Source organism: Gastrolobium bilobum, unplaced genomic scaffold (genome assembly GCF_033153095.1).
Source record: "Gastrolobium bilobum isolate Gb01-03AN ecotype WA unplaced genomic scaffold, APGP_CSIRO_Gbil_v1 utg2307, whole genome shotgun sequence".
Classification (NCBI taxonomy): Eukaryota; Viridiplantae; Streptophyta; class Magnoliopsida; order Fabales; family Fabaceae; genus Gastrolobium; species Gastrolobium bilobum.
The window spans coordinates 26,681-87,628 of NW_026897512.1; the positions used below are offsets into that span (position 1 = coordinate 26,681).

Here is a 60,948-nt window from a genome sequence, read left to right on the forward strand (position 1 = left end):
GATATATATGACTTACATCTGCATCACTGCATGTACATGCTGAATATTCGATTTCTAGGAGTACGCAGTGCCAAAATTATTGGGTTCCATATACCTGCTCTTCCAGAGAATAATTCGATCGAGAAACCTCTTTATTACCACCAAATGGCGTATCGAATATTTGGTGGGCTTGACCATATTCCCATTGCTTTCTCCTGAGTGAGACGTAGGACTTAATTGATAAGCCACTATAATATATTATGAGGTAGGATCCTTTGACACGGGTGTCAAATTTGAAGTTTGACACCTCATCTTAGAGCTGTTAGATCAAAAAAGATCAACGGTGTCACATGCTTACAAATCAGTGTCGTTGATCTTTTTTGATCTAACGGCTCTAAGATGAGGTGTCAAATTTCAAATTTGACATCGGTGTCAAATGATCCTACCTCATATATTATATATGAATATTGTTACTGAGAGAGAAAAGAGACACGCTGAAGCCACAAGTATTTTGCTAGCTATATTATATACTCTTTACCAAAGTTTATAATTAACCACAAAAAATATATTCGTGCAAGAGTGGTCCTCCAATTTCTAACTAATAATAATCTTGTGTAGGAAAAAAAAAAAAAAAACTGTACGAACGTCGGTGATTACACTAACAGAAAAATATTTCTATAGTTATTGCAGATAAATTATCTGCATTTATTCTCAAAACAACGTCGCTTTGAGATTGAAAGATTAAAAAATTATGACTATAAGATTATAATAATCCTGGAATAAATTAAAATTACAAAAATACCATAATTTTCGTCTCAAAACAACGTCATATTGAGCTTACTGCAGATGACTTATCTGCAGTAACTGCAAATAAAGTGAACCCTTATAATAAATAAACCCGTCTTTATTTAGTTTGTTAATCTCTTCTTACAATATCCCATTTAATGATTTTTTTTAAAAAGGAAACTTAATTTCACATTTAAAAAACAAAAATTATAAGTGGTGTCTGATTTTTTTCAATTTCAGTTAGTATTTTTAGATATTAATTACAAAAGATGACAAATTATTTTTATTTTATTTATTGATGTCAATGTTCTATGAAGAGAATCATGAAAATAACATTTTATTGCTTTTACCATTTCTCCCATAAAAAATTTAAAAACAAAAAAAATTTAAAAATATAAAATTTTGTAATTATTAATAAAAATATAATAATAAAAATGAAAACAGAAAATATATCAAATTATCCTTCAATAGATTAATAACTATATTGAGATTACACTACACTATCAAGTTTCTAAAGGTTATTTAGATTGTACATCATAAATTTGTACAAGGGTTTTATCGACATCCTCCCTCAGTTGATGTTTCTCTCTGAAAAAGTTGTTGGCGAGTCCCCTTAAGCTTCCACAAAATAGATTTTCTTTTTCTCATTTTTGGTGAAGCAAACAGCTTCCCAGCCAATTGGTTTTTAAGGGACAGTTGGTAAAAAAGAAATTTTTTATGTCAGAGAATTATGATTTTTAAAAATATGTTAGGAAAATGAATTTTTCCGAAAATATTGCCAAAAAATTATCAAAAATCTATATGAAAATTTTCCATGTCATTTCAATTTTTTTTCTTCTGAGAATCTGATTTTTTTTTTTTAATTTTTTTAAAATACTTATACCAAACTTGATAATTAAAATACCAATACCATTATCCTGGGCATCCAAACAATTTCTTTGTACCTAACGCCCCTAATTTAATATTTTGAAGGTCTATAAAGAGTTTGCCTCGTGCAATGCTACAACCGTTTCCTACTTTTGTAAATTTTATTTTAATATATCAAATTGGAATATACTTCTTTTGAGTGATTTAATCTTTTAATTTATTTTTTTAAATAATGACATATGTCATTCTTATAAGTTACAAACGTGTCAATTGAGTCGACCCGACATAAACACTAAAACACAAATAAGAATGTTAGAAAGATATAAAATTATCAATGTAACATCACGTAATAATTTAAACTTTTGCGTTGAAATGATTCTTTAGATGGTTTCAGAGCCATCACCCCATTATATTAATAAAAAGTAATTGAAAACCTCCAAGGGTAGCTAAGTTGGCAACTGAGCTCCCAAGGATTTGCTTGAGTCAGGGGTTCAAACCCTGCCTCAAGCAAATTCTTGGAAAATCTTTGGGGGCCAGATGACATGTCTCTCTCCTCGAATATGAGATTAGTCTCATCCTTCCTCGGGTAGCGAAGCTTAATGCACCAGCTGTTCCAATGAGGGGCTAGCCTTCAGGGCCGTACCCCGAGGGCAAGGTGACCGGAGGAGGTTGAATGGGGATACCTCCAGGTTAATACTAAAAATAAAAAGTAATTGAATATTGTGGACTCACTTAGCATAGGTAGGTTGCATATGATGCATAATCCACCCTTCATGCCAAATGAGCTCTTGTGTGAAGGGATGTGTTAAAAAAATATAAAATCATTAATGTTGCCTCACCCAATAGCTTAAACTTTTGGGTTGAAATAATTGTTTAGAACAAATATATTCAACACAAACATGACACGAATTTGAAGATCCACTTATTTAATTTGCGAATTAACACGACATGACATGAACAACCTTCGAATTCATAGTATGTCACTTATTATGCAGATTGACACAATACGACATAAAAACCTATAAACCCCAAACTATGTTACTTATTATGGGAGGTGACACAACACGATAAGACACAAATAATCCATTTACGGCACGACACAAATAATCTATTTACGACACGACACGAATAACTTGTAAGAACATTAATATGAGTAAATTTTGGATTTGCAGGTTGATAAGTGATATGACACAAAAAAATTTAGGTTAATTTTTACCAACACGAAGTCACAACACGAATTTAAAAATGGGTTGACCCTAACATGTGTTGTGTTCATGTTGTGTCAATGAATCACGTTGAAAATTGTCTCCCCTACATTCTTGATTCATCTTATTTTAAATGTAAAATTTTAATTTTAAATATTTTAATTAATTATGCATATTGTTTTTTCGTAATTTCAATTGTTTATAACTTATATTTTTAAGATTATACCTAAATTAATGTTAATTATGTACATTTTAAATTTTACTTAAATTTAAGTTACCCATATATTAAAATCAGTGGGGTCAAGTAAATATTAATAAAAAATGGGTTCGTATTTACTACAGTCAATATAGATAAGTTATTTACATTGAGCTCAAAGCCATGTCATTTTGGGACGAAAATCAAGGTATTTTTGTAATTATAATTTTTTAAGGGTTATAATGGTTTTTCTCATTATAATTTTTTAAATTTTCAACCGAAAATGACGTCACTTTAATGAGTAAATATAGATAACTTATCTACATTAAATATAGAAATATAAAAGCCATAAAAAGTATATACAAAATTTTAAAGGAAAAATATTTTCTCATGTTATAGGAAAATTATTTTCTCCTACTAGTAACTATTCAATTTTTGTGTAATATTTTCTTTTATTTTTTTTATTTTTAATAGATATAGAGCCACATAAGATGTGTCTATAGTATGAGAAAATTTTATCCTACTTCAAAATTGAAACCCAATTTTAAAATAATCATACCGTATGAAATTTTAAGATAAGAGAATCTATTTTCTTATATTCTTTATTTGTTTTAGCAAAATTAATAATATCTCGATGGCTGGTCTTGGAATATATTATTAAGCTAATATTGGAACGTGTTTTTTTTTTTTGTTTTTTTTTTTTTGGTGGAAACTAATATTGGAACGTGTTGTCTTGATGGCAGACTGACCCATTCACCAAATTTAAGTTTCATGAAAGACTCAAATTTGATGAATATTTGACAGGAATATGAAGAAATTAAGACCTAACTAGAAGAAGATAGGACTTTGACAAGAAATCCTAGACTCGCATTGCATGACCCTACCCGCAGTTTGGAATATTGATTTTTGAGTAAATATTTTTAAGTCCCTGAGATAAAATATAGTTATCATTTTAGTCTCTTGTATAAAAAAAAATAAGTCTCGAAATTTTTTAGAAATTCAAAGTTGACTTATTTAGTTAAAATCGTGATCCTCACAAATTCAAAAAAGACCCATATTAATTTCTTAAAGCGACTAAAATAAGTTCATTTTAAATTTTATAGGAACCAGAAAATTAATTTTTTTTGTAAGAGACTAAAATAAGTACCTTATTTTTGTTGTTAGGGAAAAAAAATGTATTTACTTTTGATTTTTTTTTAATAATAGGAATTTTGAGTCTATTACCATCCATTCAATGCCCAATCCGCAATCAAACCCCCATCATTCACCGTTGGTTGGCCGTCAACTGCAGCAGCAGACGCTGATTCGTTGATTCCATTTCCCTCCCTACCTCCTCCCCCTCTCTTTCTCTTTTTTTTTCTTCTCATTTTTTCTAACTTTCGGCCAAAAAAGAAAAAGGGTTGATTGGCCACCACTGCCTATTCTTTAGAGATAATTTTGTAAAATTTATTCTCTTCCCACCATTCGTTTATATACTATTCTGGAAAAATTCACTTTACTCCAATATTCTTTTGGCATTAAACTATAGTAATTTTAATTCTATTTTAGTATCCTCTACAAAAAAGAAAAAGAAAAAGTAAAGAGTTAGAAAAAATGAGAAGGTAAGCACCAATAGAGTGACTTCAAGAAGTAGGACTACTTCAATGCGAATGTGTTGGATTCAATTATTGTTACTAATATATTAATTATGGATTTAATATTTGCGAATACAGTTAATTTACATTCATTTTCAAAACAATATCTTGAGTTGAAAGATTAAAAAATTATAATGATAAAGATTATTATAATCTTAAAATAAATTAGAGAAAAGTTCACCAATGCCCCTATGGTTTACTCCAGAATCACTTATGTCCCCGTGGTTTTTTTTCGATCACATATGCCCCCGTGCTTTGTAAAAACTAAGAAACCACAAGGGTATATGTAATAAAAAAAAACATAACTTTTTACAAATCACAGGGGCATATGTGATAAGAAAAAAACCACAGGGGCATAAGTGATTATGGAGTAAAGCACAGGGGTATTGGTGAACTTTTTCCAATAAATTATAATTACAAAAATACTTTAATTTTTGTCCCAAAACGACGTTATTTTAAACTCAATACAAATAATTTATTTGTATTCACCGCAGAAAAAACAAATTCATTAATTATATTATTATAATTGTTTATTAAGTCTTGTGAGTTGCGATATTTCTTGATTTTAGAATAGAGTATTTTTTTTCTTAAACTTTTTAAAAGGGAAGATAATTTGAAGCTGGGATTCAAATTGGAGATAATTTTGTGCATTAATTGAAGGATTGGAGATAATATCCTTTTGAAATGATAAAGGTCCCAAAATTTGGTAATTTACCAGTATTTGAAAAAGATGGTCAAATTGGTCAGGGGGCTAATTAATCGCATGTGAAATGTGACGTGTATTTTCCGTTGGGCAGTTGAAGTGCGGTGAGAGAGGTAAAAGCTATATTTAAAAGAGAAGAGGAAACGACGTTTGTAAAATCGGAATTTCCCAAAGAGCAAAAACAACGTTTGCTATTACCAGGTTTTGTGTCTCTCTGTCTGTGTGCTCCCAATCACATTGGGGGCGACGTTGCCGCTCCTGGTTTCATTCATTTCCTTCTCAGACTTGTTTGTTCCCCTGTCCTTTTCAATTCTAAACTATCATCATCATCATTCAGAAACCAAACCACTTGAATTACCGTTACTTTTCAAAAGTTTCAATAAATTAATATTATAAATAAATAAAAAACCCACCACTGTCTTCAGAAAAAGAAAACCAAAAAAGGGGACCATTTTTTCAACTGGGTCTGAGAGGATTGTGAGGAATTGCGCAAATATATTGTTATTGTTATTGTTATCGTTATCATTATAAAAAGGGGTTTGGACGTAGAATGAGAGCGGATAGTAGGTGGGCTAAGAAGATGGGAAGGATTTCAAGGATTGGGAGTTTTGCAATTTCTTCTTCCATTAACGAAAATCAACAACAACCTTGCATTACCTGCACCACTTTTAACATTCTCGCTCCCATATACAAGCGCATCAACGATGAGGTTCTTCTTCTCCTCCTCCTCCTCCTTTCTCTTTTATTTTTATTTTTCATAGTGATTTCCTTAAAAGGGTATTCTCAAATTTAATGCTTTTTTTGTGTCTTGTGATTGATTGAAAACAGGACCCGAGTTGCCGAGAGAGTGACTATAGAGCGTATTGGTTGGCCAGGAATCATAGGATATTGGATTGGCTGTTACATGAGAGGTCTTCCATTATCTGTCTTCAGGTTTGTGTGTGTGTGTGTGTGTGTGTTCATGATTACCTTCATAAAAATATCCTACTATATCCTATGCCTTTCTCACCCCTCTAACCTTTGTTTGTGCTGAAATTGATTGGAGTGACATGCGAGATTCTATTCTAATATGTTGGGTTTGTGCAGGAGTTTTGGGTTGGAAACGAAGAGCTTGTTAATTTGTATGAGAAGAGACTTGGGGATGCTGGTTATGTTAGTTTCAAGCTTGGAAGGACTAACAACCGTGGGGATGGTATGCACATTCTCCCTCAATTGGAAAAACAAAATACCCCTTTGGATTATTAGCTTTGTCAGAATTTCGTCATCTTCATTCTTACAAATAAATATCAATTACAGAATTTAAGTGGGCAATTACATTTTTTCCCATTTTACTTTGAGGCACCAATTCAATCTCCATACCACTGTTATTGAAACTTACATTAAAATTATATTTGCAATTTTGATGAATTGATCTATTGAATTTGGCAAAGGAGAACACCACATGACTGGTTTCCAGAATATTTATTGAGGGAAGGGACAGACATCTAGAATTGTTTAACACCACATGACTGGTTTCCAGAATATTTATTGAGGGAAGGAACAGACATCTAAAATTGTTTTTATACAGGAAAAACATGTTTCCTTTTTTCTTCAAATAAATTTTCTTGCGAATGAAATTTTCAGTGGATTAAATGCTAGTGGGGCTGGGCTCTCTCCTGATGTTATTTTCCATATGCATAGTTTTGTTTTGGAACTGCTGCTTGTTGAGGATTTATGTACAAAATACAAATTCTCATATGGCGTTTCCCCTGGAGTCTACAGGTCTTCTGATAGCAGTCCAAAAGGAATACTTTAATATTCTTAATTATAAGGAGTTGCACTTCAATGACTGTGGTGATCGTGTAGCTCAGTTGTTACATGTTGAACTAGCTTTTCCATTTTCACAGTGGCGAAACGGTGATATTAGGCAGGAAATTCTGATTGTTAACACACACCTGCTATTTCCTCATGATTCAACTCTATCCCTTGTTCGGCTGCAGCAGGTATCTAAGCATTTAAACGTGGTTCCTAAGCACTTACCAATTACTAGGCTTGGTGTTTCACTTAGATTGACATTCCTTAAAATATTCTTTTCTGCAGGTCTACAAGATACTTCAATATGTAGAATCTTATCAGAACGATTTCCAACTCAAGCCCGCGCCAATCATGCTATGCGGGTAAACATCAAATGCACTTCCATGTACTTTTTTTATTTGAAACGTTTGAATAGTGTTTTATTCACAAAATTTTTGTTTCTCAGTGACTGGAATGGAAGCAAACGTGGACATGTTTACAAGTTCCTGAGGTCTCAGGGTTTTGTATCATCTTATGATACAGCACATCAGTACACTGATGCAGATGCTGATAAGGTCATATATTTAACATTGGCTTAAAATTTTTTCTGCTGGACAATATACCAATTACTTATATTTATTTAACATTGTGTCAGTGCAGTGGGTTAGCCACCGCAATCATCGGGGAAATATATGTGCTGTTGATTTTATTTGGCTTCTAAATCCTGACAAGTATCGAAAACTACTGAAAGCAAGTTGGAGTGAAGCAGTATTTGGCATGTTCAAGGTAATCATAAAATATTAGGACCTATATTCAGTTATTAAGCGTATTATTTTTACCATCTTTGCAAGGATTTTTAACTTGTGTATCTCTATACCATAGTTCTTTCCTATAGATTTAACATCATTTTCCGTTTAGCAAAAGGAGAATCGGACACTTAATGAGGCAAAGTTTTAAATGTTGGACATGGATCCTGAATTTTTAGTTATCATTTTCCTAAAAAATCAGTACACCTGATTGCTGTATTTGATAAACTTATTAAAAGATAGTGTCAGCTACTTGTATACTCTTGGCTAGAGTTTGCTAGTAAAGAATCAGTATTGCATAACGTTAACACTTGTTGTATGACTCATGTCAGAGAGGAGATTACTTCATTTATTATTTAAATTTAAATGGATTTTGTTAATATCTCTTGTTCTTTGGTGTATTATTTTATTGTCTTCTGCTTGGCATTGTTACTGTACTCCTCCTCTGGCAAATGTCAATAATGTTAGCAGAAAGTCTGTTGTTGTCATGCTTTTTCATGCTTCCATTTCTGACTTGTGATTGTATCTATAAAGCTTCTTCTAAGCTACCATTATTGTGAATGTGAAAAACATGTTATTTTATCAAGTCAAAGCTAGCACCATTCCGTTTTTATGGGACAGAATTATCATTGACAACAAATCTCTCCATTTTCAGTATTTACTTCGCAGAGCTTCACTGACAGAAAGTGATGCATTTGCCTTTCTAAAGGCCGATAATGAAGATTGTATTACCTATTCTGGTTTCTGTGAAGCACTTCGACAGGTATGGTGCAGTATTAACCTTAGGATGAGTACTTTACTTTAAAAGCTTGGTTAATGCATGTGCTTGTCTTAGAAATCCTGGTGTTTATAAGGGTTTTTTCATTCTGTGCAGCTGGATTTAATTGGTCATTGCCATGGGTTAAGTGATGAAGAGACGAAGGACTTGTGGGTCCAAGCAGATATAGATGGAAACGGTGTTCTTGATTATAAAGAATTTCTGGTAAAGTATTTCACATAAAATTAGCCCTTACATTAATATCACACAAGAATACTCCGGAGGGTTGAATTTTTTTTTGGGGTAAAAATTGTATTTATGTAACTAATGACTAGTGGTTGAGAGTGTAACCCTGAAATCTAAATACTTTTCTCCACAAGCCATATAGTAATGCAGTGAAGACATCAATATTATATGGAATTAGTCTATAATGATAATAAGTATTGTAGTTTCCGTATCATTAGACTTAAACAGGTGAACTAAGGAGTTCTATCATTTGTAATTCATAGAAACTATTGCTGGCATATTTGTCATTTGATCAGGAGTGAGTGATCCAACAAGAACAATTTAACCTAGATAGACATAATTAAAAAAATGTCGTTTCGTGAAGCAAAACTTTTCTGTAAGGAGTAGGTGTTGAAGTTACTTTCTGATTTGTGTTTGTTTTGAGCAATGGCTTTGTTCAATCCATGTAGCTATTAACCCTTCCTAATAAGATAATGCAGCTGGTTTGTTATTGTTGTATAATGGGCAATGAAATTCATTTTTTATTTTTTAGCTGCTTTCTCCCAAGTTTGTTGTCTAAGTGTCTTGTGATTATGCGGTTGCAGCAGCAAATCTGGAATTCAACAAACTATGATCAGAGAGATGACAACAAGAATGGGGAGCAGTACCATGTTCAGGAGCAAACAATTGGTTTTAGTGTAAAAAATGCAGTTCTGTTTCCTCCAGAGGTGGAGAAAGGTAGATGGCCTGAAGACTACTCCCTTTCTGATCATGCACGACTCACTGTAGTCTTCTCGCCAATAAGAATGCCATGCTCCCAGATGATTTGCTAACCATAGTTTTTAGAATAAGACTTTCTGTACATAATTGTCACAGTAAAGAATGGGTGAAGCAGTGGAACGGGTAAGGAAAGATACAAGAGTTCTTTCCTGGGGAGATTTTAAAACAAGCCCTGTGTTGTGATTACTGCACCATCATTGGCCACTCTTGACAAGGCATAGCACAAGCAAAACTCAAGCTAATACCATTCCAGCATTCTCATACATATTACTTGCATTGCTGATGACATTTGCAGTATAAGCAACACTCGTCATCCAGTTTGTTTTCCCCTTTTATTCTTCACTGGTGAAAGAATAGATAAAAGGAAACAAAAAAGAAGAATGATCTGTGTATATGTTGTATAGGCTCTTAGGCATTAAACCATTTTGTAGCTTGGTGAGATGCACCCTCTAGCTAGAGCTTCATGTAATAGAGGAGAGTTCATACACAATGTATCTTGTAACATTTTTCGCTCAGGATAGAATCGTGACAAATTCAAATTGTACATATGCTCGATAATTGAACTAGTTTCTCTGGTAATAACCCACATCCCCCCTTCCCAAAAAAAAAAAAAAACATTGTTAGGAAAATTCACCATGTAACAAAAAAAAATGCACTATCATCTTATGCAATGAAATCTATGTTCTGAATCTTAGAATCGAAAACAGAGAAAGAACAACTTATCTACATTCACTTTAGATAACTTATCTATATTAATCTTAGAATCAATAATTTTAAAATTTTTAAATCCAAAACGACGTCGTATCCAAAACGACGTCGTTTTGGGATTGAATGTAGATAATTTATTTATATTCACTTTAGAAACATTAAATCCATTATTAAAGGGTTCTCTTTTTCTACGGGTCAATATAGATAACTTATCTACAGTTAGCCCAAAACGACGTCGTTTTGGGGCAGAAATCAATGTATTTTTATAATAATAATTTATTTCAAAGTTATAATAGTCTTTTTCATTATAGTTTACATCTATTGGAGTTAATGAGACATAATTGAAAACTAGGAAAGATTAAAATAACGTACTAAATGAATTTAAGAAGGATGTTCTTCTTTTTCTAGGCTAGCAACGGGTGAAAAAACCAACTCAAAACAAGAAAAGAAAACCAACAAGCAATTGCACCCAAGGTCGCATGGCAACACGGCCCATTTCAAGAAGGATGTCACTAATCTTCATGCCGCAATACTACCACGAGGATATTACGCTGAACAATAGATTGTCATTTTAACCTTGACATTAGGACCCATTGAGAAATCCGAATCCTATTATTAGATTTGAATCCACCATCAATACCTAGATTTTTGTGACAAAATCTCGTTTCTTTTTCTTGTGGAATAGTAACTTGTAGAATCAATTTGTCAGTTATTCTAACAATCGCTATTCATTGACTTTTTATTTTGGGTAACAACCATAACTGACCTTAAAACAATATAAGATTGGGAATTACTAATATCTACGAAACTCTTGACAAATGACTTTGCATGTTATTTATACCATGGTTAATTTCATCTTTTGTTTGCAACATTTCGGTGGTTGAGAAAATAAAGAGAAGTGGGTGATATGGCATACACCAAGTAGTTCTAGCCATATTTATGAAAAACCTCTTGTTGCTCTTACGTAATTTCCTTCCATACCCACTACACTCAAGGGGGAAAAAAAAGAAAAAAGAAAAAGAATGTGCAGAGAGAGTTGCTTCTAACTTCCCCATCAAATTTCTTGGTATTTATGCAACTAAAAATTTGTGTGCACACACTGTTTATTCAATAAAATCCTCACACATAAGATTTGGAAAGTTAAAATGAAAAAAAGATACACAAAGAAATTATGTGAATAATATGCACTGTTCCCAAAAGCGTAGGACCATAGTGTTATTTAATAACTTGCGTAAGAGTATTTAAAGAGAACGTACGAGTGTAAGTTTGTGCAATTATCATTATTCCAATTAAGATTTTGAAATTTGAATGTGCTGCACCCATCCTTTTCCTGTAATTTATATAAAAAAAAAATGATGGGGGGCGTTTGATTGCAGGCAATTTTGGAGATTTTAAAAGAAAAAAGTATACAAAGATGTCGTAATTTGTTGCAGCCAGGTATGTAAAACCTTGATTTGGACAACATAAATTTGCAAGCTGGTATATGATAATTTATAACTGAATCTAAAATCAACTCCTAAAAATCCAGAATTCTAAATAAGTATCACATGGAACATGAAATAAATGATCAGGTTATCAAGCCAAGTGTTAGAATATGTTGGACAATATTCTTTCGCAAGTAAAAGAGGTTGCCCAATGTGATGATCTTTCAGCCACAAATTTTTGATATTAAGCTTCAGCCTTGTGTCAATCATACAAATATACAATTCATGCTTTAGTAACCTTTATTAAAGAGTATTGTTAAAGTTAGATTCTCTTAGACCCTTTAATTTTTATTAAAACAAGTTCAAGAGTTTTATTTTTTTTTCCTACCCTTTTTCCTCAGAAATCGCAAAGGATTTAAAAAGGAAGTAAAAGTACCCTGAAACTTGAATATTTTGTAAGGTTCTTTCCCAATCCTATAAAAAGCATAAAGTTGTTATTTCCTTTTACTTTTAGTGAAAAGAATAAGGTTGTATATTTTCTTATGTTGTAGGATAGTAGGAGAGAAAAAAAGTAGAGATAAGTTAAATGTGGGTCCCACATTTTAAATTAAAAAAAAAAAAAGAAAATTAATTGGCACGTAAAACGAATTTGTGTAGGAAAAAATTCTTATCTCATGTAGAAGGAGATAATGATTTCCCAAAGAATAATACATATACACATCTAAATAGAAGAAATCCTAAAAGGTCTGTAGTGGGATTGCCTTGCAATGCTACTATCCTCCCTTGTTTACTGCCAGATTCATTGCATGTTTGCGGTGGCGATCCAGGAATTATTATGACGGGGTGGAAAAAATTATATTAACTCATCTATTTAATAACTATTGACATTCCAATTTATTTTGGCTAATGTTTCAACATTAAACCAGAATTCAATTAATTAGCTATTAAATTTATTGTTGAATCACAAATAAACTGAATAATAATCAAACTAAAATATAACTGATTCATGATTCAGAGTCCGATTCAAATGTACGGGTCAAAAGTTTCATTTTTCACTTCAATACTTCTCTCCTTATATTTCTTTAACTTGAAAAATCTCCATTGGTTGATAGCTACAACATCATGTAATCATTCACAATCCTATTACTTTTGCACAATGTAAAGCTTGTCCTAACAAGTTATATACTTAACTAAATACTGTTTATATATTGTCTCATTGTGTGTACTTTTCTAATCTGGTACTGCGACCTGCCCAGGAATTGATTTTTCTATATGCAAAATTTTAAATATATACCTTTAAGGGGGACAGGGGCCACCCCTAGCCCCATGTAGGCCGCTGCATGTTTGACTCACAAATGATATAAAACTTGGCATTTAAACCAAGTGTTTTATAAAAGTTATGTTGTAGGAAAAATGATTGTGTAATATTATAGAGATTCGTTTTGCGTACTGTAATTTTCTTTTTTCTTCAAAAAGTGTGGAGCCCACAAAATGTTGTGAGTGTAGGAAAGTTTGTTGTGTCATGTTAAATTACAAATACAAACCCCTTAAATCAACTTCAAATATGACTTGCTAACCCATAAAAGCAAGGGAGTCATCTTCTCTCTTAAATAAGTTGGACTTTGGGATGGTTAATAAGTATAAAATTCATATTCCTTTTACAGAACTATTTCTCGTTAAGCCTCAACTACTACCAAGTGTAAGGTGAGGATAATTCTTATAAATATTTTTATTTTTACATATTTATAAATAGACTGTTGTTTGGAAATTTCTTTCTCTAGGAATTATACGAATTTTTTTTTTTACAAATTTGCATTTTTATGACTAATGAATTGTTTAATCTTGTCACAGATAGGTTAGAATTGATTTTCCGTCATTTAAATGAGATGTCAATAATTTATGAGTGCTTTAATAGTCGAAGCTTTAGCTTTAATTAACTTCCCCTTTTTTGTGGTAAGAGGTTTCCTACTTCTCTTTTTCCTAGTCTTTGCCTTTCTGGCACGTGAGGTAAGATGCTATCATGCTTATAATTGCCGCATATTATGCATACTGCAAGATATAAATATATTTATGCATTCAGAAGCTATATTTTTTTGGGTAAAAATCAGAATCTATCCCGACATTCACGTACCAAATTCAAGAGGGTTTTGAAGTTCACTTTAAGTGTGAAGAATCTATGTTGTCAGCGAAGACACAGGTTAGAGAAATATTTTTTTTATGCAAACAACATAAGCACATAGAGAAGAATAAGATAAAGCTAATCTATAAGTAAAGCTTTTTTTGAAACAGACCAAAAACAAAAACAAGCACTAAGAAATGGGGATAAAACTTGGATATATGGCTTCCATTTATAAACATCAAGCTTCTTCGCTTTCCAAAATATGCGTAATTAGCTGGTCGCCAACATATATACCACCATGGTCATTGTTATATCAGGACTTGCTAGAGGGACATAAAGAATAAAAAAATATGATGATGTTAATGGTCACGCGTAAAAATGAAACAAAAAATAATAGCTAACGGATATGACAGAAGTGTTAACACTAGCAGCTAAATAATTTTTCATTATCAAAGAGAATAATACAATTGTATTTTTCTATTATAATATGGAATAAATTATTCTATCTACCTTACATACTCATCTTTAATACCAATGATCATAGTCTCAAGAGGAAATAGAAAGAGTAAGATTCTGATCCAATAATATTAAAAATGAGTAGCTAATTAAAGATGGGTAAAAAAAAATGTAGTTAGAATATTCTATGTTACATTAGGAGAATTAAAGGTACAACTCCATAGCAGTTACATTAGGAGCATTAGGAGTAGCTTTTATTAGGAGAATTGAAGTGGCAATTGTTAGCCATTGACGTGTCATTGAATTAGGCAGGAAACGGTTTAGGAGTTTGGGGTCCATGTATTAAAGGCATAACTGTAACCGATGAGAATTCATTCAAGAATTAATCAGAAACATTATTCTTTTGTTCTTCTCTGTTCTTGCTCCGTTGTGAGGGTTTGCGTCCCTTAACATTGGTGCTTTCATCATTGTGGACTTGCCATTTTCTACAAAATCCATGCTTTCTTCTTGTTGAACTCATTTTCGTTCTTCAAGATGCGGGATGAATTTAGGGCTTCTCAACCCCATATTTCAACTTCACCTTCCATTGCAACACTAGTGGATAATCTCGCTGTCGCCATTACAAACCTTGCACGATGTAGCACAGAGATGTATGCTGATTTTGCAAGTTTTAGGAACGAGATGCGCGCCCACTTCGCCAAGATTAAAGCTAATTTCGCAAAGGTTAGTACCCTAGCTTCTACAATGAGTTTCGATGGCAGTGTCCCAGTTTCGGAAGATGCTATTAGTGTTGATGTTTCCGGTTCTGGAGTCAATCAAGAAATTCAAGAGATGGTTGCTGTGGCGCATCAGTGTATTGCAATAACTCCAATTTTGATTGATGTGGAAGCTAAGTCAGTTGATTCCTTTTTGGTTGGGTGTAAAGTGCAAACTGGTGCCCTTCCTTGGCTTGACGATCTACGTTTGATGGCCATATACTGTGTCTCTGATGATATGGTAGCTGCAAGACACATGTTTGATGAAATGTCTGACCTAAGTACAAGGTCTTGGTACGTGATGATATCTGACCCTTTGCTTTATTGGGACCCTGGAGGATTTCTTTTAACCCTCGTAGAGAACATGCTGGATATTGGACGAATAAGTCTTCCGCATGAAGACGCCAAGCCATATAAACTTGATCTCGTTCTTAAGAAAGGAATTTGCCTCTATGGTGCAGAGATTTCTCCTAATTCTGTAAGTGTTGGCTTAACAGAAGCTTCCTTTACAAGGTTCCTTACTTTTACTTGGGATCCAAAAGGTTTCTTTGCTCTTTCTTTCACATTGAACCTTGAGGACAAGGTTCCTTTACAAGATACAGTGAATGATGTAAGCATCAGTAGCAGCAGAAAGATGATACAAGTAGCCATTGTAGTTATATTAACATTCACCATAGAAGATGAGCAACCAGAGGTCCAAGGTCGAGTGTTGATGTTAACCAAAAAAATAATTGCAACAAAAAGTCAAAATGGGCATAATGGAGTTTCTTATACACAATATCTCAATAAGTTGCATGGCCTTATCCAAGTGGAAAAGTTAACTTGCTGGATGATCACTGGGGAGAGACAGGCTGCAAAAATAAGAGGTTTACACCTTCAAACAATTTTGAGGCAAGATGTTAGTTTCTTTGATGAGGAAACTAATACAGAAGAGGTTGTTAGAAGGATATCAGGTGATATTGTTCTTATTCAAGATGCCATGGGTGAGAAGGTCGGACAGTTTATACAGTTAATAGCAACTTTCTTGGGAGGTTTTGTAATAGCATTCATCAGGGGATGGCCTCTAACAGTTGTCATGCTATCTTGTATTCTACTTATTCTAATGAGCATGGTTATTGCAAAAGCATCATCCAGTGGACAAACAGATTATTCTACAGCAGCAAGTGTAGTAGAGCAGGCAATAGGTTCTATCCAAACAGTTGCATTATTCACTGAGGAGAAGCAAACTATAGCTAAATATAATCAGTCCTTGATCCAAGCTTACAAGACTGGAGTGCAAGAGGCAATATCTTATGGTCTGGAGTTTGGTTCACTCTTTTTTGTTTATATCTCCACTTATGTTTTGGCTGTATGGTTTGGTGGGAAAATGACAATAAGGAAAGGATATACTGGAGGGAAGGTTGTGACTGTAATTTTTTTTGATTTGACTGGCTCCATGTCTCTTGGGCAGGTTCTTCCAAGCTTAGGTGTTTTTGCTGCAGGACAAGCTGCAACCTTTAAGATGTTTGAAACAATTAAAAGGAAGCCAGAAATTGATTCTTATTATGATACAGGTCAGCAACTTGGTGAAATTCGTGGAGAAATAGAACTTAGGAAGGTTTGCTTTAGTTATCCTACAAGACCTGATGAAATGATCTTAAATGGATTTTCTCTTTCAACACCAAGTGGCACTACTGCAGACGAGACAATTAAGGGAGGCACTTTCAATGAATTTGTACCAGATTCTGCAGCTATTGCTTCAAGCATCCAATATCATGATGTGTTCACCACATCTTTTTCTCCAGAGAAGTTAGAGCTCAGTAAGGCTCTCTTTGCAACTGCAAAGAGTGTCCGTGACTCCCTCATCATAAATTGGAATGCAATATATGACTATTATGAGAAGATGAATGTTAAACAAGCTTATTATATGTCTATGGAGTATCTACAGGGTAGGGCATTGCTGAATGCAATTGGGAATTTACAACTCTCAGGTCCTTATGTTGAGGCTCTCAAAAAGATGGGTCACAATTCAAAGGATGTGGCTAATCAGGAGCCAGATGCTGCCCTTGGGAATGGGGGACTAGGTCGACTTGCTTCCTGCTTTTTGGACTCCTTGGCAACGCTGAATTACCCTGAATGGGGATATGGACTTAGATACAAGTATGGTTTATTCAAACAGCTTATAACAAAGGATGGTCAGGAGGAAGTTGCTGAAAGCTGGCTTGAGATGGGAAATCCCTGGGAAATCTTAAGAAATGATGTCTATTATCCAGTTAGACTCTATGGAGAAGTTATTTCAGGGCAAAATGGAAGTAAACAGTGGATTGGAGGAGTAGCTTTTATCTGGACTGGCTCTCCATCCTGAAAGTAGGAATCTGCCTGTGCATTTGAATGAAGAGATAAAGTCTTTCAAAAAGAAAAAAAAATACGCAGCATGTGCAACCTATAAAAAAAAAAGGATTTCTAGTTCTTTTTTTTCATTGGGACCTTGAGGACAAGGTCCATTTTTTAGGGGAAGGCAATGTTACATTAGGAGAATTAAAGGTACAGCTCCATAGCAGTTACATTAGGAGTAGCTTTTATTAGGAGAATTGAAGTGGCAATTGTTAGCCATTGACGTGTCATTGAATTAGGCAGGAAACAATTTAGGAGTTTGGGGTCCATGTATTAAAGGCATAATTGTAACCGATGAAAATTCATTCAAGAATTAATCAGAAACGTTATTCTTTTGTTCTTCTCTGTTCTTGCTCCGTTGTGAGGGTTTGCGTCCCTTAACATTTTATCCCTTATAACATTTACCGAAAAAGTTAAAATTCTCAAACAAAGGAAATTAATACGGCAAAAAACTTTAAATATTGTGTTTTTAATAAATATTTACAAAAACATAGTCATTTTAAATATAAATGCAAATCTATAGCACTTAAACACGTCCCACAGAGGGCGTGATCGGTTGGAAAGAGAGACACTCCCCACAAGGGACGTGTTTGATGAGAGAGACACTCCCCCTAAGGGACATGACTCATGAGGTGCTGTTACATGACACAAAAAGTTAACAGATTGATTGTAAAACTTTGAAAGTCCATAACTTTTGACTCAAGTGTCCGAATTAGGTAAATTTTTTTGATTCCACACAACTTTTCGAGATCTACAAAATGACACCCCATTTGTCATATTTTGTCTCTCACAAAAAAGTTTAAATTTACAACAATGATACTATAAAACGTTTTTACTATATAATACTCCTCTAGAAAAAATAAAGAAGAAAAACTTTATTTATGACAAAGATTATCCATATATGGAGGCAAAAATAAGTTCTTAAAAAATGTATGTCTGAATATTAGTATACATTTAGGTTTGAGATTGAAAAAAAATAAGGGGATTGTGAAGTGAAAATAAGTAATATTATTAAATTAATATATTTTTTTTAATTTATATTTTATTTTTATTTTTTAGACGGGTTGACCCGCCAATCCACCACAAAACGAGGTGGGTTGGGATTTTCAACCCATATCAAAATACGAGGTGGGGCGGCTAACCCATTTTTGGCGGGTTGGCGGCGGGGCGGAGTGTGCCGACCCGTTTTGCCATATCTAATATTATTGTTGTAAATTCAAACTTTTTTGTGAGGACAAAATATGCAAAATGAGGTCTCATTGCGTAGATATCAAAAAATTGTGTGGAATAAAAAAATTATCTAATTCGGACACTCGAGTCAAAAGTTATGGACTTCCAAAATTTTACAGTCAAACTATTGACTTTTGTGCCACATGTCAGCATTTGGTGAGTTACGCCCCTTAGGGGAGTGTCTCTCTCCTCAAACATATCCCTCGTGAGGAGTGTCTCTCTGTTAGAACAGAGTTCTAAGGAAAGAAAGAAACCAACAATTGTATTATGTTATTCGATGATATGCCTCAGTGGGTCTCTTGAATTCTTATACAATACTCTCTAACTAACTCCTATTACAAGCAATGACATACAATAGCTAACACGTAACAATATATGTGACAGTAGCTTACACACACACGTCAGCTTACACTTGCTTAACACTACTTCCAACTAATACACCAAAGCAACTAATTACTAAGGGTTTTGCAAATGTCCTGTGACAGGAACATTCACATATCATGTCACTTAAATAAATTTTTGTGGGACCCGCTAAATAATAGAAAAAAATTAAATAAAAAACATTGCACGGAAACCAATCTGAGAGCACGAGCAAAACAAAATTTCCTGTAACATAACTGTTGGTTTTCCCAATTACTAAACTCCTACTTACAAATACAACAGAGTAACTAGCTACTTACACGTAACACTCTCTCCCACCGGTCATGCCTCCTGTGGAGCGTATTTGAGTGCTATACATTTGTATATACATTCAAAACGATCACATTTCCATAATTTTTTATAAAAAAACAATATTTATATTTTTTTGTCAAGCTAATACATCATGAACTTGGAATAAAAAGATGAACGGGGAATGGAAAAGCTTCTTATTATACATTAGAATTAAACTTTATTGTATTGTAAATTTTTATTTGTTACAAATGAGATAAATTTAAAGATTAGGTACCAAATAATCATTATTGTCAAAAAATATTTTACATGCTAACGGCACAATATGATATTCTCTTTATTATTGATTGAAACCTTATTTGACTTTATTAATAAAGAGTCAATTCACACTATTTAATAATGTTCACATAAAATATAATTTAATAAAAAAAATACAAAGAGAGACTTAACGGGGACTGTTGCAACCTGGGAATCGGTAAACTGATTATTGATTTTTCCAGTTCTTAAGACTACGCTGAAAATTAAGTGACAATGAAGAAAGGATGATGGAACCAGGATTAGGACTCCACCCATGGATTAGCTCTCCTTTGCTGTGGTTGTGGACCTTACAGCTGTTTGTCTTTGTATTTTCTTTTTCGTGATACATTATTATTGTTCTTTCTTTCATTTTGTTTTTTTTCTAGACAGAAGAAAAGTGAGAAATAAAAAATAGAGTAAACACCCTTTTTAGTCCCTGTCAATATCTACGAAGTCCTTTTTAGTCCTGGCAATAAAAAAAGACCAAATTGGTCCCTGAAATTACAAAAAAGGGCCATGTTAGTCCTTATGTCAACTCCCAAATATGTAGAGTGGCCCTTTTCTTGTACTTTCAGGGACCAATTTGGTCCTTTTTTATTGCCAGGGACTGAAAAGGACTTCGTAGATATTGCCAGGGACTAAAAAGGATGTTTTACTCTAAAAAATAAGAAATGAATATGTGCGGGATGAAACTACTAATCACATAAGTACAACTAATGACTCGGGTGCCGTTGTGGCCTTGTGGGAGGGTAAATTAAGGGACACATTCATTTTAATTGAAGAATTCAAGTTTAAGTAAATGAATCTTAAGAGACAAGGAAACTCGGAAAAATAAAGAAGACAAAGTACATAATATCGCTTGTTCTGTACCCGCCTTTAGGGTGTGTTTGGTCGGAGGAATCTGATGCGATAGATAGACATTGGAGAAGTAGAATTGTAGGGTGACCTTGTTTGGTTGAACTGTTTCCAATATTTGTCTACCTAAATCAATATTCGGAGACGTTTGGTTGAGGAGAAATTTTTTGAATACTAGGAAAATGTAATTGATAGGGAAATGGTTGGAAAGTGAGTTTGGTAGGAAAATGTAAAAAAAGTTGTTTGGTAAGCCGAAATATTACTGGGAAAATTGGGTTAAATTTTCTGAGTCTATGTTTGGTTGAAGGTAAAATATTGATGGGAAAATGAGTTGAAATGACAAAAATAACCCTTTATAATTTTTGAATCTGAAATGAAAAATTAACCATTGCCTGAAATATTCGTCAGTATATCAGATTTGGGGTTATCTGCTACCAACGTTCATATTCCATTCTTCCAGATCTCTGTCTCTAAAATATTCGTCTCTGTTGTTAAGCTTCCTTTTTTTACCCGTGGAGATGCTTCAAAGTTTGTTAACATCAAATTTCCAAAATTATTTTTTGTATAAAACCTCAATTCGCTCTCAGTGCAGCATGCATAATGGCTATGATGACAAGTAGTTCTCAATTCGTAGGCTTTTCTGTCTCTGCAAATGAGATAAACAGTAACACGTTGAGAAAAGAGACCGAAGAGACTCTATGTTTCAACAGTAAATGAGGGTCAATTCCGTCTCTAAAATTATGCACCATTTTCTTTTGCTGGGCAAATTCAAAATACCACCTTCCAATTGGGTTTCTGAAACAGTGTTTTTCATGAAATTTTGCACTGAAATTGAAATAGCTGGGCAAACGATTTTCATGGTTAATTGTTTTTTAGATTTCAACCAAACATGGTCAAGTGAAAATACACATGAAAGTTGCCTGGGTTTCTTCAACAAAAACCCCAACCAAACAATTTGCATGTCTATTGGACCAAGATAGATGGCCACATATTCCCACTTGAGATGTGGTATTGTGGGTTGTCTACCTAAATGGTCACTTTGGGCAATAATCAGATGACGAACGTACCCTTGCTAGAGCACGTGAAAGTGAATTTTTTAAAAAAACAGGGTTATTTTTGTAATAACAACTTTTTTTCTATCTATATTTTACCTAAAACCAAATATAGACTATATAAAATTTATTTAATTTTTCCGGTAAATTTTTTTCTAACCAAACAACTTTTTTACATTTTCCTACCAAACTCACTTCCCAACCATTTTTCTAGTAATAACATTTCCCTATTATTCATAAATTTTCTCCTCAACCAAACGCCTCCTTAAGGTATATATGGGTTGGCCTGGGAAGGCCAGGGTTATTTTACTGTACTTTATAGTGAGCACATAAATTTGAAGGGAAATATAAAAATTATGTTGTAGGATGAGAGATTTGTCCATCAAATGTGCTATAATTATGTACTCTATGAAGTATATAGTTATAACATTAAAGTTTTTTTTTCTCCTTAGTCACTTTTTAAGTTGTGTTGGCTGACGTGAAGAGAGATAAAAAATAATCTTAATATTATAATTATGTAATCCCCGAAATACATAGTTATAATAACGTTCGTGGAGAAAGAAAAAAAGAACTTTAATATTATAATTATGTACTTCTCGAAGTATATAGTTATAACATATTTGCAGGACAAATATCTTATCCAAAAGATCAGTAACTTCCAGATTTTAATGTAGAGAATCTTTTACTCCCTTGAATATCTCATCTTTTATACACAATGGTGGAGCAATTTATCATACACAATAGTGAGTAAAACAATTATACTCTTTCTCTCTTATATCATGATGGAATATTTACCTATATAAACTCATTTTCTCCACACACAAAAAAAACATCTCACACTCTACATTTTATGATTTATTACTCTGCTGAAATTTAGTGCCCTTTCACATTTTTTCCTCTCTCAGTCAGATCATGACATGAGATAGCATAAAAGTGACTCATCTTTTCTAAAGTTTTAGTCTATATCAGTAACTCTTTTTTTTTTGGAAATACAATGAAAACTAAAGCAACATAAAAAAAAACCCTATACTGGGCACAATCTTGGGAGACTAACTCCCCTTAAGTCATTACGAAGTAATTCCAAACAAGCCGTTAGAGGGACATCCAGCACAATCAGCTGTCCATCCTGATGAGGTGCATGAGTAGCAAGCCAATCAACAACAAAATTGCCTTCTCTATAAGTATGACTAAGCTGAATAATCCAGTCTCTTTGAAGCATGCTACGAGCTCGGATGATTAAAGCAGAAAGAGGATGACTTATGTAACCCCTTTTCTTATAAATTCCAAAGCCACCTTGGAGTCACCCTCCACAAAGACTCTCCTAAATCCCTTATGCCAAGCCAGATCCATACCTGTCAAGAACCCCTAAATTTTCGCTGAAGTAGAAGTACCACTCTCAAGGAATTTTGTAAAACCAGTTAACCGGTTCCCAGCAGCATCCCTTATGACTCCACCACATGCAGTCCTTTGCCCACTGTCTATGCTGTAACCATCCACATTAAGTTTAACATAACCCTCAGAGGGAAAATTCCAGTGAATAAGACGTTCCTCTCTTCTAAGCTCCTGATGACCAATCTTAATAAGGGTTTCATTAGCCAATTGAATATTACCACAAGTGAAGGTAATGCGCCTAATGAGACCATACTTCGAGGTGCTAGTTTGATCAAAGATCGCCTTATTTCTTCCCCCCCACAAACACCAAGCTATCACCCCAAAATACAAAGGCCAAGTTCGATCAGTTTGAAACGGACCTTTTAATCCTAGATTTGTCTGAATCCACAGGTGAAGATCCATGGAGAAAAAGTCACTACGGTTATCAGAAGGAACCCAATGCTCCCATAATTCCCTGGCACGAGGACAATCTCTAATGGCATATAAAATATCCTCAAGATTATAATGACATCTCAGACACGCTGCATCTGTAGCCATATGATGATGCACTCTACGAACATTAGTTAAAAGAGAACCTCTGTAGAGAAGCCATAAGAATTGTCTAATACGTTCAGGTCCAGGCCAAGCCCAAATTACCTTCCAAATCCTATCCTGATGATAATGCGAGGTACCCATGAGATAGTTATAAGTTGGCTACCTGCCCAAATAACACGGTCCGGAGAAGGATCCACTGTAGGAGGGAGCACACTACGAATCTTGTCTAATACTGAGGTAGGAAGAAGGTGCTGGAATAAAGGCCAGTCCCAATTACCATAACAAGTTACAAATTGAGACGTAGACCAATGAGTCATAATAGGAGGAATAGGTTGAACGACCAGAGAAACAAGTTGAGGACATCCTGGCACCCACGAATCCATCCAAAAAGACGTATGAACCCCATCCCCTAAAATGATACGAGAATTCTCTAGAGTTTAAGGCCAATACTTAACAATAGCCTTCCATAAACCAGAATCATTTGCTGAAGCCGAGATACTTGGAATGAGCCTCTCCTCCACCTTATACTTGCTACGAAGGACCCGAACCATAATGAATTACGATCAGTCATGACACGGTGACCTAGCTTCATGATAAAAGCCATATTATTCTCTTTAATTTTACGAAAACCAAGCCCCCCTACATTTTTTTGATAAAATATCAGTAACTCTTAAATCACCCGTACATTGAAAAACTTCACCGGATATAGATTAAACTATACTATACAACAACTCACCATCTATAATGCTTAACTGGCTTAATATTTAAGATAAGTAATTTGTTGTACTTCATGTTATCAAAAATATTTTTGTTGTACTTCATATACTAGTTTAGTTGCTTCTAAAAATGGTCAAATTGAATTTTATAGGTTCTTCTGCAACTTTGTCACTTGTCAATTATTCTTTGATTTGTTTTCTCCGGAGAGAAGGGGTTACCTTACTCATTATCCTTCATCAAGTTTTCCTCTCAAGTTAAATCTATACAAGGGGTTAAACTATTCTATCTTTATTATTTTGATATGTTTTATACGTATATATATTTCAAATTTTATGTTAGTATTTTTATTTAATTTTAGTTTATTTTATTTAAATTTTAAATTTTTTACTTTTTCATTTATGTTATTGTTTTAGTTGAGTTTGTAAGTGTATTTTAAAACAATTTACATCAAATTAATTTAGAGATACCCTTAAGCATAAAAATTTTGAAAAAATTATTCAAATCTTAAATTTGAGCACATTTAAATTTAAAAAAAAATAATAACAAAGCAGTTTTAATTTTCATTAAAACAATCAAAGAGTTAAAGACCCATTCACCAAAAAGATTAAATAAATCAAGAACAATAACTCTTAAACATAGTTTATAAATGATATTAGAAGACCAAAGAGGGCATAAGGCCATCATAGAGGAAAACTTGTGATTAAAAGAAGGGAAATATTTTTCTCATGTTACATGAGATAATTTGTCTCATGCAATACACAAAAAATGGATGAGACCTATTTTTTTCTTTCTCTCTCATATTCTTTGTGGGTCCTATCCACTTTTTTGTACGTTGCATGAGACAAATTGTCTCATGCAACATGAGAAAAATATTTCCCTTAAAAAAATACAGTTATAGAACCCTAAAGAGAAACTTGTAACTAGAAACCAAAGAAAAAAAAAAAAAGAAATCTTAATAATTTTTTATTTTTTTGGAACATCTTAATAAAATTTGGCAATGCACTAGTATTTTTCATTCCATTTATTCATTTTTAGAATATATTTATGTTTTGCTTTTCATCGTTAAAATTATGAGTGTTTTAATGTTTCTGGAGAATTTTTTTTTCTAGAAATAATAGGTAATTTTCGGATTAAGATCTTCTCATGTTTAAAAGTAGTCATGTGGTTATATTATTTGATCACAACCACTCATTGATGATGAGATAAGAGAGAGAAAAGTGTGTGATTTTTGATTAAGTGGTTATGATCAAATAACACGACTACTTTTAAATACGAGAGGATCCAAATCCGTAGTTTTTCTACTATTTTGTGATAAATATTTGATTTTATTATTTATTAAAGTGAATGTACTAATTCTTAATGTAACTACTTGTCATAGGTGGGTATATTATATTTGGGTGACAAATCAAGAGATGAAATCCCAATATTGGAATTCTAATAACTAAACTTGAAAGTTAGGTCCTAAGATAAGCTAATCCTTGAAGTTAATGGATATCACTAGATTTAATCGGGTTTGATTAATATGGTAGCCATGAGAATAATATTATTTTAATCTTAACACATTCTTTTAGATTTGAAAGAGAAAACTTATATACAATACGATAATCGATGAAATATTAATAAAGAATGATTGACATTCATCATAATTAGTAATTGTAGTGAAATGATAATCTTAGCGTAAATAATCTTAGCATTCCAAAGTTATCTTTTATTTCCGTATTTATTTTTCTGCAACAGTGTTAATCTTCACCAATAAAAAAAGAAGAAGACTTGTGATGCTTTTTCTTGAAGAAACATAATCATCAGATTCTATTATGTATTGAGACGAATCATCCGAATGTCAACGAATATTACCTTAAATCCAATTTCATTTTTCAGGTGTCAATTTACGGAATATATCCCCATTAAGTGCATAAATATGGGTCTAAAAACTATCCTAAAAGAAGTAAGAATATATTCCGTTTTACAGGAGGGGAAAAAATATAAGAAATCAAAGTTGAGAGTTCTATAGAACACTTTCATGGTTTGCACTTTTTCCAACATACGTTAAATTCGTTCCTTCAACATATTCTAAACTAACTCGATTTGGACTAAACTGATGATATAAAAAGGGTAATCTGAGTTGTGGTATATGCTAAACCTAATATTATAGATTTATAGTTTATTATACAAAGAATATCTGTCTTTTTTTATTATGCTATAACTTTTTTTTTAATATTATTATACAAGCATTGAAGATTTTAAGTTTTAACGCGCTCTAGTACTAATATAACTCTCGCTTATTATGCTAATAGAGGGGAGTGATGTGTTGGGTGTTTAATTTTGTTGTTTATTATGACAGTGAATTGATATGTAGTTAGATTTGAAGAATTTTCTAAATGTTTTTTGTACACGAGAATGGGAAAGTTGAAAGTTATAAGATTGATTTTAATGGGACTTAATTTATAATACATTACCTTTTTTTATAAGTTTGAATAAGGATTAAAATAAAGATTTGTATGAAATTGAGGAATCCCCGCTAAGCCCTCCTGGACTCCAAATGCATTGTTTGATTCATGTGTTGGGGATGAAATATGTGTTTGTTTGAAAGGAGAAGTTGAAATTGAAAAATATTTTCAATATTGTACCAAACACTCGGTGCATTTTTTATTAAATATAAAATAATAATATAATTATGTTATTTTTTTTTCCCTTTTAGATAAGACAGGTACTCTCATTGCATACAAAATGTGTTCTTAAAAGCGGTTAAAGTAACCTCAACGGTAGGTGAGTTGGCAGTTGAGCTTCCAAGGGATTGCTTGGTGCAGGGGATAAGCCAAAAATCTTCGGTTGGGGGATTAGTCTCGTCCTTTCTCCGGTTGCAAAGCTTAGTGCCTGGAGAATGTTGAATGGGAATACCTCTTGTAATGTACCAAAAAAAAAAAAAAAAAAGCGGTTAAAGTAGGGATTTGATTTTGGGGTTCAAGGCAATAATGGAGGGAAGGATGTTTTTATGATCCCCTTAGAACTTTGGTTTGTTTGAGGCTTTTGGTGGGATTTGGTTTTTCTCCATATTTCAGGATATATGCTCTTATGCAGCACGGTTTATTAGGAACCCACTTGATTTTATATTCACTTGATTAACATTTATTTTCGATAAAAAAATGTCCTATAATCATTAAATGTATTAAATTAAAAGGTTCATATATATGAAAAATGATATTATATCTATTTTTTTAGGAAAAAGTATTTCTTCAGTCACCGGTCCAGTGAGATCAAAACGACGTTGTTTTGGAATTATAATATTAAAAAATTATAATGATAAAGACTAATATAACCCTGCAATATATTATAATTATAAAAATATTTTGATTTCTACCCCAAAACAATGTCGTTTTGGGCTCACTAGAGATAACTTATCTCTATTGACTGGAGATATCTTTTACCCTTTTTTTTATGTCTATTTTACTTTTTTCCCTAATATTATTAGATCATAATTTTAGTGGGAGGAGAGATAAAATGTAAATATCATTTGATATTGTAATCTAACAATACTAGAGAGAAATAGGTAAAATAAATATAAAAAAGTAAAATGAATTTAATTTCATTTATTTACTATTTATATAAAGGGAAAAAAGTATCTAATGTTACTTTAGACAACTTTATCTAATGGTCATCGAAACGACGTCGTTTTGAGATTGAAAAATTAAAAATTAAAATGATAAAAACTATTATAATCCTGAAATAAATCAAAAATACCATGATTTTCGCTCTAAAACGACGTCTTTTCGATGAACATTAGATAAAGTTATCTAAAATAACTTTAGAAAAAAAAACCCCATCTATAAAACACTTAACGTTATTGGTCAATTATATTTGTAACTGTACTAATATCTCCACAAGCCGCTAGAAGTGATTTAATGGCGAGGGACTTGGTAGTTTGAAAGAGGTTATTATAAGTTCAAATTTAATTGTCATAATTTTATCTAAACAAAATTAATATCCACACAACACATATAAAATATGAATAATAAATAATAAATATTAATACTTAGTAACCTGAGATAATTAGTTAAGAAATATAATTAACTCTACAATTCATTAAATCGTATTTTGTTCTTTGTTTTTTTTTAAACCAAAAAAGTTTACTCCTTAAAACTAAATTTACATCTTGTAAAATATATGCTATATATTTATGTATTAAAAGAAAGTTATGAAAGTGAATATTTCATGCATTTTGCCACTTGAGTACTATATTTAAAAATATAATCACCCTCTCTTGTACTATATTGAAATGGTAGAGTTAGGATATAATAAAGAAAAAGTAAATTCTTCATAAATTTGTTCACACAACTTTCTATTGAATAACATGATTTTTTTAACTTCACGCGCGTAACAAAATGAATTTACAATCATAACTTTTTTATATATGTAACCTAACTTAGGAAAAGTCAGGATCTCAAATTAAATGTGTGACTAAATAATTTATTTTAACAATAAATATGGAATCCTAAATTTAACAAAATTTTATTTCCTGTTTTTTTTTTTTTAAATGGAATCCAGCATTAACTCTGCAGGCACTGTGCGTCAAATAAATCGCTTTTTCCTTTATAGAGCCTTCCACCATAGGCTATACTCAATAAATAAATCGATAAAACGTCTCAAAAACAGTAAACAAAGACTACAATATTTAACATTTTCATATAATAGGCGGAAAAGCTGAAAAGTGAAAAGAACCCGAAGGATATAACGCATAGTGGAGGGGGAAGAAGATCAGAAGATGATACCGAGAAAAACAATGACGTGGCGATTTCTGTATTTATTTATTTTATTTTTACAATTTATTTATTTATTTTTGTAGTCTTTAACTCCCGTTTCCTTTCCTTACTCAGCACGGAAAATGTGGGCCCCGTTCTGCATTTTTATGACACGTGTCCTATCCTCATGTGCTGGACAACATGTCTTTTTTTTTCCACTAACTTATACAGTGATTCTGACCAATCAACCATCCCATAATTCTCATTCCCATTTACCCCCCCGACCTTTGCCTTGTGCTGCAAGTTCCAAACAGGAGACACTAGTGGCATTACCGTAGTTTCTAGGAAAAAGCGAGGGTAAAACATCGCACACGGAATCTACGAGGAATGTAAACGCGGTTTCTCCTACGTGAAATCGATAAAAATTGTGGGCTGCAAAGAAAGAGTCACTAACACTGTCACTGAACCTTTCTCTCTCTTCATACTAGCTAGCTTGGTCGTGTTTCTCTCTCCTTTACCTGAGATAAAAAAAAAAAAAAAAAAGTGAGAAAAAGCTATGGGCCATAACATCCTAAAATCTTCTGATTTATTCCTTTGATTCTCAAATTCTGCTTAGGTTTATTTCTTTATATTGATCGAGGGTCTTTTCAAAGCTTATCCCTTTGCTTTTTATTTTTTTATTTTTTTTTTTTAATTTGATCTTTGCTTGGGTGTGTGTATATGGGTGCGGTTGACTGTTATCCATCGCGTGAGGATGAGATGGCGGTGTTGTCTCTGAATTCTCTGCCTTTAGGTTTCCGATTCCGGCCTACGGATGAGGAACTCATCGATTACTACCTGCGACAGAAGATCAACGGAAATGGTGACGAGGTTTGGGTTATTCGAGAGATTGATGTCTGCAAGTGGGAACCCTGGGATTTGCCTGGTATTTTCTTTTCTTTCTCTTGAACCTCTTTACAATCATTATCTGTCGTTGATTTGGTAAAGTTGAAAATTTTAAAGGTTACTGTTTTCAATTTCTGAATTTTATATGCATGTCATAGGTTGAGATTATTTTTGTTGATTTAAGTAATTGATAATGATATGAGTGTTGAGATTATTTTTTAATTCTTTGGGTGGTGTGCGTGTTGTAGATTTGTCAGTGATACGGAACAAGGATCCAGAGTGGTTCTTCTTCTGTCCTCAGGACCGCAAGTATCCAAATGGGCATCGATTGAACCGAGCAACTACTCATGGTTATTGGAAGGCAACAGGGAAGGATCGTCAAATCAAGTCTTGTTCAAGCTTGATTGGGATGAAGAAGACTTTAGTCTTCTATACTGGTCGTGCACCTAAAGGGAAGAGGACCAATTGGGTTATGCATGAGTACCGACCCACCCTCAAGGAACTTGATGGTACCAATCCTGGACAGGTCCACTCTCTTCTCTTCTCCTTTTTTTTATTATCTTTTTATGTAAGCTGAAGCTGAAAATTCTTTGATTTAAATTTGATACACAGTCGATGTTTATGTCTATCTGAAATAATTCCCCTTATATAGTTATTTGGTTGTTAAAGTTCTTGGTGATCTAGTTTTTCATTTTTCTCGTTTAATTTCTACAAGTTTGTATTTATTAATTGCCATGGCGCTGCTAATTTTGTCAATTTGGTTATTTGACTTGTACCAGAATGCGTATGTCCTTTGTCGATTATTTAAGAAACAAGATGAGAGTCTTGAAGTTTCAAACTGTGATGAAGTGGAGCAGACTGCTTCAAATCCTTTGGCTGCTAAGGACTCTCCTGAAGAAATACAATCTGATCCAGCTCTTGTTGCAGTATCTCCGTCACAGATTACGGATGATGATAAGCACCTGGCAGTTATCCCTGAGATCTCTGATGAAACAATATCCAACATTATAACCCCTGTTGATTGCCATAGTGACGGATGTGATGCTTATGATGCACAAAATCAAATTGTAGATCCAGCTGCGGAGGTTAGATGGACTAACTGAGTTATAATCTATTATTATTAGTTATCAGAGGATTGTAATTGGAATACATAAATATAATACTTTGCTTTTTACTCTTCCCTATTCAGACTTAGTTCTTCAAGGAAAACATATTACGTATCTTAAAATCATGATGGAGTATTTAGGCTACTTAAGAGGATCGTTGAAAGTGATTTCAACCTTTATTAGCAAGAGTGAGTGCAATCTTTGTTTGCTAAAAAAGAGAGAAGCTGATAATGAGAATACAAGTTTTATGTTTATGTTCAATATGCCTATCTTAAAATTATGAGAGTTTTGGAGCTACTTAAAAGATTGATAATAGTATTTATTGGACTCAAGTCAATTACTATATATGTGTAGATAGATTTCTTTCTTTCTTCTATATTAATTCCCCCTGACTTGATTTTACATACATTGGAATTATTGAACCTATACTTTATGCTTCCTACAGGAGGGTCAGCCGTTGAAATATGACATATATTATGACCCAAAGAACGAGCTATTTGATGGCAAATTATTTTCCCCAGAACTTGTGCACATTCCACCAGAATTTAATTTTCAAGCAAACGATGAGTCAGATGGTCGTTGGGGGCTTCAATATGGCACAAATGATTTACATTTTTCGGACGTTTTTGATTCATTTTTTAATTGGGATGAACTCTCCAATGCGGAGTCTGGCAGCCAACAGCAGAGCTCTCCCTTGTTTAATGTTAAGGACAATGGATCAGGCAGTGATTCAGATGTGGAAGTAGTCAATAAGACAGTGAGTAAACAGCTCTAATGCTATTTTTTCTTTTGGTCATTCTGGGTAGGTTCTGCCACGAAAGTAACATGTGGTAGTTTATGTGTTAGCTGGTATAACAATTTAGCATGGTTTTCTTGTGTCTCCTCTCCTGTATAATGTTAGTCTTATTGTATGCTGCAGTGTAAGCAAGATGCTTATCCTGAGGAGGCAAGTGACAGAAAGATTCCTTTGGTGCCAACTCCAGAATTTTGCAAAACCATAGGCAAAACCTTTGACTGTAGTGGGGGTGAGAAGAATAGCAATGTTGGATTATTTCAAAACAATTCCCAGATGGCTTCCTCGTTTGATGTTAGTATGGATCAAGTGTACAATGTATTCAATGCTTATGAGCAACCAAGAAACTATAATCCAGTTGCTAGTGATGATACTGGAATCAAAAGAAGGAGTCGGCAGGTACGAAATGAACAGCCAAACATAAACATCATGGCGCAAGGTACTGCACAAAGGAGAATTCGTTTGTTAAGGATGACGGATAACTCGAATGAGACGGTGGCAGTGGTAAGTTTTTTTATATTTAGCTTGCATATCTAAGAGATTGTCTCTGCATGTATTGTGAGATTTGTTTCTCTTTTGTAGGAGAAGGAAGCTTCAGAAAATCATGGTGATGATGAAAGTGCGATTGTTGCTGATAATGTGAATGAACTGCACAAGACACCTGAATCAACCGACAGTAGAAAGATTTCTCAACAAGTTGCCAATGCAGGTTCCACCTTGGGGTTAAAAGAGGTTTTATTGCAAAGAAGGGTGCCTTACATATCAAAGGCTTCCTCCAATCGCACTGTGTGGTCTTCTGTTTTTGTAGTTTCTGCCTTTGTAATGGTCTTGTTAGCGGTCTTTGCTAACATATGGGGATATCTTAAATTTTGAATTGCTAGGAGATCATTCCTTTGTTTGTAATTTGCCTCCATATCTTTTTTGAGCCAGTTAAGGGGAGGCATGTAGGGTTGACTTTCTTAGATTTGTTGATAACTCAGTATATATATGTCTGTGTGCATATGTAGTCGGTGCATAATATGTATCCTCACCTAGTCTATCGACTCTGTTACTGTACATTAAATTAACAGTTTTATCGTTTTCAAATTTTTACCAGCTTCTCCTTTTTAGATCGTTTTCCTAAAATACAATCGATGAATTGGATAATTGGGAACACAAAAAGGAATCATTTACATGCAGAACTATTGGACTGCATGTGAGTGTTCTGTATGCGAGTTATGTAACGTTGAACGGTATATATAGTGAGGTAAGAAGATGCAAGTGTTTTGTATGTAAAATGATGGCCAAATTACATTATACCAAACTTGGGTATATTAACTGGGAACTAGCTTCACTCCATCCACAATTTAATCGTCGCTTTCTCTACAATTCAGGAGAAGCACTGCCACTCGGCATTTGTCATGTATAGTTTCAAGTTACAAGCACTGTAGGTAATAATTATGATATCATTCTCACACAAGTGCATGGATTCTCATGAATCCTATTAGCATCGATTATATTTATTAATTCTATTCATTTAAGCATTTTAAAGTCTGTATTGAATTTATTTCTATAAACTCTTAAGCGTCTCTCTCATTTTAAGATATGTGCTGCAGAAACTGCCGCAAGCTGTCGAGGAGGGAAAAGAAGACCGAAGTTTATGTTCATATATAATTTTAGAGGAAGGTGATATTTACAATCTGTTTTCTTTTATAATCTCTTACAACTATACTTTAGTCGTTGATTTTCACTAATCACCAGTTATTATTTCTGCAAATCAAGTTCATTAATTAATTATTAATTCGCAATAAATGATAATCGTTGATTACGAAAATCAACGCTTAAGATATGGTTGTAAACAAAAATAGATTGTAAGTATAACCTTCCTCAAAATTTTAATCAAAATTAATTTCCTTCCCTACATTTATAAAATCTTGTATATATATTAATGGACTTGTCTATTCTCATATTGGAAGAGGGAGATAACATATCTTATGCTAAGACATAAAGTGATGAGGTCTATCACTAAAACAAAGAAAAAGAAAAAAAAATGACAGCATAATTATCGAAGTGTCTGTGACATAAGATAGTAATTTAATAATACATGAGACTATTATTTTCCTATATTAATTTTACTTCATTGAATATGCAATATACGAAATACCATTTTGCTATAAACATTAGAACTTAGATATTGAACTTCACCTAAGTATTTTTTTTCTTCAATATTATAAGTTTGCGATTTTACTAGGTAAGTCGAACTAATCCGCTAATTTGAAATTTTTTATTTCCTACATTCAAGTTGTGTGTCAAGAAAGGAGTTATATTTCTAAGTTATAACTCCTAAGGCCATAAGAAGTAGGGGTGTTCATCAATCGATCCAAACCGATTCAAACTGCGGTGACCGAACCGAAAAACCGATAACCGAATAAACCGAAAACCGAAAAATCGAAAACCGATTAAAAACCGTAAATTTTAATTGGATTGGATCGGTTTTTGGATAAGTTGATGAAAACCGATCCAATCCAAACTGATCCAATATATTAATTTTCCTTTACCTACTTGGGTATTTCCTTAATCATAGCCTAAAAATTTTTAAACCTAAAACTCATTAACTCATCAACTAAACTCAAGAAAAAATCTAGTCATATCACATCAACAAAATTTTATCTTTGTAGAACTTCATATCTCATTGCCAAAATTAAAAAAATTATATTATAGTTTACTAATGCTTTTGTATTTCAAAACAAAAAAAAAATTTACAAAGCCAATATATACAAAAGATGTTATTTGCACAATAATCATGAAATAAATTTTAAGATTTTCAAAAAATCGAAAACCGATCCAATCCAAACCCAAAAAAATTAGATTGGATCGGATCAGATTTGAAAAAAAATAAAAATCGAATGGATGATTATATGATCAAACCGAAGGGATTGGATATAATAAGAAGAGTTCCCAATTCTTTGTGCAATATCAGCATCCACTTAAAGTTGAGAAATTTATTAATAGCAAAGTGAAATAAAATAAATGCCACAAAACCCTTTGCCGGGTGTCAGTTTAGGCAGCATTCGTAGTGTGTTCTTCTACGATTAAATTGGTACACAAATTGAAACCTTGTTACAAAAATAAATGCCACAAAACCAAGAAATATATTTGATAATACAAGTCTAAAAAGAAAATCCATAACTTTTTGTGAGCAATAATAAATTATAATAATGAAAATGAAAAGCATAGGTCTTGTCGCCAATAGTTAATGAACAAGCATAGGTCTTGCCGTTGGAATCACAACAATTGTTTAATTCTGTTTGCAAATCCAAAGCTTCAGAATCCAACTAGTGGGATGAACTATGCGTATAATAACAACCACTTTAATGTTGGGTGTTTCTTTCTACAGTAAAGTTATCTATATTCATTATTAAAGTGATATTATTTTGGGTTGAAAATGATAATAAAAAAATTATTATAATCCTAAAATAAATTATAATTACAAAAATACCTTGATTTCTGTTCAAAATGACATCTTTTTGGACTTAATGTATATAATTTATCAATATTGACAGAAGAAAAAAATGAACCCTTGTTTTAATAATATTTAAAGGAATTAATATTTCTCATGTTATAGGAGATAATTTTATCTCTTATACACATAAAAAAAATATATGAGGCCCATGTGGGATCATGTAAAAAGAAGAGAGAGAAAAAAAAAAAACATGAATCTCATATACTTTCATGTGTGTTTAGGAGATAAATTTATCTCCAACAACAACATAAGAAAAATTAAACCATATTTAAATGGGGTTACTTTTGTGGGAGAAAAGCAAACTTTTGCATATTTATTTTCATGGAAATGGTTTTCTTGTCATTAGAGTTACATTACCCTATTTAAATATTAGAGGAATGTAACTTTTAAATGAAAATTTTAGAACATTCGGACCACTCTTATATTCTTTAAACTGACAGATGTTTTGCATGGGAAAAACATCTATCATTTTAAAGGATATAAGCTTATATTATTTTATATCATAACCGTTAATTTCTGTCTATCAACGGTTATAATCTATTGCGTCAAAATTAGTGAGCCAAATTTATTATTAATTAATTAATAATTTTGATCCAATAAATTATAATCGTTGATGACTTGTCTTCTACTTTGGTTTGACCATTTTTACTTCAATTTTTAAAAATATTAATTTAAAATAATTTCAATAAAACTCGAGAAGACAGAGGGTATTTATTCAATACTTTTTTATTTATTCAATACATTACCATTACCCTATAATTTATAGTTCATTAATAATAAATCATAAAATTAAAGGTACACCAATTTCAATTTAATAGCAATAGTATATGTAAATTTATTATATCTTTTATTTTAGAGTAAATACCATTTTCGGTCCTCAGCAAATTTTACGATGACCGCTTTAGTCTCTAGCAAATAAAAAAGTTATTCGTGGTTCCTAAGAAATTCAAAGTGGTTCCATTTTAGTCATTTTGAGGACTAATATGAGTCTTTTTTGAATTTGTGAGGGACCACGATTTCAACTAAATAGATCCATTTTGAATTTCTTAGGGACCACAAATAGCTTTCTTAATTACTAAGGACTAAAACGGGTATCGTGAAATTTGATAAGACCAAAAAAGATATTTATTCTTTATTTCATGGATTTAGTGTTTGTCATTTAAAAGGATGGTCATTTTAGATTAATATAGTGTGTTTTTTTGAATTTTAAATTATAAATTTTTTTCTCCACTCTCTCTTCCCATTATTTGTTCCTTTATCTCTCATAAAAGGATATAAGTCTGTGTCCGTTAAAAGAACACACATTTTTCCCTTATTTTATTTGGCATGCTATTAGCTCTTCGTTTAATAAATGTTATTGTTATCAAGAGGAAGATTATATTTACAACTCTTTGTTTTACAACCTCTCACTGTTACACCATTGATTTTCGTCAATCAACGTTACGATTTTTGTAAATTAAACTTATTAATTCACAATAAATGATACCGTTAATCGACGAAAATCAACAATATTAATATATAATTGTAACAGGTTATAAAAAAATTGATAAATATAACCTTCCTCTCTTGTCAAAGATAACAATCGATTATCAATGTGGGTCAACCAGTGGGCAACAAAAATAACTTGACGTTGGCATAGTTGTAAATCTTAATTGAGTTCAGTGTTGAGAGATGAGTGTATATTTGATGGCAGCGATTCATCTGCTTGTTCTGTTTGTGACATCCATTTCCCTTGATGTTGTGTTCAGTTCTGAGGAGGATCGTAGCTATGCCAAAGAGATTACAAGTGCAGCTCAAAAGGACAAAGATTGGTTGGTTTCAGTGAGAAGGAAGATTCATGAACACCCAGAACTGGCTTTCCAAGAACACGAAACCAGTACTCTTATCTGCAGAGAACTTGACAAGCTTGGCATACCTTACACATACCCAGTTGCAAAAACCGGCATCGTTGCTCAACTTGGCTCTGGTTCTCGTCCCATCATCGCTCTTCGGGCTGACATGGATGCACTCCCTTTGCAGGTAAACACAGTTTATTTGTTTCTAATGGTGTTCAAGACTCGTAACTCTTACTTTTGGAGTAAAAAGAACCCTTCTGTGTGTGTACATATATATGGGAATCTTATATTTAAAAATTTTTTATTTACAAACTAGTCATACTTCAATCGAGGAGTGTATGACCGATCAAACTTAGTGTAATTTATAAAAAAAAAATTTGTAGACAGATCTTTTTCTATATATACATATATTGAATTATTGATTTGATGTTGGTGATGCTTAGGAGCTTATTGAATGGGAACACAAGAGCAAAATTGACGGAAGAATGCATGCATGTGGACATGATGCTCACACGACAATGCTACTTGGGGCTGCAAAGTTGCTGAAGCAGCGGCAAGATAAATTTCAGGTTCTTTTCATATTCCCAGTTTGCTAATTTGGGTGGATTTTTTAGGTTTATGGTGTTTGTTTTTTTAAGGGGATTCTTAACAGCCTTGCATCAAAATTTAATCATTCATAGAGTCAGAACCCAAGTCCTACCTTGATTGTACAGTGAAAAAATCTTGAATCTTTGGTATGTTGCCTATTTCGTGATAGGAAAAATCCAAATTCCCTTGGGTAGCTGTGGATTTCTAAATGAAGGCCCATTAATCGAAAGATTCCAAAAGTCAACTCTGGGTAGTTCATGTTGAAGAACATAGAGGTTGTGTTAAAGAGAAGTATGTTAGAGATATAATATATAAGACCATTAATGTGATCTTTACTTATTAGCTTAAGCTTCAGGGCTTTAGTATTCTCAGCTTGTTTCATCTTCTACAACTTATTGATCAGCAGCCTCCATTGTATGCTTACTTGAATATAGCCAAAAAGCTAGTAAACATCAAACAATTTCACTTTTCTGCTGTCCAAGGTAAGTTACACGATCAGTTTCCCCCGAATGAGCTTCTTTTTGGCCATTCCAAACAATCATTTGTTCAAAGCATGGTGATAGAGGCATGGAAAGATGCGCTACTGTTCTGGGAAGGATTTCTCTTTCTGGACATGTTCCAAGTTCAGCTTAAATGTAGCTTGGATATCCTACATTATTTCTTTCTCTTCTTGTTTCATTTTTAGGTATCTCACATCCAGAAAATAACTGTTCTTTTTCAGATTGCTAAAGTTGTAGTTGTGCTGGCTTCTTATTTCTGATAGGATCCCTTCTTTCCTTGAGTAAACCTTCTTTAAGGTATGTGTGCTGTACTGGATTTCGGGCTTGGGATAACCACAGCCAAAATGCCTAGATCTAGATATTCAGTTATCTCAGCCCCACTAGATAAGATAACTACCTAATCTTGCAGAAGTTGGTAGAGATCACATCAAAGTGAGTAGAAATTAATAGATTCTCTTGGATTTCAACTCTACTTCACAACTTTGGGCTACAATGCCAGTTTGAAAGTTAAATTGGTACTTCCCATCATATATGTGCAGGTGATACTTGTGACTCCTGGGTTCCATCTGGTTCTGAAGTTATACCTGTGTCTCTCAAGCATGTGTCTGTATATCTGTATGTTCCTCCTTCAATACCACCAGTCTCTGGATCAGATGACATGCTACAGGTCACAAATTCATAGAAAGGGAACTGCATCCATGATAAAAAGATTAGATAAAGTAGAATTGCGTGAAGTTCAAAATGTGTTAACTAGTAGAGTTCCAGCTAGTTCAGACTTACTGAATGTTCAGCTATTTGTTGCTTTCAAATGAAATAAGTCAATTAATAATCTAGAAGCAATTGAATTGCCTTTTGTCTGTTATTGAAGCGCTGTTTCACTAAGATATAAGTAGATGTTTTCCTTTGTTTGTGTCTTTGAGGTTCTGATTCATGCATAACTACTCAAAACCTGTCATTTGAAGATTGTCACCCTACTCTTTGGTATTAAAGGGAACTGTGAGACTTCTTTTCCAACCTGCTGAGGAGGGAGCTAGTGGTGCCTCTCAAGTGATAAAAGAAGGAGTTCTTCAGGATGTAGAAGCAATTTTTGCTGTTCATATTGATAGTAAGACACCTACTGGAGCCATAGCATCCATTCCAGGGCCTTTTACAGCTGCTGGATGCATCTTTGAGGCAAAAATTGTAGGAGTAGGTGGTCATGCTGCATCACCCCACAAGAATGTAGATCCAGTGCTGGCTACATCATTTGCAATATTAGCACTGCAACAGCTTGTCTCAAGAGAAAGTAATCCTCTTCAGAGTGAAGTATGCACTACTCTCAATTTTGACTTTCGTAAGCAGATTTATCCATAGCATTTAGTTGCCACAAATTTAAATGAGTCACTTTCCAAAATTCTGTTCAAGTCCGTTGTTGTGGATCTGTCTTCATGCATCCTCTTTTCTTCCCTGGTTTTTCTGTTTGGCACCTGATTGTTTGATAAAGCTAGAAGTGTAGGGGAATTTCTTTCTTTCTTTTTAAAGAAAAAAAAAATTGTTTACTCTATCAGGTCTTGGCTTATGCTATTTTTCTTCTAAAAGCTTTCTACTATTCTGTTTAGCTATGTCAGAAAACAAAAAGCTACTAAAACTTCCGGTTTGATGTAATGGCCCCTGACTATCATATATTGTCCACAGGTGCTATCAGTTACTTATGTCAAAGGTGGGACTGCGTTAAATGTGATCCCATCCTATGTAAAATTTGGAGGCACTCTGAGGAGTCAGACAACTGAAGGCATGTACCATTTCAGACAGAGATTAAAGGAGGTATGCATGATGACCAGTTTAGACATCATTAATATCAATAAGAAATGTTAACAAGTTTCTGGGAAGTTCTGGTTCATCTGTAGTTTGCACCATCTTTGTGATTCAGTAAAAATCAACTTTGGTTTGGTCATCAAATCAGGTTCCCTTGGATCCTTATTAAGTTGCATCTTTTTCCATGTATGCATAGCAAGAGTGTATTTCTTTGTCATCAAGAGAAAATGCATAAAAGAACTTGAGAATTAGTCTATACCCACCTGAGTGGTGTTAATTATTATGCTTGCTGCTTGTTGCAATGCTCATTTGTGGCCAATCTATTTATTTTTACATTCTCAATAAAATATTTTCTTTTCCATCCTTAATTTGCCATTAAGGTGAAACCAGTATAGCTTATGTACTTAGGCATTACATTTCCAATATTTTCTTTCTGCTACTATGTTTTCAGCTGTGAAGATTCAATTGAGTTGAATATATAAGTCCTTGAATTGTGATTCAAGTATTACATACTCCTCTACCTTTCCTTGCTTATTTTGCTGTATTGTTTTTGTTTTACTGTCTAGATTTTAATGATTCATGTGGGCTGTTCATACTTCTCTGTCCATGGTAATAAAAGGACCAACAGTAAACTCAGTAGTTTTGTTCTATAAATTTTGTTTAGCTTATATTGTTAGGAAATACTTGCAGGTTATTGAAGGACAGGCAACTGTGCACAGATGTAATGCATATGTTGATTTCAAAGAAGAGGACCACACTCCATATCCAGCTGTTGTCAATGACAATGATTTACATCTGCATGTGGAAAGAGTTGGCCAACTTCTTCTTGGTCCAGAAAATGTCCATGCATCCAAGAAGGTGATGGCAGGTGAAGACTTTGCATTTTATCAAGAATTGATTCCTGGAATATTGTATCACATTGGAATCAGAAATGAGAAAGTGGGATCAATTCACTCCCCACACTCCCCTTTATTCTTTCTTGATGAGGAAGTTCTTCCAATAGGGGCAGCTTTGCACACTGCTGTTGCTGAGTTGTATTTAAATGAGCACACTTTGAAGTAAAATTCGTCTTATTATTACTGATGCATGCATCGAAGATTCTGTATATTTAAGGAACATGTTGCATATCTCATTAAATTGCTACATTGGTTCTATTGTTATGCTACGGCTACACCCAGAGAAAAGTGATTTTAGAAACCATGTGATACCGCTGTGCCTTGAATAAATTTTAAGCGATGTGGAGTTTTGTTCTATAAAACATTCACCTGACCAAATATTCATTACGTATAATTTGGTCATCAAATTCCATTGGTGCATCCAAAATCCACGCTTGTTATTCTCTTTGAAACCTCACATTTTGGAATAGTCCACTTAGAATTCAACTGATTTTTAAAACTCGTTTGAATTCTCTTTGACGACAGTGCCTTACTGCCATAAATGGGTTCAAGATAGATTATAAATGAAAAGGCCTTTGAAATTTTCAACTTGCAATAGACAAGACAATCAATCATATACTTATGTTCAAGGCCTATTCCCATGCCCAACTTGGATTGTTGTTCAATCAATTGCAATCAACAACCACTTAAAGGCCATTACATATTTACATACCTTTCAGCGGACCCAATTAGGTATAGGCCGTCCTCAACTATAGTGTGGGCTAATGTTGTCTACAAGTCCTAAATGATCACATGTATTTGAAACGCTTAGAAAAAATTTTAAACATTCTTTTGGATGTAAAATTGTATTGAAGAAATAATGGCCAAAAAACATATAATGTAGAAATAAGTACTCACCCAAAATAGGCACAGAAAAAGAAAAATCGAAGCGACCATTTAATTTATTATAATTTATTTTTAAATCAAATGTCCACCTATGTGGTTGTTTTTTTTTTCTCTTTTTCTGAATTACAATACTAAAAAACTCTTTTAATTATAAGTCCCCATTTTTGTTTATCTCTATAATTGTTATTTTTTATATTTTAAAAGATGGATGTGTAAACACCATTTGCGTAACTGTTTGATAAGTTGGTCATCTCAAGTTCTACTTCGTAAACTGCTTGAATTTTGAAGGAAAACAACGAAAAAAAAACTGTAATTAGGAAATTTTAGCATGGGAAAGATAAATAAAGATAAGCAATCATGAATATATGGCACTGGATAATAAGATTAAGGGAAAAAGATATGTCATTTAAAAGGACACAAGTTGTGTTCTTTCACTCTCACAAAGAGATATGGGTTTCATACTTTTTTTTGTATTTATTCAATGGATATCATCTCTTTGTAAGAGCGAAAAAACACAACTTGTATCCTTTTAAATGTCACACTTTTCCTCCTAAGATTAAAGGGCTAAACAGGAAGAACGATGAAAGACACTCAGGGCCTGTTTGGTGCAACGTGTAAGGCCTGATAGTATAAGCTTATACTATACGTTATGACATTTTCAGTTGTTTGGTGTAACCATCGGTCTGACCATCGTATAGTATAAGCTTATATAGCAGAATCCTTTAATACATCAACACAATGTATAACTTAATCCGGCCTAAGGAAGAGAGATTAGGTCTGATAAGGAGTTAGTGTATTAACATTGTTGACCAGTGCAATTCTCAAAAATTAATATATTATTTTAATATTAATATATTAAAATAAAAATTAATATATTTTTAATTTTTAAATATATTAATTTTTAAAATATTGAATTTTTTTTTATAAAAATTTATTTTTCGGACACACTGATCAATAGATTTTTATAAAAATTAATATCATAAGACATTTTTTGAAGAATTATATAAATTCTTTATTAAATGATATTTTTATTAAAAATATTTCTTTTTATCCTATATAGTATTATACAGTGCATTACCAAATATTAGATGTTATTATCTTATACAATATATTATTTTTTAAAATACCATGCCAAACGTTGGATAATATTAAAATTCAATCAGGTCTTATACAATCAGACTTATACTATCAAGCCTTATCATATACTGTGCACCAAACATGCCCTCACTCACACGTGATTTCCCATGCGTTCATTGCACTCATGTAGAGGTGTTAGTGAGTCGAATCGGCGTACCGGAACGTACGACCTTGTCTATATCAGGCCAAACTCGGCCTATTTCATATAATCAAATAGAACAGGTTTAGACTTTTAAAAAAACTTATTTAGAAAGCAGGTCATAATTTTTTTTTTAAATACCAGACTTATAAACCTACAGGCCAGCCTATATCATATTATTTATTTTAAATTAAATAAATATCATTATTCATAGTAGTATCAAATGTGATAGTTCAGCTGGTGTATGTGAGCTGAGTAGGTGGTGGAAGGACTTAAGTTCGATCCCCACCAATACTATCTTTGGAAGTGGCATAAAATTTGTTCCAATCTCTACAGTAGCATCAGAATCAACATTTAGTGCTAGAGGAAAAGTTTTTAATGCTTATCGTTCTACCTTGGTTGAAGATACCATTCAAGTTTTAATATATGGTAGAGATTGGCTACGTAATAAATAAATATGGCTTGAAGAAAAAACAAAAGGTATAAAAATGTTTTTTTTTTTTTTTCTATTCTTTAATTTTGTTTTTTATTTTCTACATTTACAAATTGTTTGCCAACTTATGTAACCTTGGAATTGTATTTGCAAGGGAGAAAAGATGATGAGAAGTTTTTGGCTACTACAAGCATCATGATGCATTTGTTGGATCCATGCAGTTATTTTAATTCACATAGTATAGATTGATTTGTTGGATCTGATGAAATATATGTTTTTTTTTTTTGGTAAAAAAAATATATATGTTATTTACTTTAGGTATCTTGCTTCTGAAAGTGACTTAAATGTAGATTGTGATAAGTTGTTACTGTGATTCATGATTTTATTTGAACGTTGAAATTGTGATTTTTGTTTTAACAACAAAATTTGAGTATTGTGATTCATGATTCTGCTTGGAAGCTAAAAATTAACAGGCTAATGGGTTAGGCCATTTTTTTTTTTATAAAAAAGTAAGGCCAGACTAACAGTTAGACTTATACTATACTATCAAGCCAAATCAAATTAAATTTTTTTGTCATAGATTTAGATTTTTAGAGACAAAACTTAATCCAGCTCAATCCACTTTCATCATCAGTAGTACTCACTCATTGAGTATGGGAAAAGTTACATGTACACAAATTTTTTTTGAAGATAATGTACACACATTTTTAATATAGATATTGCACAGAAAAATAAATCAATGTGTCAAAACTTCTTGGATTCCATGTGACGCGATGGATCAAATAATTTGGTCCATTAATTTAAGGTGTGGATCTGTAGTGGCTTTTTCTTTTTTCGGTGCAACCAACACTTCATATATATCAGTATATCAATTCAACCCTTTTAACATACCATTAGCTATGTTTACTTTTTGAGGCTGGCCCCCCACACCCCAATACATAAAAATGAGACACGCTTGAAAAGTACACCATATTGAACGTACTCAAAGAAAGAAAGGGCATGTTTTCCTAGTCCCTGTAAGATCTATCACAAAGTAGTATATTCTTTGCTCAGTGCGTGCCACGTCAACTTGTCAAGTATATCTCTCTCTCATATCTAATACGTTAATTGTTATTATCATAATGTTATGGATTGGTCCCTCCACATGAGTTCTTTATTCACTTTCCATTTAATAAATATTAAGCCAAATGACATCTCTTTTTAAGAAAATTATTAATAGGGATATTAATGGACTGAGTTAAGCCGAATTTTGGCTTAAATAAATTAGATATATATATAATATTTTAAGTCTGATCTGGTCTATTAGTATGATATAAGCCAAATTATAAATTTGATCTACTTTATATTTAAAAAACAAAATATCTAGCCTAATCATATTTAAACATATTAGGCATTCAAGAATTAAAAAAATAATCTAAAAAATATTACTTTATTATTCAAAGTTATTTGAATAATAATTTTATTTAAAATAAATAATATGATATAGGCTAACTTGTAGGCTATGCCTACTAAAAGAAAGTCTATGCCTGCTTTCTAAATAGACTTTTTTTAAGACTTAAGCATGTTCTATTTTATTAGACATAATAGGTCAAATTTGACCTGATATAAGTAAGACTGTAAGTTCGTCTTACCTATTTGCATCCCTAATCGTTAGATTTATGCCCCACTCATATCTCAACCTCTCAGCAAAGTCATTATTCCATGCTATTATACATAAGCAAAGGTCTTCCCCTTATTGGAGAGAAGGAATAAGTAAGGGTGATCGCGATCTGGATTGGGTTGGTTTTGAAGGAAAAATAATCTGATCCAATCCCTTTGGTTTGATAATTATCCATTCAGTTTGTTTTTTTTTAAAATCCAATTTTATTTGATTTGGATTGGATCGGTTTTTAATTTTTTAAAAAGCTTAAAATTGCAGTTATACAAGTCACTAGCTATATCAAAATAAAGTTATTCAAAGTTACAAGCTACTGAAAAATTCAAGTCTTCAAACTAAAACAAGTCTTAAAACTCATGAAGAGTTAAAATAAATTAATAGACAATAAAAAAAACTAAAAAGATAGTTTGCTATCAATAATCCAAAATTTCAAGTCTACAAAAACAACAAGATTCCAAGTCACTATCTTTTGAAAATAATAAATATATAATACATTGGATCAGTTTTCACCAACCAAATCGAAAACTGATCAAATCCAATTGAAATATGCAGATTTTTTTTTTGATTTTTGATTTTTCGATTTTTGATTAATTCGATTATCGGTTTGAATCGTTTTGGATCGATTGATGGACACCCCTACGAATATATATGATTCTAGCCACCCCTTCTTGTCCAAAGTCCAAACACACAAGAGCCACCTGCAATAACTATCTCATCTCCATCCATGAGAGTTCGAGTATAACCTCTCACTATTGCACATACATGAATAGATACCCTCAGATATGAAATAACGTACTTCACATTAATATTGAATAGAAAAGCCGTGCTTCACTCTAAATAATTAAGTTCATTTTATTTTTCATGAAAATGTTTGGATGCTCCAAATTAAGAGAGAAAACTTTGCCAAGGAAACTGTATAAGTTGTAGGATTGTCAAAGCATCTGAGCTTTATCAAGTCCAAATCTTAAACCCTTAATAATTTTACTTTATGTTAGTAAACACCAATGCAATTATACCATTTCGTAGTTCAGTTAAGAAATGCCCATCTTTGTTATAAATTTTTAATCGTCATCCGCATGCAGTGATATAGTATACGTTCAAGCTTTTCAGTATCTCGACTAGATCCCCTTATTCCTTTTTCTCAGGTTTGCAGTATATGTGTTGTAAAGATCCAACAAGAAGATTTCCAATTCTCAATAATTAATGCTGTGCTGATTTGTGAAAGTTTGATCCTTCAATGATGATTTCATGTTTTCTTAGATTCTCCAATAATGCTTCTTATATTTCCCAAGTAATAATTTAATGTACTAGTACCTATGTCTTCAATATTCAATAAAATACTGCTCAATAATTTATGCCTTTTCCTTAATGTTTTAGGTTGTTGAGATCTCAAAAATGAAATCATACAGAAATTGAAGATCTTTCGGTACACGCATAACAGTATAACCGCATAGCAGGACCAAAAATGACTAGGTATATTTCATGTTCTACATTATTTGTAACATCAATAGCAGACAACTTTTCTTGCTTTGAGATAAAAATATAATAATAGAACATTTGAAGTTTTAATGAGATACCGTAAAATTGATTGGTGGTGGTAAGTACCAAAAACTAGGTCAATTTAAATTTTCAAATTTAATTTATTGTTAATTAGTTGAATAAAATATACAACAGTAATAGGTAGCTTGCTTATCATGTAAGAGTATTTTAAATTCTAATTGACAAAAGGGAAATTCAAGAATATTGCAGAATTCGCTGACGGATCAAAAACTTGGCTGAAATTGCATGATCCCCATTATCCCTTGAGAGTGTCCTTGGACAAGATTCTATTTTTTTTATCTTTATTAATAACAATGTGAAAGCATGAAATTTTCCTATTTGGTGGTTATTTGGCAAGCTGAATGTGTCCACCATAAAGCAATGACATGATGAGCAAATGACTAGAAGCCAAGAGTCCCAATATTAATCATATCATAAATTCATAATGCAATTAATAATTATGCGTGAACAGACAAATATTTTGTACCAGAGATCGAATAGGTGGTTGAGTATGATTGCTTTATTAATCAAGCTAGCTATCAAAAGAAGGGGCCACAAAAGATTAGGATCTCTTAGCTTTCTTTTCAATGTTTTAGACAATCCCGTTTTAGCCTCACGATCAAAATTTACTCCACCTCTTTGGATTATATAGAAGGGAGAAAGTTACTCAAATGAGCTTACGCTAGATTCTCTTGGGTCACGACTGACATGGAATGTATAATATATATAGTAAATTATTTTTTAGTTTTAGTACATATAGCAGTAAATTATTTTGGATCGGATTGATATTCAAAAGGTTGATCCACTTTTAATTGGATATAATTATTATATTTCAAGGAAAAGTTTCAACAAATCCGTCGTCATGGCAATTCAAGTAAATCCGGTTAACCTGTCCCAAAAATTGTTGATTCCACATGTTTCAGATTTTTTTTTATTGTCACCTTTATTTTTTGCTATTTATCTTTGTAATTACCGCTCAAATTGGAGTTAACCATCTTTATATTCTGCCTATTTAAAACATTGTGATCAATTAATTTAAATAGAAATTATTAAAATTTCTTCAACCTTTGAATTATTTATTTTCATCTATACTTGTTGGGTTAGCAACGCTTGGTAGGAGTTTTCTTAGCCTAGCATCAGGCAAAAGATGATTTAGTCGAAGAAATTGTTAGGAATGGGGGTGTTCGCGATATGGATTGGATCGGTTTTGAAAATAAAAATCATTTGATCCACTTCCTTCGGTTTGATTATGTAATCATCCTTTTGATTTGGATTTTTTTTTCAAATCCGATCTGACCCAATTCAATTTTTTTCGGTTTGGATCGGATCGATTTTCAGTTTTTTGAAGAGCCTAAAATTTGTTTCATGATTATTGTGAAAATAACATATCTTTTGTATATATTGGCTTTGTAAAGTTTTTTTGTTTTGAAATACAGAAGTAAACAATAATATTTTTTTGTGGCAATAAGATATGGAGCTCTATACAAATGAAATTTTGCTGATGAAACGTGGTTATGTTTTTTCTTGGGTTTAGTTGCTGGGTTAATGGGTCTTGAGTTTAGAATTTTTTGGGCTATGATTGGGGAAATGCTCAAGTAGGTAGATGGAAATTAATATATCGGATCGATTTGGATTGGATCGGTTTTCATTAACAAAATCAAAAACCGATCCAATCCAATTAAATTTTGCGGGTTTTTTTTCGGTTTTTGATTTTTTGATTTTTGATTTATTCGGTTATCCATTTTTCGGTTCGGTATTTGAATTAGTTTGGATCGATTGATGAACACCTTAATGGTGTGAACTCTTTTACTCCCCGTAAAATTAACGAAGATAAGATAAATAGAAAAAAAGAAAAGAAATAAAGAACAAACCATGAGAATTCTTCCTACATTATAGATGCTCTAGGTTTTTACTATATGACAAGAGATAGACACAATACGAGATGATTTGTCATCATTTGAATACAATGATATTAGTGCAATATTTGTTTAGAAGAAAAAAATCAATTACTTTATACAATTTTTGTATCATTTTCGCAACTTGTCACATGAAACAAAATTTCAAAATGATATAATTTTAGGATTTGAAAAAAAATATATAAAATATTTTGATAATTTTATTTCTCTTTAACAATATTAATTTTTTTTTAAACCTCGAAAGGACATTATTTTTAATTGTAGGAGATAATTTGATACTTTATGATGGAAAAAAAGATGGATACAATATCCTATCCCATATTCTATTATGTATTTAATTTGAGTAAAGTTTGAATTTAATTTTTAGCAAGTATAAAATTATATTCGTAAATAAAAAATGGTCTGGTAGGTTCTATATTTGGGCTCAGGGAAAAAGTCCTTTTTAAATAATTTTAAAATTCTTTATCTAAACACCACTTAGAAAAAGAAAAAAAATTCCGTTATTTCAGAAATTTGTTTTGCAATTTTCAAATTCTTTTGATGATTGTTGTTTAAGTTGATTGATTCTTTAGTGCTAGATCCTCAAAATTAATTAGGGAAAACTTTAAAAAAAATCCTTATGAGTTTTCTCAATTATCATTTACCCCTCTCACAAAATTTTTAAATCATTTATACACTTATTTAAAAATGTTTATCACTTATCCTCTGACTTAAATTTTTTTTATCACTTATCCCGGTATCCACTCACTTAGGAGGATAAATGATAAAAAATCTTTAAGTCAGAGGAATAAATGATTATGAGAAAAGTTTCAGCATTTTTTTGAAGTTTTTCCAATTAATTAAGCATGTCACTCACTTATAATTATTCATTCGTATATATTAAATTAGAGAACAACTTAATTTCTTAATTTCTTAAAAAAAAAAAAATTAGTGATCACCAAATTTTTTAACGTAGCATTGATAATCACCATCACATCTCTTGAAGTATTTTTACACATAGATGAATCATACTTCTTATACCGATCCTGTAATGTATCTTAAACCGTACAAACTTTTAGTAATTTTAATTACAATATTTTGTGCTAGGAGCCGAAAAACCTTCGGGTTGAATTATATATTTTTTATGAAAAAAAAAAGTATCATTTTAAAGGATTAAAGCTTGTGTCCTTTTACGTGATTTACACAAAGTATAACCTGTCATACTTTGTGTAAATCTGAAAAGTTATTTTTTTTTCTCTTCTCAATCACATCGCTGACATGTAAATTGAAAAAAAAATAATTTTTTATATTTATATAAAATATGACCGATCATACTTTGTGTAAGTCACTAAAAGAACACAACTTATATCATTTTAAATGACACACACTAAACTCATTTTTTATATACCATCCCTAGCTAATTCAAACCTTCGGGTTGAATTATATAAATAAGGTAGGAGAAAAAGAAATTTTTTAATATGGTTCAGGACCATCATAGTCTTTTCATTAAAAAATTGACACCTTGAACCAATTTTTTTTTGTTCCTTCTCTCCACTCCTTTCTCAACATTTTCTTTCTTTCTTTCATCTCAATCCCACCAAATCCTTTTTGTTCCGGGAGCTCATAAACTTGGCTCGGAGAAAAATATACCTTCTTACACATTTATAAAAAATTATGCCATGTGTTTTTTTTTTTTTTACGGTGACTCCACATGTTGTTGTCTTTGTAGGTTGGGAAAGTTTTTCCCGTTGCACCATAAACTAATACCCCTGTATAAATAAAGGAGAATATTGATATCATGTTATGGAAGATTAGGATATCATATTATAGATACAAAATATGTAGAATCCATTCATTTATTTATTTTTTACTTTTTTTAAAAAAATAGACCTACATATTTTGTATCTATAACATAAAATATTAATATCCTACAGACTATATTTTCCTCAAATATATGTATAAGGTCACCACGAACAAAGTTTGTTTTTACATTTAATGCAAATTCTAAAAAGCTACAGTACATGGCACTAACTTGTAGGAGAGAATCTAATTAATATTATAGTTAGTTGGAGGGATATTTTAACTACCAAAATTTTTCACTACCAACTTACTACCTATCTAATCACTATTAGATTAATATTCTCTCTCTCTTCAAAAACTTTTTAACATTCTCTCTTTCATTCAATGGTGATGTGATGGATAATAAGTTAGTCGTGATAATTTTTGGCAGTTAGAACATCCTCATTCTATAGTTAATTCATTGATTATGCTAAAACCACTCACGGGTCACGACCAATTTAGCACTGTAATTTTTTATTTTTATTTTTGGTAAAAAAGCACTGTAATTTTTTTTTTTTTGATAACAAAAAGCACTGTAATTTTTATTGTCACTTTTTATTGTTATCATTCTCTTGTTTTAATTTTAGAGATTTCTCCGCTTATTCATTGATTATTAGATTAGAGTAAGACAGGATTATAATGGTAACAAAACTCTTTTTATCGAATTTTTAATATAGATGTATATAATTAAACTCAAGACTATTGATTAAGTTAGAATAATCCCCAAACAATTTATTCATATATTTGGTGGTTGCTCAGCCTTTTTATCTGATAGTTAATATACTTAACTTGTTATGTCTTATGTTTAGAAGGGGTTTAAAACCTTAATCATAGACTCGTCCCAAATAGAATTGGCTTCCGTAAAAGATACATGTGATTTATTCAAAAAGAAACATAATATTTAATTAATATAATCTAGACCTAAAAGAATAATATAGCTAATTAAAAGTCGGTGTGAAAAAATAAAATAAAATAAAATAATTGAAACTGAAATGTGAATCAAGTTAAATTGCATTGGAAGAGTTATATTTTTTTCAAACCAATTTAAGAATTAAATGAATTGGTTCAAGAATCGAATTATTTTCAAAACCGGTTGAATTTTATGAAATGAATCATTAGTGCAAAATAGAAAATCAAATCAAACCATATTCATGTCAAAAAGCGTAAAAAGAACCAGCTGAATCGAACCAAATTAAATTATATTTTTTAAACTAATTTACTAATTAAATTATTTTTTCTAAACCGATTTAAGAACCGAAATATTTTTTAAAATAATACAGTTTGATATAAAAAAACCGAATCAAACCCAAACATACTCACCACACCTACAGACAACAAAGGCTCTCCTTGTTAATTTGAATTTAAAGTAACTGAATAATATCAAATTATTTACAATTGCTTCATATATCATTTTTGTTCACTCCATTAGTTAACAACAAATACACCAATACATAACCTATCAGCTAACAACAAGTACATTAATACACCTATGTTAAAAATCAGGGCAATACTTAAGGCATTAGGAATGGACTGTTGGTGAGAGAGATTTGGATAGTTTTCATGAGGCTCAACACCTTACTGTTAACATTATACAAACAAAATCAGGACCAAACTTTATTATAAAAATAAATAAAATGTCATGAAAAAATAAAAAATATTATCAAAGAATAACTTTCTATCCATTAACAGAATTTATCTTTGGAATTTTGTGGTTGGATCCTTCACCAAATTAACACAGTAGGGGTACAATGATGAGTCATCTCCACGTGATACTGCATATACCTAGTAAGTGGTGACTCTTCTTTCAGCAATGTTCCAAAAAATATGCAGTTATATAGTCAAAGCCTTTTCAAATGAACTGTTGAGAACAACCAAGTTTAGATAAGATTAAATTCAGTTTTCCTTCAAAAGGGCCTCGTTTGGCTTTGATATGAACCAATCCATCTCACATGTTAGCATAGTTTGGTAAGATCATAATGTTCAGTGTTTAATGTTCACTTTTTTGTATATGGATTTAGTCACTATTTCTTATAGAGGAAGAGGGAATTGATTAATAAACCAAGAAAGAGACATTTTAAGCTTGTCATAGAAAATAGAAAGGTAACAAACAGCCCATGTGGTGATCAATTTTCTTGTATTAGTTTTTACACGCAAAATGCAAACGATTTCTCAGATCCCCACGTTTCATTCATCCCAACCATATGTCATGAAAATGGGAAATGCGTTGCTTAAGCACTTATTCGTGTAGAAAGAGAATGCTTAATCTGTTAGTCTCATTTTAAGAAATCACAATATATCTGTGATCACATTCATGACATCTGGCTCATTTGATTGGTAAGCTATAAGCTATGTATATGATCAAATTTATGTATAAGGCAGAAGAAGATGTTTAATACCACCTTTTAATAATTACACTGCATCTTGAATTTAACGTTTGTAGTCAAACACACTAGGTTAGGCACATACTCCAAGTTTAAGCTTGAATGGGATGAATAAATGTGTGAGCAATTTCATGTCCACTCAGTCTTTCATTTGATTGGACGGATTCATATCATTTTTAATATATAATTCATGTCTAAAGAAAATACTTGACCTCATCTTTAAGAAATCTTAATCTTAATATACCTGTGTTTTAACTAATGAGGTGACTCACTTGATTGGACACTTATTCTTTCATTAAAAATTATCTTGATTTGAATTCTGGTGGGGTAAACAAAAATAAACAAAGAAATTTCTCTTTTAAGCAAGCCTTGTACATTCGTTCGATGCTTATTGGGCTAAGGATGATTAATCAGCAGAGAGAGAACAAATTTGGAGATTACAAAACAAAACTAATTTTTATGAGTTGTGAGCAAATAGTTTAAAATGCTTGCAGTTATGTTAGCAGAAGAAGATTCTCAACGATATTAAATTAATCAAATTCATTCTTTAAAGAAAATAAGTTAATTCTCTTATTGGACTTATGCTAGGTACTGATTCCAAAGCTTGCCACTCCTGTTAACTGCAGTTTAAACCTGATGCAACTTCGAATTGATGATGAATGTTACTAATCTAATAAATTGTTTAAGAATGTTATATACAATGCACATGGACAGAGAATCTTAACTTTTACATCATTAATAATTTTAGATTAGGTGGTGCCTTGTCATTTGCTTAGTAGTATAGCAATTCACTAATTACTGATGTGGAGAGAATAAAACTAACATTAAATTGGTCATCAGATTTAGAATAAGTTCCCAAACCAAAGTTCCAAATACCTTGGTATTAAGGTAATCCACAAAACTATGTATCTCTCCAGGTTGTCCTAATGAGGTCCCACACTTTTGCACATTTCAGTATTATCATTTTCAAAGCTGCATTTTCTCCCTTTCCCTCCTGGCCTTTTACCAATAATATCCCCCCTCTAGCTATGTCTATAAATCTGATAACCATGCTTCATTGCTTTCTCCCCCTTTCTACCTTCAACCTTAAAGATTGAAAATAATTCCAAAAAGAAATATTAAACTGAGGTTCTATGCAGTTGGTGGCACTGCATGTGCTCTGGAATAACTCAGTTTAGCTTTATGTGCTAATCACCCACCGGCCATCTATCATATTCCTACCCCTTCCTTGTGATATAACTGTATTCTCTTTACTTCTTAACCCTCTTCATCTCTTGTATGTTTAGGCCCCTTTCTCTCCCCAAATCAGAATACTAATTTGATTTCTCATTCTCGATTCATAGAACAAATGGGTGAGGAAGCAAAACAGGTGAAACTTCATTTTTTTGCATTCTGCTTTCTCAGTTTTTCTTACAGATTTCAGGGCTAGTTCTGACTAGTTTTCGTTCTCCTTACCCAAGGCCGAGTCAAAGCCAGCAGAGGAGAAGAAAGAGCCTAAACCACCATCTCCATGTGTGCTGTTTGTGGACTTGCATTGTACGGGATGCGCCAAGAAAATTGAAAAATATGTTATGAAAATGAGAGGTTCTCAATCTGTCATGACCCATCTCTTTGCTTTTGATTCCACATGTCATGCATGCATGTGCACTCATTTTCATTTGTATTTATCTTCTAACAGGAGTTGAGGGAGTGGTGATTAATATGGCTAAAAATGAAGTGACCATAAAGGGAATAGTGGAGCCTCAAGCAATCTGCAACATAATTATGAAGAAAACAAAGAGAAGAGCCAAAGTTATATCTCCATTGCCTGAAGCAGAAGGAGAACCTATACCAGAAGTTGTTACTTCTCAGGTTTCTCAAGATTTCTTTTTCCTGGTTGCAGAAGAAAAGATAAGCTAAACTATATCTAGATAGTTAATGAATAGTATGTAATTGGTTGCTGTTCCAGGTTAGTGAACCAGTTACTGTGGAACTTAATGTAAACATGCACTGTGAGGCCTGTGCTGAGCAACTCCAGGGAAAGATACTCAAAATGAGAGGTAATACTTATCTCCTCATTTCAATGTTTGGCTACATTGTTGGTTGTGTTGGAAAACGGAAAAGAAAAAGAGAGTTTGGTTCACCCAATATAGACTACGTCCAGCTTGTCTGTACTATATTCACTTCATCGTCACTCATTACAAGTCACTCGGTTTACAAGGAAAATATAAATAGGATTAGAAAACCCTAACCCCAGTTGCCTTTCTGCTGACCCCGATAAATAAGACCCGCGTCAGCATGCGAAGTATGAGCCATACCCAACAGGTTGTAGTTGAGAAGGACAGACAAAAAGGAAAAGAAATTGAGAGCTGCTTTGTTAATGATTAATTTTAGTGGTGCCAATGAAGTTTTGAGATTGTGACAAACCAACTCCATGAACTGTTTAACAATAAGATATTAGAAAGGGGATCTCATAAAGGATGAATCATCACTCCTAGATATGTGCATGACCATCCTTTCACGCATTGTACCCTCCCAGATTACCTATTTAGCACTTTGATAGTGGACCCCTTACGTGACATACTTCTCTTCAAATTGGTTGGCAATGATGTGACGACTTTATCTCTATTACAAATACAACTAAAAAAAATGAACATAGTTTAAAAACTACTAATGACATTCACCTAACATTTTGTTTTAACACTTTGAACAAGCTAATCATGCTTTATACATGAAAGATATGTATATATATCATGTCTAAAAAATCAAATTAGTTTACTTAGTCTCATCCCTTTGGCTTGCGCCACAAGTATTGGACAAAGTTGTGTATCAGTGTATAATTATTGCTATATGTATCTGCAGTTAATGTGAAAATTTGTGTTCGTTAATGTAGGAGTTCAAACAGCTGTGACAGAGCTTAGCACAGGGAAGGTTACTGTGACAGGAACCATGGATGCAGACAAGCTGGTTGATTTTGTCTATAGACGCACCAAAAAGCAAGCCAAGATAGTTCCCCAACCAGAACCTGAACCAGAAAAGAAAGAAGAAAAGAAAGAAGCTGAGAAACCTGCAGCAGAAGAGGCTAAACCTGAAGAAAAAGCAGAGGAGAAACCAGCCGAGGAACCCAAGAAAGAAGAGGGTGGTGAAGGTGGTGACGATAAGAATGAGAATAAAGAAGAAAAGGGTGGCGAAGAAGGCAAAGAAGAAACCATGAAAGAAGTAGGTGATCAGAATGGAATGGTGCTTAACATTGATGAGGAAGGCATGAAGAGGATGATGTACTATTCCCAGCCATTTTATGTGATTGAACAAATCCCACCCCCTCAGCTCTTCAGCGATGAAAATCCCAATGCATGCTGCATTTCATAAATTCATCACTGCATCAAAGAAAGAGAGAGATAATGAAAAAGAGAAAAAGAGAAAGGGTTCAAACTAGTTTTAAGTAACACCAACATCAAGAAGGTGTCAACTGAAATCACATATGATCATATCATATGTTAGTTAATAATAATATATCGTTCTGTCTTTTTATGTATGTACGATATATTATTACATAATGACACATAAATATTGTACAAATGCTAGTAAAATGTGTATCCTCACGTTTTTTAATTTTTCTTTTCAATTTAGTTAATCAATTTGATGTTCGCTAATCACTTCTATAGATTGATGATGATGATTATGCAAATGGGGGTATGGATGACATACATAGCTGACAAAACATATGAATAAAGCAAAAGCTCCTTGACTGTGCCACGTCCAAGAGCCCACACTTTTTCGCCCACATGCCCACATTATTACCAACTTTGTACTCTGACATAAACTGAGATCATAATAAATGATCATAAAATATACAAGAGGATAGGGAAGGAGAAAATGATGACAAAAGGTTCATATAATGTATATCCACGTATACTACTTGCAAGAAGATTTGTTAGCACTCTTCATATCCTCTTGCTTTAGGATAATAAAGGCTTATTATAAATCATTTTCTAAAGTTTATTTTCATTTGATTGAGAAGTATAAGTTTTGTTGGATATTGGGGTGGAAGATATGGGTAAAAAAGGTCCCATCATAGGAATCTCACAAAAAGAAATTTTGCAGCTACGGACTATTTATGAATGAATATTTAAGATATATTAGGATCCTTTCTGTTCTTATTTTAGATAAAGGATTCAGGCTTGCAAATGAATTTCTGCGAAAATTGATATTGAAGAATAGTCCTTCCATGACCTTAGCTGTGTAAGTTGCTCAAATTTTGATGTGCTACAGGCCCCTCTTCTATTCATATGCAGCTAAGAGACAACTGAAACAAAAATGTGAACCAACTAATACTGAGGAAGGCTTAAATCAAAAGGAAACTAGTTGAGTTGTCATGCTTTGCAAAGTATCTGTGAGTAAGTGATGTAGAACTCAATCAACTCATCTTAATGGCAGAGCTAAAAAGTTTTGTGAAGGGCAAAATTATAATATATATATATATATATATATATATATATATAGGAAAAAACATTTCTCAAGTTGCTTGAGAGTTGAGACAATGTTATCTACGGTCACCCTAAAACTACGTCGTTTTGTTTATTTATTTTCTTATATTAATTGATTCACCTTTGAATGGTTATGATTCCCTTTTTTCTCTCTCTTCCTTTATCACCATTGATCCATCTTTGTACGGTTATGATTTAGTAGCCGGAGATAACATTGTCTTAAGCAGCTTTAGAAATGATAAATCCATATATATATATATATATATACACGAGACAAGATCAACTTAACACTAATATAAGAATAATAAGTGTTATACTAAATCTTAATCGTTGATTTTCGTATATCTAACCGTTGTAATTTATTGAAAATTAATAACTGTTTTGACATTTCAACAGCATCTTTGACTCTCTCTGAAGACTCGGGAAGATTTATTTTTCTGTCTGAACTTCTAGCAAAGTTTTTCTCTATACATTGTGTTTAACTAGTTGTATATTATCTGTTCTTGAATTTTGTGGCTGGTTGTTTTGCAGTTTGCTGGTCATGTACGTACGAGTTTCTTGAGATTCCAAATCCTGCCCCATGTGCTCAAGCTTGGCATGGGCTTCCCAAGTTCTTATTTTTGGGTCCATGCAACATCCATTAGTCAGTGGGCTGTGACTAATGGCCCATGACCAAGTGATAATTTGTTTTATTATTAAATTAAATGTAATGAAAATTGTAAGAAAATTATATGATCGATCGATAAGGAATGACATGCAGTAAGATTAATTAATCTACCAGTAATAATCATGGATATCCTTCAATTTCTGATTACATTGGTGCTTAGTGCTGTGAACTGTGAATTTTTTAGCAAATTAATCCCTGGATAATAAGATAAAGAAACACAAATGAATGCACTAGGCAATTTTTTATGAATTCTGGTTTTCAAAGTCAAACGCATTATCAGGTCTTTTTTTCCTATTGTTATGTGATTTTACATTCTTTTAAACTTGTTCTAGAAATTTGACAACCTCTAGTGTAGCTAAGAAATGGTGGTTGTCAGTCATAAGTCCTTTTCTAGTGCACGCCATTGAATTTATACCCTAAATATTGGTCTTTATCCCTTTCTGTGACATTATTACTGTCCGTGAATTTTCCTTTCCTTAGAAAATTATGGACACACCCTTGAACCAACCCAATTAAATAAAACTTCATATAGCTTCTTAAATTTTCCTCTAATGAAATTGTAAGCTATATATTTATAGGGTTTAAAACTTCTAAAATTACTTTAGATAACTTTATCTAATATTATTAAAATATACACATAAAATTGTGTAGGATCCATGCTTTCTTTTTCTATCTCTTCTCTTTACATGAGTCGACATGAGCTCCATATATTTTTATAGGGATAGGATCAACTTACACCCGTGTAAGAATAATAAATCTTACATCAAATCTTAACCGTTGATTTCCGTGTATCAAACGGTTGAGATTTATTGAGAATTAAAAATTAATTAATAAGTAAGACCCAATAAATCTTAACCGTTAGATGTAGAAAATCAATGGTTAAGATTTGGTGTAAGATTTATTATTCTTACACCGGTGTATGATGGTCCTGTCTCATTTTTATATGTGTATTTTGATAAAAGTTATTAAAGTAGAAACTTTAAACCCATATTTGTAACTGGTAATAACTACTTTCTCAATCTTGACCACAGGTGTATACGCAGTAAACAAAAGGGGACAATATGGGGAATTTGCAACAAATATGATGTCAAACTCACCCGCATCTTCATCACCTCCACCACCGCCCCTTCATCACAAGGATTTTAAGCGCTATTTAGCTTTAACTAAGGTTCGGTCTCTAAGTTTGAAAGCATGGAAAAAGGTCTTCACTAGATCCTATTTCTGTTCTAAAGGGTAAAGCGACCAGTTGGAGGGAAGACAGGAATAATTGCCTTGAGAAAAAATGAGATTAAATCTGGGATTGGATGCATTCCCTACCTCACTTGTATATATATAATTGCTTTTTCCAATCATTTGGGCTTCTTTGTTCTTGCATTATTCCCTTCTACATGTATCGCAATTTTGGTGGTTTCTTCGTTCAATCTAATCTCACAACAACATGAAGATGATGAGCCTCTCCTTCACACTATTAACCCTGTTTCCAATTATGACCATCATGATCACAGCACATTCCCTGTCAGTGGCAGTAACTGGTTGACATTCATAAGAGAAATCTAATAGAAAATCATTAGAGTACTTTTTATTTAATAGCTTAAATTTGTAGGAGAGATGATTCTTTAATATAATATTGTGACCAAGTGCAACTAGGTAGGCTTATATATTATCAGTACTTCAAATTCAATGAGCTTTTGTATAAAGTATGTGTTAGAGAAATTTAATATATATATTAAAAAAAATATAATATAAAATCATTAGTGAGATCATAGTTTCACACAGGAGCATTTCTAACATAATAAGACACTCAATTATCACGTATTTGACGCTCGCAATTCATCAGTTCTGCCAAACCCATGTGATGGTGATGGTAAGCATATGCTAGGCAGAACACATGGTCACACAAAGTCATACAAAAACATTATTAAAATAATTTCATTATTACCATGATAATGACTACCATTCACAAGAAATTGAATGAGTCCAACCAAATGAACAGTACGTGAATCAATTTCTAATTTCGATATGGTCCCATAATATCTTACATGTTATATCATCATTGTGGTAATCATCACATAAAAATCTGCTAATTATTATGTGCCTAATCCCCTGTGTATTCCGAATTCAAACCTTTTTTTTTTTTTTTTGCCTAATATCTTATTCTTTATATATATATGTGGCATCAGTTTCTCAACCCCACAATTCAAAACTTTCCTGGCAGAAGTCCACACGTAATAACTACTAGACCCGTATAATAAAAAGAAAAACAACCTTGCTTTCTAGCACCCTGAAGACTCCTCTTCCTCTCTGAATAGTTCTTTGCTTCCAAGAAAGAACGAAGCACGAAATATGATAATGGTAGCGAGCATGACGGAGATATTGGGAGAATACACGGCGGCGCTGGCAAGGGTGACGGGGCGCCTCCTTCCACGGCGTAGCATACGTTTTGGCGGTCTCGGGAACTTTCATTTTGTTTCCACAACCTCTTCTTCAGAATCAGCTTCTTTTTTGGTTTACTTTTGATATTTATAATTGTTAGAATATAAACTTGGTTTAGTTTTGTATGCTTTAGTATATTTATTGCAAAACTTGACTCTGTGACAAGAAGTGATGAATATTATACGGGAGAGGCTTTCTTGTGAGGGTTAGATCATGTTAGACTCTCCTGCATTTGACATGTAATAATCAGAGAGACTAGTCTTAGTCCTTGAAGCTTTGGTTATCTGAGTTTCATTATCCCTCACGTTAAGGTATTTTTTCTCTTTTTCTGTTTTTTGAGATATTATAACACTAATTAATTCCATAATCAAATGAGTAGTAGACATTCCTCAGTCATTGTATTACTTGTCAAGATGACAATTTCCCTTAGGCTTTATGTAGTTCTCTTGGCAATGCCCACTGCCCACTATAAGAATTGCGACTTCCCATCGCTACCATCATGAAAACTCTAGCATAATCATATCCCAATGATGATGGTGGAACACCGATC

The 60,948-nt window shown here is 32.5% G+C and overlaps 4 protein-coding genes across 5 annotated transcripts; all 4 read left to right on the top strand.

Annotated features, from left to right (window-relative positions):
* Positions 1-5,625: 5,625 nt before the first annotated feature.
* On the top strand, positions 5,626-10,261 carry LOC133307550 (uncharacterized calcium-binding protein At1g02270-like). Of its 2 annotated transcripts, none has more exons than XM_061508077.1 (10): positions 5,626-6,079; positions 6,199-6,303; positions 6,457-6,562; positions 7,132-7,352; positions 7,450-7,526; positions 7,610-7,718; positions 7,804-7,929; positions 8,605-8,712; positions 8,824-8,931; positions 9,537-10,261. In XM_061508077.1, the coding sequence occupies exons 1-10, from the start codon at positions 5,921-5,923 to the stop codon at positions 9,762-9,764; spliced, it is 1,347 nt and encodes a 448-aa protein (XP_061364061.1). In that variant the 5' UTR covers positions 5,626-5,920; the 3' UTR covers positions 9,765-10,261. The 2 variants fall into 2 exon arrangements, with proteins under 2 accessions (XP_061364061.1, XP_061364062.1); XM_061508078.1 differs by having other exon boundaries at positions 9,540-10,261.
* Positions 10,262-29,491: 19,230 nt separating this feature from the next.
* On the top strand, positions 29,492-32,903 carry LOC133307537 (protein NTM1-like 9). Its single transcript, XM_061508059.1, has 6 exons — positions 29,492-29,953; positions 30,162-30,439; positions 30,693-30,998; positions 31,465-31,776; positions 31,939-32,316; positions 32,395-32,903. The coding sequence occupies exons 1-6, from the start codon at positions 29,749-29,751 to the stop codon at positions 32,683-32,685; spliced, it is 1,770 nt and encodes a 589-aa protein (XP_061364043.1). The 5' UTR covers positions 29,492-29,748; the 3' UTR covers positions 32,686-32,903.
* Positions 32,904-36,983: 4,080 nt separating this feature from the next.
* On the top strand, positions 36,984-41,268 carry LOC133307543 (IAA-amino acid hydrolase ILR1-like 5). Its single transcript, XM_061508068.1, has 5 exons — positions 36,984-37,333; positions 37,593-37,718; positions 39,228-39,542; positions 39,912-40,040; positions 40,722-41,268. The coding sequence occupies exons 1-5, from the start codon at positions 36,986-36,988 to the stop codon at positions 41,091-41,093; spliced, it is 1,290 nt and encodes a 429-aa protein (XP_061364052.1). The 5' UTR covers positions 36,984-36,985; the 3' UTR covers positions 41,094-41,268.
* A 12,912-nt stretch (positions 41,269-54,180) lies between these two features.
* On the top strand, positions 54,181-56,180 carry LOC133307530 (heavy metal-associated isoprenylated plant protein 9-like). Its single transcript, XM_061508053.1, has 5 exons — positions 54,181-54,201; positions 54,293-54,416; positions 54,511-54,683; positions 54,781-54,871; positions 55,705-56,180. Exons 1-5 carry the CDS (start codon positions 54,181-54,183, stop codon positions 56,178-56,180), a joined length of 885 nt encoding a protein of 294 aa, XP_061364037.1.
* Positions 56,181-60,948: the final 4,768 nt, after the last annotated feature.

Excerpts from the sequence above, each read along its gene's own strand:
- LOC133307530 (XM_061508053.1), top strand. The coding sequence starts at position 54,181 with ATGGGTGAGGAAGCAAAACAG. Across the intron at positions 54,202-54,292 it reads TGGGTGAGGAAGCAAAACAG|GCCGAGTCAAAGCCAGCAGA; the intron begins GTGAAACTTCAT and ends TCCTTACCCAAG. Across the intron at positions 54,684-54,780 it reads CAGAAGTTGTTACTTCTCAG|GTTAGTGAACCAGTTACTGT; the intron begins GTTTCTCAAGAT and ends TTGCTGTTCCAG.
- LOC133307543 (XM_061508068.1), top strand. The coding sequence starts at position 36,986 with ATGAGTGTATATTTGATGGCAGCGATTCATCTGCTTGTTCTGTTTGTG. Across the intron at positions 37,334-37,592 it reads TGGATGCACTCCCTTTGCAG|GAGCTTATTGAATGGGAACA; the intron begins GTAAACACAGTT and ends GGTGATGCTTAG. Across the intron at positions 37,719-39,227 it reads AGCGGCAAGATAAATTTCAG|GGAACTGTGAGACTTCTTTT; the intron begins GTTCTTTTCATA and ends TTGGTATTAAAG.
- LOC133307537 (XM_061508059.1), top strand. The coding sequence starts at position 29,749 with ATGGGTGCGGTTGACTGTTATCCATCGCGTGAGGATGAGATGGCGGTG. Across the intron at positions 31,777-31,938 it reads TGGAAGTAGTCAATAAGACA|TGTAAGCAAGATGCTTATCC; the intron begins GTGAGTAAACAG and ends TGTATGCTGCAG. Across the intron at positions 32,317-32,394 it reads CGAATGAGACGGTGGCAGTG|GAGAAGGAAGCTTCAGAAAA; the intron begins GTAAGTTTTTTT and ends TCTCTTTTGTAG.
- LOC133307550 (XM_061508077.1), top strand. The coding sequence starts at position 5,921 with ATGAGAGCGGATAGTAGGTGGGCTAAGAAGATGGGAAGGATTTCAAGG. Across the intron at positions 6,080-6,198 it reads ACAAGCGCATCAACGATGAG|GACCCGAGTTGCCGAGAGAG; the intron begins GTTCTTCTTCTC and ends GATTGAAAACAG. Across the intron at positions 8,713-8,823 it reads TCTGTGAAGCACTTCGACAG|CTGGATTTAATTGGTCATTG; the intron begins GTATGGTGCAGT and ends CATTCTGTGCAG.